Raw genomic sequence first — 68,300 nt, 5'->3', positions numbered from 1 at the left:
GTGAGCTGGTGTTTTCATTTGCAGAACTGACTTCCCCTCTTGACGTCCCTTTAGTTTGCCCCTAGTTATGCTGCTATAGGCCTAGACTGCTGGGGAACCTCTCTGGATGCACTGAGCCCTTCTCTAACTACCTATGTATTTACTATATATACCATTATTGCATTACACTCACTCTGTTTCTTTCTGTGTCCTTTCTCCGAGTGTCCCTGGTCCCAGAGCTGGATGCTTCAGATCTGTGGTTGTTCTCCCACCAACCGGCCTAGTCTCCATCATGTCCACTGTGGGATGCTGCTGCTGACCTTCCTCCAGCCCACTGCTTCCAGCTGCCCATTTCAACAATCTACTCTGCATTGCCCTTACTATACTTGATATTTTCATCTACATACTGTTTGAATTTTACTACCAGCTATATATGTATTATATTTAATGTCAGAGCCGTACACCATAACAGTAAACTATGAATCAATTTCAATGTTTGCTTGTACTTTGTACGTATCATCTATCTTATCATGCATGCATCCAACTATGTGTTATATGTTCCTTGTCCCCCACCCCCTCTTCTCCCATCCCTCCCCCTCTCCACCCCTCTACCCCTCTACCTCTCTACCTCTTCTGTCCCTCTCAACCTGCCGGCCAGCAACAGATGGGTCCCCCCACATAAAGAGTCGGGTTCTGGTCAAGGTTTCTTCCCTGTTAAAAGGAGTTTTTTCTTGCCACTGTCGCCTTTTGGCTTGCTGTGGGGGTCAGGCATATGGGTTCTGTAAAGCATCTTGAGACAATTTGACCTGTAATTGGCACTATATAAATAAAATTTAATTGAACTGAATTGAATTGAATTTTGTGTTACATACTGCCGATTATTCTGGGGAAAAGTTTTTCTTCCCCCTGAAATTTCACCTACTGAAAAGACTGTATTTTTAAAGTAAGTTTGATACTTGGTCTTTCAATAATACATCAAAGCTAATAACAGTAATAAGTACAACTAACTGACATTGTTTTTCAATTGGGGCATGAACCTGTTGCTTCTACACAACATTAACTATATTTTCAAATTTGGATGTTGCTCTGATTTTAACTGCAACATGAATGTTAGATAACACATAAGAAATCGTTTTTGATTTGTCTTTTTAAATGGTTTGATTATTGCCAATTCATTTACAGTTGAGTGGAGTATCGAATAAAAGTTGTAAATATACTTTATTATCAGTAAAATTTAAATTCATGCCAAAATCAATAGGTAAGCTTCATGCAGAGTAGCAAAGAATTCAAGATAGCTAACTTGTGCTACAGCAAGCTAATATAGCATAACATTATTAGCTTAAGTAAATGTGCTTATTATACAGAATGATATATTTTAGAACAACATATAGCTGTTTTTGGACTAACAGTACTGACGTATTCATATGGTCATCACTTCAATGCTGGACAGAGTTATCCACTTTATATTGGTATAATTCCCAGCTGCGGACTTTAAAGCAGGCGTCCCGAAAGCTGGAAAGGAAGTGGTACTCCACTAATTTAGAGGAAGTTTATGTAGCTTGGAAAAAAAGTCTAGTAATTTATAAAAAAGCTCTTCGTAATGCCAGGACAACATATTATTCATCTTTAATAGAGGAAAACAAGAACAACCCCAGGTTTCTCTTCAGCACTGTAGCCAGGCTGACAAAGAGTCAGAGCTCTGTTGAAACTTGTATTCCTTTAGCTTTGAGCAGTAACAACTTCATGAGCTTCTTTACAAATAAAATTATTACGATTAGAGAAAAAATTAATCTGGCCCTTCCTGCAAATGTCACAGATGTATCATCGAGTACAGATACTTTAGAATTGGCTGTAAGACCAGATGGATATTTAGAATTTTTCACCCCCATACATCTCTCTGAACTCATTTCAATAGTTTCTACATCCAAACCATCAACATGTCTTTTAGATCCTATCCCAACTAGACTGTTCAAGGAGGCTTTACCTTTAATTAATTCCTCAATGTTAGATCTGATTAATCTCTCTCTAGTAACAGGTTATGTACCACAGGCTTTTAAGGTTGCTGTAATCAAACCTTTACTTAAAAAGCCCACTCTAGATCCAGATGTTTTAGCCAACTATAGACCAATTTCCAACCTCCCATTTCTCTCTAAAATTCTGGAAAGAACAGTTGCAAATCAATTATATGAACATTTACAAAGGAATAGCCTGTTTGAAGAGTTTCAGTCAGGCTTCAGAGTGCATCATAGCACAGAAACAGCTCTGGTGAAAGTTACTAATGACCTTCTCATAGCGTCAGATAATGGACTGGTCTCTATACTTATTCTGTTGGACCTTAGTGCAGCATTCGATACAATCGACCACAAACTTTTATTACAGCGACTAGAACATTCTATTGGCATTAAAGGGACAGCACTGGACTGGTTTAAATCCTACTTATCAGACAGGTTCCAGTTTGTGCATGTCAACAATGACTCTTCTGAGCATACTAGGGTTAATCATGGAGTTCCTCAGGGTTCTGTCTTAGGACCAATACTGTTCACATTATACATGCTTCCCTTAGGCAACATTATTAGGAAGCACTGTATTAATTTCCATTGTTATGCTGACGACACTCAATTGTATTTATCTATGAAGCCAAATGAAACTAATCAGCTAGCTAGACTGCAAGATTGTCTTAAGGACATAAAGACCTGGATGACCTATAATTTCTTACTACTAAATTCAGACAAGACTGAAGTCATTGTATTTGGCCCCAAACATCTTAGAGAATTGCTTTCAAAGCATATAGTTACTCTGGATGGCATTACATTGGCCTCCAGTACTACTGTGAGGAACCTCGGTGTTATCTTTGACCAGGACATGTCCTTTAACTCGCACATAAAACAAATCTGTAGGACTTCCTTTTTCCACCTGAGAAATATTGTGAAAATCAGGAACATCCTGTCTCAGAGTGATGCAGAAAAACTAGTCCATGCATTTGTTACTTCTAGGCTTGACTACTGTAATTCCTTATTATCAGGTTGTCCCAATAGCTCTCTGAAACATCTACAGCTGATCCAAAACGCTGCAGCCAGAGTACTGACGGGAGTTAGCAAGAGAGATCATATTTCTCCTATATTGGTTTCTCTTCATTGGCACCCTGTTAAATCTAGAATAGAATTCAAAATCCTTCTTCTGACATATAAAGCTCTTAACAACCAATCTCCATCATATCTTAAAGACCTGATAGTACCATATTACCCTAGCAGAACTCTTCGCTCTCAGACTGCAGGCTTACTTGTTGTTCCTAGAATCTCTAAAAGTAGAATGGGAGGCAGAGCCTTCAGTTATCAGGCACCTCTCCTGTGGAACCAGCTCCCAGTTTGGGTTCGGGAGGCGGACACCCTCTCTATTTTTAAGACCAGGCTTAAAACCTTCCTTTTCGACAAAGGTTATAGTTAGGGCTGACTGGGTGACCCTGACGGGGTGAGCTGGTGTTTTCATTTGCACAACTGACTTCCCCTCTTGACGTCCTTTAGTTTGCCCCTAGTTATGCTGCTATAGGCCTAGACTGCTGGGGAACCTCTCTGGATGCACTGAGCCCTTCTCTAACTACCTATGTATTTACTATATATACCATTATTGCATTACATTCACTCTGTTTCTTTCTGTGTCCTTTCTCCGAGTGTCCCTGGTCCCAGAGCTGGATGCTGGATGCTTCAGATGTGTGGCTGTGTTTTATGGTCCTTGTGTCCCACCCCCCCACCTCTCTATCTCTACCCCTCTATCTGTATCCCTCTATCTCTACCTCTACCCCACTATCTCTACCCCTCTATCTGTATCCCTCTATCTCTACCTCTACCCCTCTATCTCTACCTCTCTACCTCTTCTGTCCCTCTCAACCCGCCCGGCCAGCAGGCAGATGGGTCCCCCCACATTAGAGACGGGTTCTGCTCGAGGTTTTTTTCCCTGTTAAAAGGGTGTTTTCCTTGCCACTGTCGCCTTTTGGCTTGCTCTGGGGGTCAGGCATATGGGTTCTGTAAAGCGTCTCGAGACAATTTGACTGTAATTGGCGCTATATAAATAAAATTGAATTGAATTGAATTGAATATGGTTATGGGTTGCTTGTGAATTTCCTCTCAGTGCTCAATACATTTTGTGTTATTTGGAGTACTGCCTCTGAATTGTAGTGGAGCAGAAGAAAGTGGAAATGCTCAAGGAATGCAGAAGTAACTCAAAATTGTACTTAAATGCAGCACCTACACTAGCGTTCAAAAGTTTGAACTTAGAAATGTCCTTATTTTCAAAAGAAAAGCAGTTTTTCAAAGAAAATAACATTAAATGAATGAGGAATACAGTCTAGATATTCCTGTTGTTAATCATTAAAGAGCCGAGTGGTTATTTGTATTTAAATAACGATCAGATCTTTTACATAAGACTGCCAGACATGTTGCCTAGATGCTGCAGGATGACGAAGCAAGTGGTGCTTCTACAGGCAGTGCAGTCCACTAGATGTGAAGGTTACCTAACTAGACTTACACTACTGTTCAGAAGCTTCGGGTCACTTAGAAATGTCCTTATTTTTGAAAGAAAAGCTTTTTTTTCAATGAAGATAACATTAAATGAATCAGAAATGCAGTCTTGACATTGTTAATGTGGTAAATGACTATTCTAGTTGGAAACGGCTGATTTTTAATGGAATATCTCCATAGGGGTACAGAGGAACATTTCTAGCAACCATCACTTCTGTGTTCTAATGCTACATTATGTAAGCTAATTGTGTTGAAAGGTTAATTGATGATTAGAAAACTCTTGTGCAATTATGTTAGCACATGAATAAATGTGTGAGTTTTCATGGAAAAACATGAAATTGTCTGGGTGACCCCAAACTTTTGAACGGTAGTGTAAGTAAATGTACTTAGATACTTTTACCACTAGTTATTTAAAGTGATGTATAATTTATAAACCTTCTCTTTTAAACATCAATATAAATTGATTACTTCATATTGAGTAATAATGCTCAGCTGGGAGCATTTTTTCGCCAAACTAATCTTATAGTCACATTACACATGTTGGAGGACATGTTGCTTTAAGCAATGCATCATCATCAGCACATAAATTGCATACACACATGTATGTATCTATAGACTGTAGATAAAACATTAGGCTACATTTGTTCTCCTTTTAAGTATGCTAAAAAATATTATGCAGTCACAGAAGAAGACACACTGAATTAGCTGTAATGTTCTAGTGTGTTCACATAGTGTCAAAATTAAATCAATTCTTATGTATTTATTTATTAAAGGCAACAATACATTGCACTGTTGGACCAAATTGTAATGCACACCTGCTTGAAAAAATGATAAAAATTTAAATGCACTGACATGGTACCAAAGATCTTAAAATATTAGTAGGAAACCTTCGAAGTGATTCTAAAAGTTTCGTGTCATTTAGGAATGCGACTATCAATGAGCCTATGTTTTGATCCACTAAGTACTAGAATACCCATCACAAACTTTATTCACACTGCTAGTTTTTCCCAGACAACCGTTCTGAACCAAATATATTCAACTTATTGTCCAACAAGAACAAGTTATATAGCACACAACAGTGTAACTGATTTGTTGATCTGAAAGTCATAGGAGGAAGGAAAAGCTTAGGTTTCCCAGTATGTACATCCTCCTGAGACCCAGTCCATTTGTTTATGTCCTCTGTACTGGACATCTGTTTTTGATCTGTATGTTTTGACTCATTTGAGCTGCCCTATTAAATTCTGATGTGCTAAATAGAGGACATCCTGGCCTTTCCAATGATATGTCATATGATTGGGATGGGATGAGGGAAATTTTTTTTTCATGCTGAGACAAAATAGAGACTGCAAAACGCAGGCTTCCTGACTGTTGAGAGTTTAATATATGTTCATGTTCAGGTTAATTTAGTTTCTTAAAGTTTCATTAGAAAATGTACTGACTTTCTTGTTTTCTTGCCAGCCTATTTTGATTTTGAAGTGTCACTGTTTTTGTGTTTTTGTTTTTGTTTTTTTTTTAATGGTAAAATCATTGTATTGTCCACTACAGTGGACATGCTGTAAATTTTTAAATAAAAAATATTTTTATAAAATTCTAAATTGTAAGTTGTTGTAGTAGCTCCGAAAAGGCAGGAAATCACAAAAAAGTTAAATTGAAAGAAACTTTTTTCCTCGGATCTCAGAAGGATAGAGCATTGAAACTGACACCCTGGATGGAATACAACTTTTGGTACAGTTGTCATATATTTGTTTTACTTTGTTTGTTTTTTAGCTATAACACAATAAAACGCAAGCCACGAAAATTATCTATTAGGATGGAAGGTCCATAAAAGTTGTTTTAAAAAAAGTTTTCAATCTTGCCAAAACATTTTCCTTATCATCCATCCATCTATTATCTGTACACCACTTAATCCTCATTAAGGTCACAGTGGGCTGGAGCCTATTCCAGCTGACTTACAGTGAAGGCAGGGGACACCCTGGACAGGTCACCAGTCCATCACAGGGATACACATAGAGACAAACAATCACACTCACATTCACACCTATGGACAATTTAGAATCACCAATTAACCTCAGCATGTTTTTGGACTGTGGGAGGAAGCTGGAGAACCTGGAGAAAACCCACATGCTATCCTAATCCTAACACAGAGAGATTCCAGGCCCAGGGATGCAAACTGGGGATCTTCTAGCTGTGAGGTGACAGTGCTAACAACTGAACCACTATGCAGCCCTAAAAATATTATATACTCACAACATAGTTTAGACCCAAAAGAGAACTGCAAGTATTACATGTATGTGAGACTCTTATCATGGCTTCTGCATAGCAGATGTAGCTGCTTCAGTTGGCCCAACAGTGGGTGGACAAGTCTTAAATCCTATTAGGAACTGGTAAATGTTCCTTAAAATAACAAAGATAGTGTAATCCCACAATCTTGGCCGAGGATCAGGGTTGGTTGCCAAGTGGGGTTTATTTGCAGTGGCAAAGTATCGTCAATAGAGGTTACGGAAATGTGCGATGTGGACACAATTAGTATCATGGTCGAAAGAGTTATCAAAGGATTACTAGTTTATATGTTACTTTCTATTAGTATCTTCACTGTAAAAGTAAATTCCGTTGCCAGAAAAATATGTTAAACATGATTCAAATGTACTGGAATGTTCAAATAGTGAAAAATGGTTAAAAAGAAGGCAAATATCTGTAAAACAACAGTTTTAACTGATTTAAAGAAATTAAACCGTGTAATTTAACAAATCATCATTAGACATTAAGTACACTTTTGGTGTTTGTTTTTTATTTCTTAGAGTCAACATAAATTAATACTTCTCTCTGGGACTTTTCTGGATATTATATGTAATGTAAAGCAAAATCTGTAGAACAAGTAAATTAAGAAAAAAAAATCATCATTTTTTTCTGTGTTGGAACAAAAATACGTAAGACTACCTAAACATTCACATTAATGATTGTTCCCATGCCTCACATTTCATCTGTTTTCTGAGATGACACTAGTAGAGTGATTAACCAGTAGCTCACGCTGCCTCCCATCCTGGACACTGGGAGAAAATGCACTCCAGCAGAAAAGACTCAGCTAGCAGGTGAAGATCATTCTTGGCCTTGGGGGCAGCAGAACAGCCTGAAATAAGGCCACTATGTCTTAGAGATGCAAGCTTGTGGTGCAATAGACACAATGGCAGAAGGAGGCAGAAACATCAACAAAGGCTTTTGCTCAGTCCTGGAAAGATATCCTGGAAAGAGCTGTGAAAGATGGAGGCTTTCAGTGGAAGCTTTGCCATTAGGGCTGCCTATGATGTCCTGATGTCTCCCAAGAATCTCAGCCAATGGTACAGAGAGGACCCCGCATGCTCCCTCTGCCTGACTCCAGCATTATTAAAACACAACTAGGAGTTACAATGATGTGTACTAGTATTGGATGCTAATCTGTTAGTTTACTTTTGGCCAGCAACAGCACTTGTCCAATAACATGAGGGCCAATCCAGACCCACCACATTAAGACCAGACAGTGGACAGCTAGAAAATGGTGTCAGACTCAATTTAGAGGCTCTGCTTTCTTGTGGAAATGATGCCAACCTACCTTGTGTCCTGGGAGGATGCAGTGGAGGAGGCCTGTAAACACAAGAAGCTGAGGTACGCTGAGCTTGCAGTCGATGCACAACATAAACAACAACATGGCTGGAAGGAGATGGTCTGACAATATGAGGTAGGCTATAGAGTGTTTGTAGCTAATATTAAGGCAACTCCATGACATGGGATAATGACGGAAGAGCCCTCCGGAGCTGTTGAAAATGTGTGTCAGTGGCTCTAGATGAAGAACGACTTGGGATCTGGAGACGTTGTGGGTCTGTCGGCGAAAAACTAAGCAAAGAAGACGCCACCACTCACATGTTCACCCCACAGAATCTGGGCAGCATGTCTGAGGAGTGTAACTCAGATCACCTAACAACTAGTCTGGCAATAAAGACCAACTGTAAACCTTGAGCAAACCAATTCTCTTGCAGACTGTAAAGCAATTCTTCTGCAGTGGGTTCTGCACCATGGGTTGTGTCAAGGTAGGTAAGTCTAGTTAGGTAACCTTCACATCTAGCAGACAGCACCGCCTGTAGAAGCACCACTTGCTTAGTCATCCTGTAGCATCTAGGTAACATGTCTGGCAGTCTTCTGTTAAAGATCTGATTTCAACACAAATAACCATTTGGCTCTTTAATGATTAACAACAGGATCAAAAAAATACCAATCATTGCAGGAGTGAAACAGAAAACATGAGGTAAACTGAAAATTAGGAAATACAAAATGACTCACACAGCACTGTTGGCTATAACTTTTATTTGTGATAACACTGAAAAAAATCAAGTAAATCCAGTTTTTCTGTAGTGCTTTGTATGCAACATTCATTGTTATTGTTAGTCATGAGAACTTAGTAAATACAAAATACAACAAAGCCATTTCATAGTTTCACCTTTATGCAAGCGGATTAATCCATGAGCACTGTTAAAATCATATAAACGACCTACGGTAACAGATGAGGAAAAAAAATCAGCAATTCACATTAAAAAAAAAATTAAAAAAGAAAATTTGACATTTTTGCTTTGCCTGTCATTCAGTCCCACCACTTGGAGGGAAATTCTGAAATTCTGAAAGAAGCTCCACTCAATTCTTCCAGTGTCAAGCTTATTGTTATTGGCAACAACTCAGGACAAATATTGCCATTAAAGACGAAAAAGAATTACTGCTCCTGCACAATGCTAGGCAACAAAAAGGTCTTTGATTTAAAAACAACTAATCCATATTATCCACCAACCTCTCCAATTAAGCATTATTTGACCTGATATTTGACATAGATAAGTGCATGCTTCATCCTTGTAGGCAGTATGCATCAAAGGAATTAGCAAAGAGATGATGCCTGAATTTACCTTAAAATGTGAGAACATGCTCCATTTGTGCAAAACAGCTTTTGGACAACATGCACTGCATACTAAACCAAAATGTGTCTTTACTTAGAATTCAACACAGAACTTACAGCTAAAAATCTGAGGGGACACGGTAAATGGTTAATGTTGATTAGCAAAGGACATGATCTGTATCTGGACTGTACCTGAACAGTAAATGCATTAAGTGGGCAGACCGGATCTCACACCATGCGCCTCACATTCATTGCAGATTTCTAGTCAGTACACTATGCCAGTCGCCTTGAATTGTTACACCCAGACAAACAGTATCACACTTGAAAGGATTTTCAAAATGTGCAGCGATTTAAACGGAAAAAGGATTTTAAAAAGATGAGTTCTTACATCATGGAACATTTGAAAGTTGCGAGCTAGACTTAAAAATTACACACCTGAAAACCTGTCGTACCCATGACAAAAAACAATGCAGCTACAGATTTTAATGTGTTGTTTACAGCACCATTACTTTAAATTTTTTTTGTCAAATTTAAAACAAACTCACTATAAATGATGTTGCAACATCAAAAAATAAAAGTAGTAAAGTCCACATACATCATTAGGCTAATTTTGGACCACAATTTGAATATATGATATTGTATTTCAAGATGCATAATGTCAATCTTAATGGCCACAGCTAAATTAATTGAGAGATGCTTAGGGGTGGGCAATCTGATGATCTTATATCATGGATGATTTTAATTAGGCAATGTTCAGTTTTTCAGAGGAATCGTACAAATCACGACATTAATGGTGCTACATTTAAGTATTTTATTTTTAAAGTCTGTCACTGCTAACCAGCTAGCCTCAGCCTGTCCCACCTCGTGTTTCCCAACTTCATGTTGGCCAGGTCACTGTAGTGGTGGTGCTTGAAATCATTCAGGTGCCTCTCCAATAAGTTTGTTATTCTGCAGATGGGCTGCTCCTGCACCATCTTGGACTGACAGTAGTCATTGTACTCCTGCAAACTGGAGGGCCACTCCAACCAGAATCAGCAGCAGGTGGAGAACTGGTTCATATGCCACTACGCCAAGCTCACCGAGGCTGCAGAGCAGAACAAGGACGCCACAAAATTTACCCATGATCAAACAGCTGACAACGGTCACCAGTTGCAAAACAAAGGAGGTAGAGTCTGTCTGCAGGACAAGACTCAGTGGAGAGGCAGCTGAACATGACAGTGATCTAGCAACCTGCAGGTCGGGGAACACAAGGCAGCAAGGAATGGGCAGGGTGGTTAGCAGAGACTTAACTTTCTAAATAAAATACTTACACATGGCATCCTTGATGACATGACCTCTACAACTCTTGTGAAAACCAGCTCATATGCCAAATTAAGATCATTTGCAAAGCTGATGATGTTATCGCATAAGTTCTACAAAATCAGCTGGGAGAATTGTGATTCAGATTATGAATTGAGATTCTACCTGAAAACATCATTACATGATCTTCTGGCCCAACTGCCCAACCTGGAGAGGTCACAACTTGCACAAATCTATATAGATTAACCAAATTACCGAAACATTGGAAGAATCTCTGAAATCTGTTCACAAGAGAAATAAAAAAACATGCTACATAACCAACAGGATGAATAACAGTCAAACTTGGTGTGCTGCATTTAAGACAACAGTGAATGGGATCACATCACAGTGCAAATAATTCTTAGCGGTTGTTTTAAACTCCATTTAGAGCCATATAGTAGTGTTTTATCACACACAACTTCAATCAGACACGGGTTCAATCATGGCAAAAAAATGCACTTTCTAATAGACAACACATCAGTCACCATTTGGTTGATGTCAGTGCAACCCAGCTGATGAGAAATCAAAACAAATCCTAAGAATTGCTTGCATATTTTACTTGACCCAGTAAAACATATTTGAAACCATCCCTAAATAGACGTACATGATGGTTTAATGCCATCAGAGCACTGCAGTAGTGTTTCGGACTTTAAGAACTGACAGCAGTTCAAAAGTAATACTGAACAGGTTAGAGGCTGAACACAGTGTCTGCAGATTCTCCAAAGATGTCACTGGATAATAATGTGAGGTAGAGGATCACACAAGCAGACGGACCAACAGAGTTGCCAGACGAGGGGCACGGGGTTGGTGGTGGTTGTATTTGTGAGAGAGAGAAAACACACGACCACTTTCACACTTCACCAAAATTGGTGTGGCCTGTCTCCTTGGCGTGTTCACGAGCTTCCTTTTGTCCCACCAGGCCTGTCTGGCACACCATGCAGCGCAATGCAAAGCGGTTAACGTCTGTGAACTGCCGCTTGCGGCGAGCCTCGTCTGCCAGCTCGAGGGCCTGGGCCAGGATTACGTCGTCTGTGGTAGAGAAGATAGTCTGGGGCGGGGCATCAGAGCCGGGGATCTCTCTCTGCAGCGGGTCATAGTGGATGCCATCATAGATCAGCAGCACACGTTTGTGGTAGCCGGCATCCTCCCCAAATCTATCTACTCTGACTGTCTGAGTGTCCACCACACAGATCTCGCATTGGTAAAACTTGGACAGGATGGACACCTCAATGGCTCCCCCCCAGGTATCATCGCGCCTTATCCAGGAGCAGTAGTCCTCATTGGTTTTTCCCAGCACTGCTTCAGAGTAAGCTGCTGGGTCACTCGACACTATCTGGGCAATAAGGCCTCGCATTTCAGGGGCACAAGCAGGGTCATACACACCACCTTCCACCACATAATAAACACTAGTGAAGAGGCAGGAGTTGTCAGCTGGGACCACTCGACGTGCCAGCACAGGTGAGGCTTCCAGGCGTGGTGCTTTAGTCACAATGGGATGATCCTGAGACTTTGGCTTGTTTTTTTCCTCTTCCACAATGAGGGTGTCTCCTGTAATGGATGAGACACCAATGACACAACACTGTTCATCCTGGTCAGACTTGGGTTTGACAAGGGAAGAGGAAAAACATCACCTTGTTTATAAGCTATCTACTTGTTGGGTGATTGTTTTTTTTTTTTAAACACGTATTTGAAATATCAATCTAAATGCAAATGCAGGTAAAGAGTAAGTTCATCCGATTATAACAAAAGCAGGTTTTCCAAGGTTTTGATATTTCCATTATTCCGATGCATACCCCAATGCAATGAAAGTGAGGTAAATTCAATTTGGGTCTCAACAGTACTGAAGGACAAAAAAATCCACAGTAACTTTTTTTCATTGAATAATCAAGAAATCACTTTTCACAGTGTAATTCATGATATTTACCCCAAACTTAGTCATTATAGTCATATTACATCCAGTGGTGGAAGAAGCATTCAAATCCTTTACTTGAATAAAATAGTAACTTTATTTTACAGTTCAATAATTGTAATAGTTTATACACCATAAGAAGTAGAAGCATGTTGTCAGCCCAATCTGGAGATGTATGGTTTTGACTGGGGCTGCACAGTGGCGTAGTGGTTAGCACTTTCACCTTGCAGCTAGAAGATCTCTGGTTCGCGTCCCGGCTTTCCCGGGATCTTTCTGCATGGAGTTTGCATGTTCTCCCTGTGCATGCGTGGGTTTTCTCCGGGTACTCCGGCTTCCTCCCACAGTCCAAAAATATGCTGAGGTTAATTGATTACTCTAAATTGCCCGTAGGTGTGGATGTGTGAGTGCTTGTTTGTCTCTGTATGTGGCCCTGCGACAGACTGGCGACCTGTCTAGGGTGTCCCCTGCCTTCGCTCGAGTTAGCTGGGATAGGCTCCAGCACCCCCCACGACCCTAGTGAGGATTAAGCGGTGTATAGATAATGGATGGATGGATGGTTTTGACTGGATGGAAAATGTATGAATAATTGTAACCTAAAAAATTAACCAATAAGGAATCATGCCAGATAAATGTAGTGGAGTAATGGTATATAGTTGCGTAAAATGAAAATATTCAAGGAAAGTACAAGTACTTTTAATTTGTACTTAAGTACAATACATGAGTAAAAGTAATTTGATATTTTATTCCACCACTGGTTACATCCTAAGGAAACATTGGGGCATGTTATTAAAATAGCTATCTAAATAATACATGGAGTGAATCTGGACCAAGTCATCTGCACATGGTGGATGTCTGACATCATACCTGATTTGATGGGGTAGTCCTTGAGGTGGGCGTCTCCATTTCGAAGATCAAGGCTCGAGGGTGGATAACCAACCATAATTTTCTGCACGTCACAGGGGATACCAGTCAGCTCCTCTACCTTACTCTTCAGCTCCTGCACACAGGACTGATGGGTCAAGCCCTGCATAATGTGGCTCCCATTTTTGGTCTTACAGCGAAGCCGCAACATCCTGCCTGCAAAAAAACATAGAAGGTCAAATTTGTAATACTGCAAGCATTTGGTAAGAACTTGACTCATCCATAAGGTCAGTTGTTGACAAGAAACTGTATTAGGTAGCTATGAAGAAGCCCTCTCTAATTATATATGACTTCAAAACCTTCACTGTAATATATCCAATCTCATTCATATGTAGTTGTATTCTTGTATCTAATGCTATAATACGGTCCCCATTAAGTGGTTTGAAATACAGTGAAAAATGTGGTAGCTTGTGCACACTATTTTGATGTTGTTTGATGACTCAAGACATTCTTTAAATTTTGAAAATATAATCCTAAAAAACAAAAACTGTGCTGTAGTATGAAAGTAGATAGGGATGGCATGAAAGGCTTGTTGACCAATTGTTGACTCAACAGATGGATTTTTGTCCAGCTGCTAGTTCAGATGTTTCACTTCTGAAAGTCTGAGCTTTCCAAACGTAACTATTTATAATAATGGTTACATAGTGTCAGACAACTCACTATTTTAAATACAATAGTTAAAAGCATACAGTGCATTAGTACTGTTTAGGATTACTGCTGATTTGCAACTATTAACCTTCATTAAAACATGGCCTATAATTGACAAAAGCTTTAAACAAACATTTTCTTTTCTGTAGATGCAGGCTTGCTGACATCTATATCTAATGGATCATTAAAATATCAAAAAATGCAGCAAGGTGTATTAAACAACAAGCTAAATTTCCAAAAGCTCTCAATTTTCTTTAGCTTGGACTAAAATTATATCTTAATTCATCAATCCAAATTTGTAAATGTAAAAAATGTCAATACGTATGAGGCTAGAGGAGGTGAGGTCAAACATATTTGCAATGAACAGAAAAAACTACTTGCAACTGTTTTGATAAAGAATTGTTTCAGCTGCCAAATATTGTCTAACAGACAAATGTGATCTGTGAATCTTGTCCACCTGAGACTAAACTGTGATAGTTTTTTCCGCTGTTGTGTCTGTACTATAAGTGATTGACAGATGAATCAATAATGGCAATCCATATTTACTGGCAGTCTTTGGGTCCGGTAGCCCATTAGCCCAGGTCTGTATCTCTCATGATAACTGGAAAACAGATTGGCCGTTTGAAAACACCATTGTGGCAAAGAACATGACTGCAGAACAACGTAAGTGTCGTTAACAACCTGGTGGGTTTTCAAACCACCACCGGATGATTTACTTATTAAAACTCCAAAGATGACCCAAAAACTACAGCTATCTGAAACACACATAAGCTCATCTCCAAATGATTTAACGACCTTTGAACATTTTGGCATCGGTTTATCCTTACAGCAATCTGCACGCTGCTCAATCAAAGCAAAAACTGGTGGAGGACTTGTCTTGCTGTAGTAGTTATTTACGTTAGCCGCTGCTTCACCATGTACACTGGCTATGAACAGCTAATGGTATTTGTTAGCCACTGCTACACATGAAGCAACGAGATGTCGAGTACCCTACACTGTGCTGGTACATATATCATAATACCGGTATCTAAACAGGCCTGGCGTTACAATTGAACTGCTGATGAACAGCAGTAGAGTACAAACTCCTGACAGCGACATTGCTTTGTTTTGGTTTCTTTGTTCTGCTAGTTGACGTTGACGACTTAACTCGGCACTAACACAGACAGCCGGCTAAACAAGCAGCTCCCTGTTAAGTGACAAAATTCAGCAGTGTACAGAGCAAGCTGTCATTATAACTCCAAAAATATTCAGTGTGTTAGACATAGTTTTCCTGGAAATGTGTGAAACAAACACAGTCGCCCGGTGTCAGACAAATTTACGTTGACGGGAGCAGCTAACCATATCGTGTATCATCCGCTAACGTTAGCATGCTAACCTGCACATTAACTTGGCGCTCATCGTACAGTTTTGTTTCAGGGTCTTCGCATCAGTTTAACCTTTAATAAGATCCGTTACTTGTCTACTGGCAAAACTACACACGACCAGGGACATACAGTGACACGACAGCAAGCTTGACGATTTTGTTTTCTTACCTGCCGTTGACTGCAGCCTTGCCTGCCTCAAACAAAACACCCAGTGAGAGACACTGATATAGAGTACGTCACCGTACGTCCGTATTGCGTCATTACGCTCTCTGCTAAGAAACCCGCGCTTTTACCGTCGATTCTGTAATAGATGGAACTTAGTGTTTGAGATATTGATATTTGCAGTGTGTGCATTGTACACAACATACACTACCAGTCAAAAGTTTGGGCACACCTTCTCATTTAAAGTTTTGTCTTTATTTTCACGGCTACTAACATTGTGGATTCTCACTGAGGACATCAAAACTATGAATGAACACATATGGAATTATGTAGTTAACAAAAAAGTGTGAAATAAGTGAAAACATGTTTTACATTTTAGATACTTCAAAATAGCTCCCCTTTACTTTGATCGCTGCTTTGCACACTCGGCATTCTTTCAATGAGCTTCATGAGGTAGTCACCTGAAATGGTTTTCCAGTAGTCTAGTCTTGAAGGAATTCCCAGAGATGCTGAGCACTTGTTGGCTGTTTTGCATTCACTCTTGGGTTTAGGTCAGGTAATTGTGGAGGCCAGGTCATTTCACGCAGCACTCCATCACTCTCTTTCTTGGTCAAATAACCCTAACCCTAACACAACGCAACTGATGGTCCCAACCCCATTAAGAAGGCAAGAAATTCCACAAATTAACCTTGACGAGGCACACCTGTTAAGTGAAAACCATTTCAGGTGACTACCTCATGAAGCTCATTGAGAGAAACAATTTTTGAGGACAAATTTAGTCATGTTAGCTCATCTGTCTTTCTGTTACTGCAAACAAAATACGATTACTTTACACTGTTTAGTCACCAGGGCTCAGAATATGTCTATTTCCTCTACATGACTTAATTTTGTGTTAAGATGTTCTCTCTGTCTGTCCCCATAGCTATGAACCATAAATCTTGCAATTTAATTACACTCAGTTCCGGTATGATACAATTTTGCATAAATAAAAAAAAATACAAAATGAAGATCACAAATAACTTGTAAAAGTGTTGGACTAATCCTTGTGGAAGATGAGACAAGCAGCAATATCGTATGTGTGTTTCTTACATTGTCAGAAAGTGTCAACAAAAAAAACAAACAAACAAACAAAAAAGCTCACGTCCCTTCAAAACTCATGTTTATTGTCTGCTTAAAAGGCACAGTAGGCTGCTTTGAGCAGGCCAATAACTTATCAACAGTCAAACATTACAGAGTCATAGACTTAAACTTGGACCACTCTATTATTAGATGAAATACAAAGATTCTGCTTGTTGGAAGAAAAAATATATTAAAACACATTCATTGCCAGTATGATCAAATGAACAAAAATGTCAAAAAAATAGCTAACATGTCAAACATATAGTTTTGTTGCACAATATCTCTTCCCAGAATACATAGGCAAGAGGAACAGTAGATGAACATTTGGGGTTTAGTGTTCATTGTGACAGTTAACACTAGAGTAACACATTAGGATTTCAAATTTCTCTACCTGCTGCTGGTGTATAGTATGTCCAGCAATGTGATGTATTTTCTAACTACACAGAAACACAGAATGCTTCCAAAGCAGATGGAGAAATTTCAGTAAATTTCCTATAGAACCTGACTAACATACTCTCAAATTAAGACAAAACAGATGATGGGTGAGGAATACATTTGACAAGAATCACATCTACAGATCGTTTGTATATATGGTATAATATATGCTTGGATTTGTATTATAAAAATATTTTTACAGCATCTACTTTATAGCATGTTCCATTTGCAATTGTGGAAGTTGATTTTCATCATAATGCATAACTTCAGTAAGGCATTGCAGTATTTACACAGAGAAGTAGTTGCCAGTTCTGTAATACAATATCTTCTGTTGGCTGACTGATTTTGTTTGGCGCACATGCAGAAGTATTTATGATACTAATGATAAGGCTTCCAGTTCAAAGCCTCAGCATGCAGAGAAGAGACAGAGCTTGAGATAAATAGGAACGTGTTATCTCGGGCATAAGTGACCCCACTTGAAAAGAAACTGTCCTTTGATTGAACAAAACGTGTACTTCTAACTTTTGTTTCATGGTTGAACCCAGAAGTTCCCCACACTATGCCATGAGGATCTCATCTTCACTCAGAAGCGGACACAGCCACTAGTTTCGTCTGGGCTGTCAAAGTCGATTCCTTCACACAGGGACTCCTTCAAGAAAAAAGAAAATGTCACTGACATTCACAACTCAATTCCCGGCAGCACCAAATCCTGTTTGAGGAAACTAATAGCTTCCCTGACAGCACAGGACTCTCAGGTTTAAACTAAAAAAAATTAGGCCATTATCTGAAGTGAAGGTAAAACACCCACATTAGCATGTTTTCAGTAAGTGATTAAGTATAAATCACATTCTGATCTTCTATATGATTGGCTCCAAATTATAATCTTGTACACTGGCCTAACCAGCTTAGATCTACACAACATAGTATTCATACAACATATGGTTAATGTATGTAGACTAAATAGCACATTTTTGTAATTATTTCAACTTTAGTTTAAAATATCTGTAAATGTCTGCAGTACTATCATCAAAGAGTTTTATTGAAATAATTTTCATTATCGAGGCCATTTAATTAAGTCCTAAACATTCAATAAATGATAGTGCTCCTGATAAGGTGGCTGAGATAAAACAAAGTTGATAAGAAGTTTCACTGTGCAAAGGTAATTAACGGTTAGAGAAACTGAAAGACTGAAAACCATAAAAAAAAAACAAAAAAACGCACCACTGTGACAGCATATATTGACATGAGTTACAGTGACATGAGTTGAAATGTGGGAAAGAAAATGAAAGATTTGCTACATGTACTAAGTCTCCCAAATACTCACAGACAACCGCTTCCTATCCGAGTCTGTAGGACAAGTTTGGAGAAAGTGGAGAAAGAGAAAGATAGATAGAAATGTGGAGTAGGACTGAGGCACTGTACAGACAATGCAAGGCCAACAAATACACAACACTTACAAATATGAATATGCATTTTAAAATGTCCACATTTTCTCTCTCTGAAGTGGTTAATATGTCTTTTACCACCTTAACAACGGGAATTGCTGTATTATGTTACACTGAGACAAAGTTTCACCTGGTGTTTTCTGGTTTATTATATGTGTACATGATCATTTGTAATAAAGTACTGTACATATATATCTCTGATGTTTGTGTGTCTTTTGTGTCCAATTAACTCCAAAAGGAGCTTCTCTCAGCAAAGAGTAGGCATGCTGTTCTGCATATTCAAGCTGGACACAGCCCGGTAGTGATGCAGAGGTCATGCAAGACAACGTATAGAGAAAGAAACAACATTCAAGTCTCAAAATATGCCCTGAAAGAGAGAGATAGATGGAAGGGTGGATTTCATGTAAGTCAGTTGCAACACAGAGATTAAATCATCGAGAGGATCCTGAAATGAGGCAAAGGAATGCCAAACACAGGGTTACAGCTACGGTGGGAGGTGACTGATTACAGCTGACGGTGACAGATTTAGAGGGAAAGCCTGTGAGTCTATCACTAACTTGGCTTTGCCGTCCCTCTGGCATCAGAGCCGATGGGGTGGGGGCAAGCGGTAGCCAGGGCTGGTTGCCTGCACTGTAGAGCCTGGGCCGCTTGACCTGGTCGTGACTGGACAAGGGGGTGTAACTATTCCGGCGATGTATGATAGCAGAGTCCTTCGGGATTTTACCCTGGTAGAAGATGAAATACCGCAGGTGTTAAGGAAAAAGGTCTGGGAACACTCAACATCAGGGGACACCTGATGAGAGACAGCCAAGTAAAGCAGCTGTCCTCTCCACATTGATCCACAGCAGCAAGTAAGAAAACTGAAGCTTTTTTAGCAAGGAAAAAAAAGCTGTTTCCATTTGTATTATTCTACTACACAACACAAAACATTAACCAACAGTGACAGTACAGCCCTGATGACATAGGACAGACAGACACCTGCTTCCATCAAGACAGTAAACCGTGTTTAAAAAAAGGCAGATTTCAAAATGGGACTTACAGCTCAAATACACAGTATACATAATCTGAATATCAGGATAGAACCAGAGTAATGGTAATGATTGGTTCAGCCAAGCAAGGTAGCATGCTCAGCCATAGCTTCAATCAAGGTGAAATATAACAAAAATAATGTCTCACTTTACAGTCAGAGCCTCACAGCTCAAGCCAGGCTAATTAATTAAGGTTAAACATACAAAGGGGAGTAACAGAAAGGAGTTAAGGAAGCAAAGCCTCACAGATAGGGGATAAAGTGTGATTGCACTGCAATTCTACTGAACCAAGACACAACAAACAACAGTCTGTTTGACTTTGACTTTGACCTTCACTGACTAATTTAGTGAAAGTAAATAACAAAGACATATTCTGCACATATGATCACAATAAAAAGTTCTAATTCAACAATGCTGAATGCACATTTATGCAGAAATGTGATATATTCAGCTCTGTTTGGTGCAACTTACAAGAGGCCGGTCTCGATGTGTGTTTACTGCCTCCACATTAAGATAAAACATCTCCACTTTACAACCTAGGAGATAAAAGATGAAGTAACTTTAACTTCTGTTCTTCTGTTGTGTGGTAACAGTCTTATGTTTAGGTAAAGACCTACCATACGCAACAGGGGTGAGCTTGAGCACTGTGTGGAGCGGACATTTCATGTATGGAAGATCATCTGTGGATTGAAGAAGAGAGTGTATATATATATTACTGTCTTCCTGAGTGAACTGCTGCATGTATCTGTGTGTATTTGTGTTTGTCTGACCTGCACCCTTGTCCAAGAAGTAAGCAAGGAGACAGCGCATCACAGCCTGGTGGCAGACAACCAGCACGTTGCCCTGTCTCTCTAACTCCATGATGACTGGCTCCAAACGCTGGACAAGATCTTGGTAGGACTAATGAGCGAGAAGAGACCATTTCAGCCTCACATGTCAATAATAATAGCGTTAGCAGCTAAAAGGAGCGGCAACAACAATGCTGTTAGAGAAAGAAAGCTGATGATCTGATGGAACGACACCAACCATACAGGCCCAACTTAGCAACCATCTAGACAAATTTAGTTAATTAAAATACAGGTAATTATGTGGAGTAGTTCAGATCACCTCTCCTCCTGGGTAGCGATAGTGGTACTTGTCCTGGTCCCTCAAAGCAAACTCCTCTGGGAATGTCTCCTGGATCATCTCATAGGTCATCTCCTCACACACACCCTGGGAAAGGAAGACAAAATATTTGTTCTCATGTCATACAACAAATAAAAAGGTCAATGGAAGCTCTTTCATGGCATACAATCAAGGTGAAGAGAAACATTTCAAGTTGAGTGCCTAAGAAAACATGAATACAGAAATCAACTAAATGAAGACTGTATAAAGAAACCAAGGATTTAAAAAAAAAAACTGCTTCATACAATTGAAGTTATGATATAAAACTTGTGCTTAGTTAAAATGCAGACTGACTACACAGCTGATGATGCACTGTGACTACTGAATAAGTGCAGTTTAATTATAGCATATGCCTAGCTATGTCAAGAGTGCCAGAAGAATGACCAGGATCTTTTCAAAGAGGTTTTCATCAGGCTTTTGTTTTTCCTTAGGACAATTCTTTGTGCTTGAAAAGGATCAAAAGAGCTGGTATGTTCTGTTGTTTTGTAATTCCTACTTCTGCACTGACACATTTTCTACTGATTGTCTGAGAAGAGCACGGAACATTATAGCTCCTGTCTAAACCAGAGCTCCATGAAACTGTCATGATTGTTTATAACGGTGCAGTCGTAGAGGTCAGATGACAGGGTACTGACAGCATCGATCTCGTTGAGGATCTTCCACTGCTCATAAGGCACACCAAGCTCCTCTGCTGTCTGGATGGTCCTCCTCAGCTGGCTCGTCCACACCTTCAAATCCGACAGCTTGTGCTCATCAACGAATTCACGCAGAGTATGGGCGAACTGGGATGTGAGAGACAGACAGAAGTTTCAATCTGTTCAGTATTAATGATATTTCTGCTTCATTAGATTTCTGTTCAGTGGATAGAGGCAGGGAAGCGAGAGGATTAAAGGAAAGAAAGGTCATGACTCAAGTGTTGAAATTATTCCTCCTCTTTGATTCCCGTTCAGACGTCCCTGGCTTTGCAGTTAATAAAATCAGGATTATAATACAGAACTTTGATAATCATACCTGTCTCCCTCGAGGAGAGAGTTCAGAGTCTCCTCCAATGCGCCCTTCAACATTGTGGTTGCTCTCTCCATGCCGACACAGGTAGATGGAGTGAGAGTGCACATGGATGTTCATGAGGTAGTAGACAATCTTGCTCTGGATGTAGTCCTGCACCCGGTTCACCAGGAAACGCCGACCCACGTTTATAACCTTGATAAATGAGAGGTCCCTGCAGGTGCCAGTGAATCATGTTGGTGAATTCAATTCCTTACTGTCACCATCTAGTGTTTATTTTCTGAATTGCAAATCTAATCCCCTAAAATTCCAATATACTGGTAATCATGTGCTTAAAAGAAAAAAAGCTTTAGAAGAGTGATATAGTAGTATTTTTTATTGTTGATTTGGATAAATCAAAGAAATAAAAGGGTATCTGAGTAAAGAAAAGCACTGAGATTTGAAAAATTCTTACTTGTCATAGTCATCAGGATCTAATGGTTGATAAGTGACCTTGTAGCACTCAATTCGTTTCAGGAAGTCATCCATTACTCTCTCTCTGTGTCTCTCTGGGTAGTCTGGACTGGACACTTTCACTTCCTGTTCCAGGTATGTAACACATTCAGACAATGTGAGCAGGCAGAACAGACAGTGTGAATATTAATAGATCATGGGTTTGACCCAGATGAAAGGTTGCAGTCAAAGCTTAAAGCCAGGAAGGTGACCTGAGATCATACCAGAATATTAGCAGCAATGACTTCTGGGTCGTCGCACACCGACTCCACAAAGAACACCTGTTGGAAGAGGGGCAACTCAGAGGATCAGCTTATACTAAACCTTCCTGAAACTGACAATTAAATCTATGTTACACAAGTTTCCTAGTCAGACATTAAAGGAAAGGGTGGGAATTTTGGGAAATCTTTTTTTTTTGCTTTCTTGAGACAGTTAGATGAGCTGGAATATTATGTGCTGAACTACTACAAATGGCACATGATTACGATGTTATGTATGAATCAGTGAGCTTTAGAGGTGCTGCTAGGCATATTCCATTACCCTCAGACAGAGACAGTTTCTACCTGGTTCCAGTCTTAAGTGCTGACCTGGACTAAGAAAAGCTGTAACGCCAGAATGTGCTGAGAATCTCTCCAGTCTCTACCCTAAACTCATTCTCTCTCGCACTAGCATCCTCTTCTGGCCTATTCTATTCTATTCTATACTATCAAGACACACACAATTATGGTGCTCAGTACCGTTTGTTCATTTATTATTGAATCTCTTTTTCTTTTGTGTTGGTTTGGTTTTCTTTTCTTTTTTTCAAATTTTTATTTATTTTTTTTTTTCTATTGATGGACAGTTAGTAGTTGGGCATAACACACCACCTTACAATCTTTAATTGCAATAGCAACGCCTGTTATTTTCTATCCCTGTTCATCCTGTTCGTCCTGTTCGTCCTGTCCAGTCTTTGTTTCCCCCACACATCACTGAGGTGTAGCACTGCCCTCCCTGGCTCATAATAGGGAATTCTAATAAAGAAGGTCTGCTTAGCTTTCAGGGAGGGCTGGTGATGGTCACACACATGCACTAAATATTAAAATATTTTGTTGCAAGACTAAAATATGCATCAATCTCATATAATGTTGACTCCCCTTTTGTGGAGTTAAACAATGAGAACAAATGCAGACAAAAAAAAAAAAAAAAAAAAAGCTGTAACTTTATATGTAACAGACAGACATTAGAGTGATATTGATCTTGAAAACTAACACAGCAGAAAGCCAATAAGTGTATTTCTCAAAATATTAAACTATTCTTTTATAGCTAGCCTAGTTATGCTGCCCATCACTGTATGATCTCTTGTATGATCTTGCTGTCATTTAACAGACATATAGGGTGCATTTTTTAGCTGAAGGTTTTGAATATTTCTTCTTTATTCCTACACATTTACTTTCACGCTGTGGTGTTTTTTTGGTGTACTACTGAAAACATTAACCAGACAGTGAAATGAACACAACAGCATGACACAGGAAGCAGGAATGTATATTAAATAGTATGTACATGTACAGTATGTACAATATGTCCAAATGTGCACTTGCTCACAGCACAACTAGGGGTCGAAACCGGTTTCCTTTCCTCCTTCTAGACTAAGTCTATTATTGTGTGTTTAAAGTGAGATTTTGCAACCCTTAAATAATTAAGAAAAACAACCTTCCTCTGACAGCGAAAGTTTGATTTAAAGTTTGATTTAAAGTGGCTACAGTTGATGCTGTTTAGCAAATGTTGCACAGGCTGTGTTCCAAATCACATACTGTTTTCTTTCATTGTGTACTGCAGCTGGATAGTTCAGTGACTAGCACCACTGACTTTGGCAAGGGAGATTGGTGCTTCAAATCCCAGCCAGAGTGCAGTTGTCCAGTGAGACAAGGTTCTTAGTGCTGCCCTGCCTACCTACCTTGTGTTGTATGTATGTATCTCAGATGTACGTCACATTGGATAAAAGCATTGGCTGAATGTAAATTGCGATGCATGTAGTATGTGTACAACTGGGATATACGACTTCTTCAAAATATTAAGCTTTGGCCACCTTCCTCATTTATCCGTTGCCATCTGTTGTGCAAAATTAGCTGTTATCTACCTGTGTGCTCTTGGCGAATCAAACTTCTTCATCCTTAATGAGACACAGTGACATATGTGATGCACCTTCTGCTGTGCCAAGGATTGCGAGACAGGATGAACAAAAAAAGTAGACAATTTTACAATTACATGCATCACATGCAATTTTACCTTGAAAGCATTCTCCTTCACAAAAGCTTGAATGAGGTCTCGTCGTTCTCTTGTTGTGTTTGTTGCATCGAAAACCTGATAAAAGAGGAAAAATAAAGAAAATATTTCTCTGTGGTAAATGTTTGTGGGACAGTTCAGGATTATGACTGTGCGAATGTTTGATGCGTCTCTGATCTGGATATCCTTAAAAAAGGGAGTGGAAACGAGCCAACATCAACACACAGGCCAACAGAGAAACAGCGGCACATAAAGGCAAAGAGACGACTCACTGCAATCTGACCTCCCTCCTCCGTCAGGTACGCCTTCACATCCTGCAGAGCTACCAGAGCACACTGCCTGCAGGAGAAACAGCAAATCTCATTCACCGAAAGCCACACTCACTGGAATTTACATCCCAGTGTCAAATGTTAGGTTTTTTATTTGCTCTCCAAGTTTACCAGTGATCTAAAATAGATTTGTATCTCTGTGTAAGGGGTTTACATGGCATTTGGGTTAAAAGATCAGTTTTCTCATCTTATGCTCATGGTATTTGTTATGCCAAGAGAGTGGAGTAGCCACTTCTAAGATTTCTGAAGCCAGCTCAATAGATTAGAGGTATATAGGATTTCAACTGAGCTGCTAAAAATGCATTTAAACCCCCTGCAGCAATTTGGTTACAGGTTTGACAATCCAAAGATCTTAATGTGCAGTTTTGCTTGGGACTAATCTTCTGGAGCTGCAGCCAAGTCATATTTTTTATTGGTTGATTAAATCTACCAGGAGGGAAGATGGCTAAGATTTGCAGAGCAGACATGCTATTCTCATGTCCATCAGATCCATCCATCCATCCATCCATCCATCCATCCATCCATCCATCCATCCATCCATCCATCCATCCATCAATCCTCATTAGGGTCGCGGGGGGCTGGAGTCTGGGGACACCCTAGACAGGTCCTCAGTCTATCACAGGGCTACATATACAGACAAACAATCACACTCACATTCACACCTATGGACAATTTAGAGTTACCAATTAACCTGAGCATGTTTTTGGATTGTGGGAGGAAGTCAGAGTACCCAGTGAGAACCCACGCATGCACAGTGAGAACATGCAAACTCCGTGCAGAAAGATCCTGGGAAGGCTGGGACACCCCTTCCTGGCCTAGCTGCAAGGCGAAGGTGCTAACCACTAAACCACTGCGCAGACTATTCTCATGTGGGTAGGTTAAATGTAAAGCTACAGTAACTTAGAGTAGAGTCAGACTGGAGACTGGAGGTGCCAAAAGGTGGATTTCATTACTTTGGACAGAGCAATGCTAACTGCTTCCTCTTGTCTGTTGTCTTCACGCTCATCTAAGCTAAGCAGTTGCTGATAGTAGACCTATGTAATACTAGACATCAGGGCAGTGTCAATCTTCACATCTAAATTCCCAAAATGTTGAACTATTTCTTGATCTCAGTGAAACAGTTTAGATTTGATAAAATAATGGGCTCTTTTGTGCAGTAACCCCACAAATCTGATCTCCAAATCTCATCTAACACCAAAGTAATGTTTTACCAAAATGTCAACCTATTCTTCTAAGCCTTACCAGTTGAAACTTTCCTCTAAAAAAAAAAAAAAAAAAAAAAACTCAGCAAATTCTCAGAATTATTTACAGCTACTGTTTGACCCAGGATGGGTACCCATGCAACACCCTTGAGAGCTTCTGTCAGCTTCAGAGTGACAGCGGCAGCTTGTTTAATATCTAGGTCACAATCCAGCACTGTGATGCTGTCAGGAGCCTGTCACATTTTTATGATAGCCTTGAACGGCAAACCCCATTTCAGTTACTACCAGAAAATACCACGAGAGAGAGAGAGGCCTTTTTATTCTTTGTTAATCTTCTTTGAGACCTTGGCACTGATTCAGAGTGGATAACCACAAGAATTTGGTGGACAGACTTTATTATGCATGTTGTGTGTGCGTGTGCGTGTGTGTGTGTGTTTTAGGTTGTGTGAACACTGGGGTGACCCTGGCTAGATATTGACTGCTGGCCATAAAACAGCTTAGTCACTGATGCAGCAGTGGAAGCTGCAGAATACCAAATGAATGGAAGAAATGTGATATTCCAACAGTGGAGATATTATAGCTACTCATACTATTAGATAATATGTGAATATTCCTTGTAAGGACTGACTTACTTCCTTATTTTCATGGCTTCTTCATTGTCGTGACGGAAGAAATCATAGGACTTATAAGCTCTGACAGCCTCTCTGCGGTACACGCCCAAGTTAAACACTGCAAAATGAACAAATGACATTAACCTTTGTCCTGCTCATGCTACTGGTTTTTATATCTGAAGGCATTTGAGCTCTTGTATGTAATTACAACAATAACAGTTCAACTGAATTCAATAGGTTAGCTATTCTGGGATACTCTGATGTACAGTGCCAACATTTAAATTTTCTTGTAGTTGGAGGTTGTCAGTCTTTGGTTTTCAATTTTTCCCCTCATAAGTGTTTTTGCTACTCTTTTTTTGCTCTGTATGCAATACTGATTGCATGTGTCTCTGTCTTGTAAAGGGGCAATTCTTGTGTTGCTTTTTAAGAGATTAAGCCTTTTTCCCAAGAGCCTCAGGATTGAGGGTTTTTATGAATAAAATAAAATTACTTGACAGCAATACAAAGAAGGATTGAAAGCAAATGAAAGTTTAATGAATGCATAGTATTCACCTTTCAATAACAACTTCCAAATCCAACAATCCTAGCTTGATGAACATCATCAATCTGATTAAAATATCATGTTTAACCGCACTAAGAATTACTGGCAAGATCCAATTTGATCTGTATCAGGTTGACCTAAATCAAGATCAAAATCTAAATTTAAAATACTATACTACACTGTACTATATATAGCAACGATGTACTGTACTGTATAGGAACTGTACATGAAACAGTTAAATATAGCACACACATAGCAAAGAACATTCATATGTTGATGGCTAGATGTTCATATCGTTTGAAATTTAAAATGGGGCAGTGAAGTAACCCACAAAAATAGTTCAAATTTACAGCTGGGATGAGTTGAAATGTAATGTCATAGAAATGCTATGTGTCGTGTACTACCTTTGGTCGGGACACCGATCCAGTTGAGGTAACGTGTGAGTTTCTTTGACATGTAGGTCTTTCCTCTTGCAGGCAGGCCGATCATTACAATCACTGTTGGAGAATTTGTCATATAAGAAGCCCACGCTGCACAGGAGACAGATACACACTAATTAAAGTCCCAAGTCATATGCACCTTAATCAGCTGCCTTTCAAAAGATAACAAACAGCAGGCAGAGAAAGAAGGTCAAATAGATATGAATTTACTAGACTTCATCACAACTGATGAATATCCTCTTTAAATACTGCAACAAAAGTGCATTTTGTTGCTATTATAATAACTAGGCCATGTGTGCACTGGACAAAAATAATGTGTCTCTTTGGACACAAATATCATCTGTGGACTGGGTTCAAAGAAGTTATCAGAAGAAATTAAAAGAGGAAACATCCTGGGAGAAGAAAGCAATCTTCTAAAGAACTGTGCCCAGAAGGTGTCACACAGAGTATTTTTATATCACTGGTCATAATTTACGTTCTTTTTCTTTTTTTGCCAACAGGGAGAGATTCCAGTCTCTTGAAAAGTGTCTTCTGTAGGTTGGAGCCTAAATGAAGAGGCTTCCCTGTGACAGAGATGATTTAGAAGCTCTTTGTATGCTGAATTCAGTCGAATAATACAAGGTGTTATGTTACAGGTGCACCTGGACACTCAGAGCTTGTGCAAATCTAATTGTGGAGAAACCTCAAGTTTACTTACAGCATTTCTTCTCATGCATTCTCAGGTCTGTTTTCTTGGCCTCTGTTGAGTTTGCAGGGCCATTGTCTCTCTGAGTGCCTGACATGTTGAAGTTCTGCTGGAGCTCAGTTCAAAATCTCTCACAGGATCATCATCAAGCTGGTCTGAAACACAGAAATCAAGTAGTTTGTGATCTGCATGCCTGAGACAGGAGAGAATTCTGCACACAGAGATGGAGCTTTTCTATAGATGGATGTGGGCTTCATGTATCCCTGGCAACATAGGCTGCAAACTGGGGATGTAAGGATGAGGAGAAAAGGCACTGCCACATCATCTGTTCGAAAAAAAAAGGAAAAGGGGTTGGCTACAAGCACTGTATTTACAAAACCGCCCATGAGCGAGATAAGCAGTGATGTCCTTTAATCTCAGAGGGTTGACCGAGTTCACTCCGGAATGATTTATAGCATAATCCGCATCACATAGTACCCACACTGACCACCTTTTATATTCAGCGTTGCATTTTTGTTACCTGATCGGAAGGCGAATATAATGAGTCGTGTTTGTCTGCGACACCTCTCTCTGCGGATGCACCGGGGGATCTCCGGATCTGCCGGACCGGGAGTCTGCGTCCGTCGCTGCGGCGTGAGGAGCCAGTCTGCTCGGCCTGTCCTTGGTGCTGATGTGCCTGATCGGCCGGCTGGTGTCTTTTCCAAGCTGGAGGCGTGCCTGTACGTCAGATTTCTTTTTTTTCCTCCTACCGTAACGTTGATAATAGATCTACAGCAGGACACTCCACTGCACAGCGCCGTGTTACTAATTCATAAGCGGAGAGCTGTAAAGGCTCTGCAGACGATCAGCTGCTGCACAACCGTTTAAAGATTCATGCCAAGATACGCAGATGAAAAAACTTTTTATTCACCTCCATCTGTACAACCAGCTTATTTGCATAGTTATGTATTTCAAGAATGTTCCTCAATACAAAAAGGCAGACAGTGGTCAGAGTCATGACTTACAGGTACCAGAACAAGTAAGCGTTAAAACAGAACCCCAAATAAATAAAGCACAATCACAATGTTCCTCCTTAAATAGTAAAAAAGACAATGAGTTGAGTCCTGAAAAAATTTATTTAATACATCTGGCCACCACTTTGATTTACTGGCTTTACACTTCTTGATTTTATACTATACTGATGAGAAACTAAGACTGAGCTAACTATGTACATCATCTCCATATAACATTTACACTTGGTGTCCACACATCTGTACAAGACATAATTGTAAATCTGGATGCCACAGAAGCCTGGAATTATGTCAGATCTTATCTTGCTGCTATATTTAACCACTTACAGAGGAACATTCAAGGGTCAGAGAGGTGAGGCACTGGGTTAGTGGCATGGCTGATGGAAAGTGTGCGATGCCAGGTCAGCTGAGCAGCCAGTAATGCTGTGTGAGTGATTGTCGGAGCATCTCAGGACTGTGAACGACTGCTGAAACTCAGAAGCTTCGGTTCGAAGGCATTATACTGTCAGTAGGTTTGCGCACTTTTTATAGAAGAGAGGCTGTCTGCAGCAGACAGAGTTCCTGGTCTCCAGTGTCCCGACTGTTAGTAGTTTGATGTTTTCACATTTAAGGCTTGATTTTCCACAGCTGGAAATTAAGCAGAAGACAGAAAACTTTCGTAATACATGTTCGTAGACATCTCACAGAACAAAATAACAGCTATGAGAAACAGTCCAACATTTGTGGAAACAGCGTATTTACAAGTAAACCTTTTGCACCTTCCAATGTTCAAAAGCACACATGCATACAGGTCTAAAGACAACAGATTAACAGAATACACTGCCTGTCCAAAAAAAAAAGTCACCACCTGGATATAGCTAAGCAAATAGGTAAGAGCCTTCCATTGGATAATTACTGCAGTGATCAATATGCTTCAGATACAACAACTTATTTAACCCTAGCTGATGCAGTGAGGAGCTTCTAATTTCTTAAACCTCCATGTTGGAAGACATATACTGTGGTCATAGAAAGGAGGTTAATCTCTCTCAGAAGGGTCAAATTATTGGCCTGCTTCAAGCAAAGAAAAAGAAAACAACTAAAGAGATTGCTAAAACTACTAAAATTGGACTAAGAACTGTCCAACGCATTATTAAAACCTGGAAGGACAGTGGTGAACCATCATCTTCGAGGAAGAAATGTGGTCGGTCATGTAGTCTGATGAGTCCAGATTTACCCTGTTCCAAAGCGATGGGGGCATCAGGGTAAGAAGAGAGGTTGGTGGCATCACTCATCATGCCTATGATGATCTGGGGTTGGTCAGGTTCAGCAACGTTATGTTTCCAAAGAATGAAGTCAGTGACTGCCTGAATATACTGAATGACCAGGTCTTTCCATCAATGGAGTTCTTCTTCCCTGATGGTATGGGCATGTTCCAAGATGATGATGCCAGGATTCATGGGGCTCACATTGTGAATGAGTGGATCAGGGAGCATGAGACATCATTTTCACATGATGATTGGCTTCCATAGAGTGCAGACCTCAGCTCCATTGAGAATCTTTGGGAAGTGCTGGAGAAGACTTTGCCCGACTTTCCCATCATCAGTACAAGATCTTGGTAGAAAATGAATGCAACTCTGGACAGAAATAAATGCTGTGACTTTGCAGAAGCTTATCAAAACAATGCCACAGTGAATGTGTACTGTTTTCAAAGTTAAAGGTGGTCAAATGAAATATTAGTGTGCAACTTTTTTTTTCTGGACAGGCAGTGTATTTCTCTTTTGTTTATTCAATACATAAACAGAAATATGAACACTTCAAGTGATGGTTCATTATGAAGCTTTCAAGGTGCTCCAATGGATATTTTTGAACTTCATAGGTTCCATCTAAGACCTTTCACAGTGATTACATAGTTAAACAACCTCAGTTATTTGACATGATTGTAATCATTTTGCATTGTGTTTAGATTTGTTTCTGTGTAAAAACAGCACAATAGAACTAACAGAAAAGCCATATTTCCATTTCTTCTTCCATGGTTGTCCTGCTCTAGTTTAACTGCATCAACTCCTTATCTCGAGGTGCCCACTTCTACTACTTGGCCAGCTGCATTCATTAACCTTAAATTCATGGATTTACCTGCAAAGCCAAAATCATGGCACCACAGTGGGCACGTTTTGGTTGTTAGCCAAACAAAAAAGGAGAGTCCAGCAAAAAGGTGGCCTTAAAGTTGCTAATACGATTAATCTAAAACAAAAACGTAACAGATAAAGATTTTAAAAAAAAAATCATGAACCAAAATTATTTGTATGACAACTAGTCAACTAAAATGTCATAACCTTTACAGACATACTGCAGCTATATATATCTATTGCACAGACATGAGTGTGGTATAAATCTTTTAATCTAACTCTGCTAGAAAGTGGAAAATGGTATTTATCCTGATGTTGAACTATTTCTCTAAGTATTTAGTGCCTTTTTGAGGGATTGTCATTGTGCAGTATTTAGCAACTGTTTAAAAACATTTTGACTTCATTTTCTCCACTCGTAAATCACATGTTGAATTTTTTTTTTTTAAGTTTCAATATGCATGTTTCCAGCTTGTCTGCCAGATGGCCTCAACTACAGCAAAAAGTCAACGCTGTAGGCTACTAACAAGCCCAACAACTAGAGGGTAATGTGCTGCTATAATTCACATTTAAGTGCCTCTCAAGCGATATATTTGAGTTGCTTAATTCACAATACAGATAGATTCTTTATCCCTTAGATGTATAAGTGGGTCAAAAATGACCCGGTAAGGTCGCTTTCTTGCAATATCTTTGTAATGAAAAGTTGTTATCATTTCATATTCCAGCTATTTAGCAAGAAACATGTTTTCGATATTATTCCATTTAAATTTTTAAGTTCCCTGTTATAATTTTATAGAAATTGTAGTTTTTGTATTACTACCCCAAGCTCTTTATCACTGGTAATATCATACAAGAAGTGATGCAGTATACAAACTTGGAAAAGGAGGAGCACTAACAGTTAGAGGAAAAGAGTGGAAAAATGTCAACAGAATGGATGCTGGCATTCTTCTATTGCTGTTCTGTGTAATATTCTTCTTTTTCAATTATCAACATGTTCAAAATATTTTATGAAGTGAAAAATAAACATATTTCAAACATGAAATCATTTTTGTGTGGACACAAACATAACACAAACAATAATACAAATTATTATTTTTAATCAAAATGACAACAATGGCATAAAAACACATTGCTTATTATATGTGCCATTTTTGACTCGTTTATGGAAAAGTGTAGGGTCCAATTACTTCTGCGTCTAAGGGATAAAAAGGACCCAAGGTCGATCAGTTGAGGCCAATATGAGTTTTTGCCCCTGGTAAAGCACCAAAAATCACTGGATCATGATGTTCCCATGATGCAGCTTGATACTTTGTTTTGTTAAACCCACCGAGAGAAAAATATTGTCTCCCATCTGGGTCGTTTCCATCTATTGTGTTCTGTCTGTCTGCACCATCTTCACAGAAATAAAATCTCACTATTTTTCATTATTTATTATGACTCTACTCACTCTGATGTTGAAGCCCAGCAGGTCGCTGACCACAGCAGACACAGCAGACAGGATGACAACTCTGGTGATGTTATAGATCAGAGGGTTCACTGTCAGACCAAGCAGTCTGAATGGTATATCCAGCTCCTGAAAGAGGTAAGAGCCAATTCAGTGCAATTCGTGGAAGCATCAACATATCTTGAGAAATTGCAAAAAACAGAATTTATTGTGAATAAAAAGATAAGTGACAAAAGAAGTTCCACTGGTGCTTCATGAGAAATCCAAGAATGACATATTATAATACAGTCAAACTTATCTGCACAAAATTATTAAGGGAGGTCTTGAGATCAGAAACGATGCATACTAGGTGACTGAACTGATTAATATTAGATAGTGCCAGCAGAGAGAGGACAGGAAATTAAAGAACAAAGGTCCCAGAGTCACACTCAAATGGAGGACTTTGTGCTTGCTGTTGGAACTTCAAAGCCAATGTGAGCACTGTTCCTGCATAACTTTAATGAGCTATTCTCTACATGGTAAGGATAAGGGTGTGTGTCAATGCAGCATCTGTCTCTGGCAGGATGCTTCTTCAAAAAAGTGCCGGTGTGAATGACATGGGTTTTGTTTCTATGACAACAATATCTCAACAATATATCGCCACTCTAACCGCTGCTGTTTGATCGACTAACTTGGCCCCCAGCTGCGATTTCTGTCTGACATATCATACAGCTGGAGGCAGACAGACACAACCAGAACAAGCTTCTCCAACATTTTCTTCATTACCATGGCAACAAGTCCTGCCCATATGATTGGTCATCTGAAAAGGAGTTACAGTGACGACACCATAGCCTTTCTAAAAAACTTAGAGCAATGCTTTTGCTCTGGACAGCTGCATTTAATTCAACCTTTATTCAAACTCAGAGTACTCAGAGAAAATGAAATGTCGGCACATATTTAGGAAACTTGGACGATAAAAATATTAAAAGGCTAAGTTAGTAAAATAATAAAATACCATCATAAAAATAAAACTTAAATTAGAGCATTAAAGTTTTAAAAAATAATGAATTAACTCAAACAAAAACAGTTGGCAGTAAACTACAGTAAAATTAAACACACTGAATTGTCCTGAGGATAAAAATGAGTCAGGCTTTAGATTTTGTTCTCTTCTCACTGGGAACAATTAAACACTATGTGGTCACTCTTTCTAAGTCATCATTCACTTTTGGGCCTTGTTTTAGGGAGCTTAATGTCATTTAATAAAGTTTTTATTTTTTTTAAATTAAATTAAAAACATTCAAGATGAGGTCTTATATCTTTGACTGAACTAAAATACTTAAAATATAGTGAATGTATTTGATTTTACACTTGGAAACATTACATTTTCAAATTCAGGTGGAAATCCATGATGTAAAACATATATGTCAAAATTCATGCTTACCTTCATCAGTTTTGTAGCTAGTTTCAAAACGTTGTTCACAATACTGAGTTCCTCTTTCTTATTAGGCTTTTTCTCCATTTTGAGATACAAATTGATCTGCAACCAAGAACAGTTTTAAACACTGTTAACTGTACAGTGAAGGCCTACTGGCAGCAGCGGATCCACAGTGGGGCAAAGGGGGGAGGCAGCAGAGTGAAGCAGTTCAGCCATCCGAGTATCGTAATGGGAGGTCAGTTTCCTTAGGTGAAGTTTAAACAGCAGCTTAAATCAAAAGTAACATTTGTAATGAATGTAGTGTTTGCTAAAGGTGATGATTAATCAGAGCATCCATTCATCGAAAGAGTGAATTGTTTGCTTGTCGCTTTTTTGATTCTAGCAAACTCAAGAACTTGATACAAACTCTTAAAAACTATCATGTTTGAATCCATAATGTTTAACAGATCGCCGTTTCGGGACCGTAAAGTTACATCGATTATTTTTATTTTATTAGCTTAGCGGTATTAGAAAGTCCAATTACTATCACACAGGGCAGATCTCACTATCACGCCACACATGCTAAATTTTCCTCTTTGTGAATTTTGAAAATTAAACACAACAACCATTGCGTTAGGCTCTCTTTAAAAAAAGAATGGTCATATCATTTGTGTACAGTAAAATACTTTTACTGTACTCAATGTTTTATTTAACCTAATCAAGTATTATCTGCTGTTTAATATTTTGTTTTACTTTTGCTTTATAAGAGTTGTAGTTTTGTTTAGTTTGAACACTGGTGTTGTTTATGCTTTGTGCATTTCCTGCATTTAAAACACTTGGGTAGTGTGTTGAAACATTGCATTATTCAACAATAAATAGATGTAAAGCATTTTTGTGGATTTTTGTTGAATCCGTTTACATATATACTACCATTCAAAAGTTTGGGGTCACTCAGGCAATTTAATGTTTTCCATGAAAATGAATGCTTTTATTCTTGTGCTAACATAATTGCACAAGCGTTTTCTAATCATCAGTTAACCTTTCAACACCAATGGCTAACACAATGTAGCATTAGAACACAGGAGTGATGGTTGCTGGAAATGTTCCTCTGTACCTCTATGGAGATATTCCATTAAAAATCAGCCGTTTGCAGCTACAATAGTCATTTAACACATTAACAATGTCTAAACTGGATTTTTGATTCATTTAATGTTATCTTCATTGAAAAAAAATGCTTTTCTTTCAAAAATGACATTTCTAAGTGACCTCAAACTTTTGAACAGTAGTGTATGGGGCTTACCACATACCGTCCTCTCATGCCACCCTGCCAAGACCTCTTGCCACCCCTTTGCCTCCCCATGTAAAGTTTTCTAGATCCGCCACTGCCCACTGGTACATTTAAACCTGCCTTAAATGATATTAACAATGAGTCAGCTGAAGGTGATGCTCACAGGGCTGAACCCACTGAGAAATAACTTGCATCCCTGTGTGTTTTGCAGTCAGGGGGCCTTACCTGCTCAGTGAGCAGCACTGAGGAGTTGCTGTATTTGCAGTTGGTCTCTGAGCCCAGCGTTGCCAGCCGTAACAAAAAGAGCATGAGGGAGGAGCACCACACCATGAGCTCCCAGTTTGTCATAGACTCTAGGAATGTCTCGTGGCTGTGCAGGAGCTGAGTTAGAGCCGAAGCAACAGTGTCTATATTAGCAGTTTCCAGCGCTTTGTTGTTGCAGAAATAAGATTTTCTTAGCATCCAACAGATCATATAAAATACTGTCTGTCTGAGCTTTATAGCTCATCTTCCGTCAGGTAATATGATTATATGCTTGTATGCTTTGTAGCTGTCTGCTTGTTTTTTTTTTCCTTGCCATACTTGCACTATTTGCAAAACATTATCAAATCAATGATCTCTAAACAAAGCAGATCTGCTGCTGCACATATGACTGACCTGGGCACAAATGCTGAATGAAATGGAAAGTGCTAAAAGGAAGATAGTAGAGACGATGACGTCAACGGAGCGCTGCGGCCCTCGTCTCTGCAATGAAACAAGCGGGTCAAGACACACCACTACAAACAAAGGCAAGTCCATGAGAACCCTCTAGTGGTGAGGCAATGTACAGTAAGAATATAAAATAATAATAATAGTAATAATAAGGGAATGTTAAAGCAGGAAAATACAGACCCTGAGAAAAGAGCGCAGTGAAAGCCACATCTTTATGTTCTGCACTTTTTTCAGCCTGAAATGAGGGATCTCAGATTTCTTGGCCTTGCGAGCTGAAGTGAGGTGGCTGAAGTACTTGGCAAATAAGAGTCTCTGTTGTGGAAAGACGGATACACACCGTAAGTAACGACAAGTACTTTAGCTGAACTGAAGGTGACGGACAGGTGAGTAATGCTTAGTATGCACACATCATAACTGCTCACTGCTAGTAGGCAGCACAACAACCAGCCATGGGTGAATGGAAGAATGAGTGCCAGTGAATTGCAGATTATTGGGATTAATGTATTTGAAGCCTACAATAATAATTATGAATAAACAATCATTAGTGAAAGCTGTTCAGATACACAGCTGTATAATGAGAGGAGAATTCTTATACCTCTGTTGTATGCATCCTACATATATATTCCTATTGTTCCTAATGCAGCTAATGATTATTTTAAAAGGAAATTAATGTACCAATTATTGTTTTTTCTGTAAAATTATTTGTTTTGTCTGACCAATTGTTCAAAACAAGGTATTAAGTTTACAATAAATGTAAAACAGAAAAAAACAGCACAACCTCCCATTACTTGCCATCTTGCCTGCAAGCAGCTTAAGATCAATTGTCTAATTGATTAAGTGAGTTATCACTTCAACTTAACACTCACCTGTTTGTAGGTTCTCTCGGCCACACACATCATGAAGAAGAACAGTCCTGTGAGGAAGACCCTTTGCACCGTTGTGATGAGGAAGAAGGCGTATGTCCGGGCATCACATGGCCCCACCGCCATCTCTGCCAGTTCTGCAAGCGACAGAGAGCTGAGGCTTGACATGTCCAGATGCTGAGCCAAGCGGAAGGCAAAGGGAAGCAGCGCCAGGGTGGCAGTCATGAGCCCACCGAGCACAAGGTAGCCCATACCCTGCTCCACTAACTTTACCTGGGACAAACAAAAACACCAGAAAGAGAGGCATCAAGAGAGTCGTCTATTGTACTGCCACATATTTATATTGATGAAAACTACAGATTTTCACATCTTTGCATTAAATTAGACAGACTGGGCACCCAGGCAGCTCAATTGGTTGAGTGGGCGACCCATTAACAGGGGCTATAGTCCCCGACGCAGTGGCCTGGGTTCAATTCCAGTTCACGGCCCTTTGCTGCGGATCTTCTCCCTACTATCCTGCCTGCCTCTGCCATTGTCAACAGACTAAGAATAACGCATTTTGGCATCATAATCATGCAAATTTTGACTTGTAATGTTCGTCTGTCACTTTATTTCTTCCAACAGCTGTAAAACGTTCTACAGCAGCGGTCTCCAACCTTTTTTGCACCACAGACCGGATTCAAGCAAGCACATAACAAACAAGAAAGGCCCTAAGACAGTGCAGTACTCCGCCAAGGCTGCTCAGTCATCGTATCATTTCCGATGGATGAAATCTTTAATAAAAAATGACCTTGCGTTGACACAGGTGTGTGTTATTCATGTGTACATTATGTACGGATACGGAATCACGTGACCTAAATATGTAGGGGGCAGCAGGAATTGATGGGTCTCGGAAACACCCCCAAAATTTAATCAATTATTCCTTGTATCATTTCTGACGGATAAGTCCCTATAAATCCACAATGGTTGATTTGTAGTAGGATCAGTCATGTGATCGTCAGCAGGCAGTGCTGCTATCTCGCAATGATACAGAAATCTTTAACAAATCCATGGATCCAGACTATAAACTGCATCACTGCCAAAATCTAATCACTTGGTCCTTGTGTCATTTCTGACATTCCCTTGAAATTTCATACAAATCTGTTATTCCATTATTCAATAATGTTGCTAACAGCAGACAGACAGACGGACAAATGTCGATCATCACGTAACTCCACCGCGTTCCATGGCAGAGTAATAATGATCTTTTTTTTTTTTTTTTTAAAGAGTCCTTAACAAATAAAATTACTTGTTATTGCTAAATATTTACTTTTTCTTCTGTGTCAGCATCAAGTCTCTCCATCATTCAAAAGAAGCTCTCCTGAGACATTTGATTTTTATTAATTTTGGCAGATTGACGGCTTCAGTAAACATCAAGTGCAGGAAGCAAGCACAGACGGAAGGAATGGGATGATGATCTAGTCATTATTCAAAATAAAACACCCTGCAGACTCCGCCAGAAATAAAATCTAGAATAAACTGTTTTTATTCTCTCTGTGTGGCCTGGTACCGGTCTGCAGCTTGGTGGTTGGGAACCGCTGTTCTACAGCACTGCACTGTTACAGTTGCAACTGTGTGTAGACCCTTCCCTTTTCAAATGTGTACCATGCTAGACGAGCTGTTTAGGATTCATGATTTGTTTTTATCCAGTTTATTGACACCAATATAAAGAAGCAAATGTGTACCCGTGTGAGGATGATGCCACTGATCTCTAACACTGACATGTCAGCTTTCTTACAGTCGCCCTGCTCCCATATTATGGCACTGACACGGTCCTTGGATGGGTGACATGCTTGTAGCCAAGACAGCTGGTTCTAAAATGAGAAACAGCAGATAAACATCCTGTTTACAATGCGTGCAAATTTGATGGGTAATTATGCAATGTGCTCTTATGGAGAGGGGATGGAAATGTCACAGCGTACATGAAGTACTACATGGGTTTTCTGACTTCCAGAGACTGCTGATAATTTTATAGTTTAAGTACAGTAGCATTCAACATGAATGAGATGCACCAACATGCACTGCCATTCAAACGTTTGGGGTCACTTAGAAATGTTCTTATTTTTGAAAGAAAATCAGTTTTTTTTCAATGAAGACAACATTAAATGAAGCAGAAATACAGTTTAAACATTGTTAATGTGGTAAATGACTATTTTATCTGGAAACGACTGATTTTTAATGGAATATCTCCATAGGGGTACAGAGGAACATTCCCAGCAACCATCACTCCTGTGTTCTAATGCTACATTGTGTTAGCTAATGGAGTTGAAAGGTTAATTGATGATTAGAAAACCCATGTGCAATTATGTTAGCACATGAATAAAAGTGTGAGTTTTCATGGAAAACATTAAATTGCCTGGGTGACCCCAAACTTTTGAACAGTAGTGTATAAACTAGGAACTACAAAACTAGTTGAACATTTTTTGTGCGTCTTACTCCGGTGATTCCTTGTTGTAGGCTTTCATCATCACTGCTCAGAGTGGTGTTTTGATGGAGGCCCATGCCAGCGTACCTCCCGTTCCCCTCACTGTCACTGCTCCCAGTGGAGCCGGAATCAGAACCCTGGAGAAGCTCCTCCCACATCGTATCATCGGTGTCAGAGGCAGGACGAGAGCCAACATTTGGCCGGAGTCGCTCCAGCTCACGTGGCTTCACCTTGATGGAAGCTCCACTCCCTTCCTGCCCTCAAAACAAACAGACATAGTCTTCTGTATAAAATGCTAAACTAACAATTTCTCTCTACATAGGAAACACATAATTTATGAGTTATTCCAGAATTGGAGGACATTTGAGCTTTAAAATTTTTGAAAAATAAACCTTCTCTTCTACAATTTCCTGCTACATATTCATCAATAATAAGTAATAAACTAGCAAAGGCTTGATTAGCTCAGCTTACACATCAATGGTACTATTTTTATTCCATGTTTTATGTGCTGTTTGCTAACTCTACTCTAATCACAGTAACAGGGTTGCTAATCCATGCTAATGTTAGCTTTTTCTCAGGAGTAGAAGCTAGATATTTAGCTAGCTGTTACTGCTGACCAAGAGGACAAACTTACTGATGGAAAAAGTAAAGAAAAAAGTAGAAAGAATTTGTCTTATCCTGATAATATGCATAACAGGGTTGTATGAGATAGAGTGAGACATTCAATCAAGGCTGAGAATGTTATCAAAATATGAAAAATAGAAGAGAGGACATAGCGTTGCTCTACCCATTCTTTCGGAAAACTGTTTATTTCAGTGTATTGTGTGATTTACTGTTTCCTTCTTCTACCAGGGTTGTTGTGGGACATATGTTCCACGCATAATTCTTATTATTTAAAACATTATGCATATTCAAACATTTTTTTCCCACAATTACAAGAGACATCAATGAAAAAAAAATACCAAAAAAAGAAGATTTCAATTTTATTTTCACAGTTGTATTTGAGATTCAATTGGTCGTCAAGGGGCTGAGACAAGAGAAAAATGTCATTTTAGGGACACTTATTTGATATTGTAAAAATATTTTCAACCATTATTTTCTCCTACTTTGTTTTAGATTTGGTCTCAGGACAAGTAAATTTACATAACAACTGCACGCTTTAGTATTTTGTACATTGATTATTTGAAATTTGATGGTGGGATGCAAAATGTCCTCCAATTCTGGAATGACCCTTAAACAAATCACCTTTTTTATGAAAGAAAAACACTTATGTATAAAATGTGTCTGTCTGTACCTAAACTTTCATCTTTACAACATCTTTCATTGGATGCTTGTTGGACATTAAAAATCTGTCTTGCACCTGTAATAATGAGGTTTACCTGAGGTCTCAGTGTAGGTTTGGGGCTATTCTTTAGATGTCTCTTCCTAAGAGAAGACACCGGTGGTGCGGCTGTTGGCAAAACTGTATCTGAGTGTCTCTCGTGATGGGGTGGTGGTCGAATTACTTCCACTGGTTGAATCCCTTCCTCTTCTTCACTGGAGAGCTCATCAGATGCCCCAAATCCTGATTTTCTTTTGATCTGTGAGAGAATCTAAAGAAACATGCACATCTTAAAAGTCTGTTCCTGAAACATAAATAATAACGACAAAATTGGATTATTCTAGCTTAACTCTCCAAGCCCTAAAAAAATACTAAATTCAGCCATAAAATGTAAAAAAACCCATGTAATTTTCACCTTTCCAACAGTAATTAAAATAATCATGAGTGACACAACATTCCAACAGAAAATGGAACCAAATCTAAGTTTAAAATGGTCAAATTAAAAAAAAACAAACCAAAAAAACACCTTAATCTACACATGTAATTTAGAAATGAACCTACAATTAATTGTTTGCACCAGATTATGTAAAAACAAAACAAAGAATATGTAGTCATGCGTGACTCAGCTGCAACCTCCTGTCATGACAAAATTTCTGGGATTTTTTTTAGGTCAACTGGGCTAAAGTGCAGAGCGTGTTTAGTGAATCATGTTTGTAGAGTCACTAAGTTTTCCAGTATTGTTTATGTTTAAATGAAAAAATGTGATTTATGATTTACTGTATTATAACTGTTATACTACACAAAAGACATTTGGGATTTGTCTGTACTTCTGGCTATGGATGTGTCATCTTAATAGAGGTGCAGGACTTCACATTGCAGTAAAAAATGAACCCATTGTGTATAAAAGTGTGACTGGTGCAAAAATCCAGCTAGAGACTGCTTTAGGTTGAGAGGGTTAATAAAAAAGCTTCCTTCACAAATTGCATTTTAATTTTAGCTACTGAAGGTTGATGTATTTTTCAAATTATTAATTATTTTTAATAACGTTGTTTGCAAACCTTTTTCCAAAAGGTGAATGAAAATGTAAATATTTTTCAATAATACAAACTAATTAATTGCTAATTTATACAAATGCATGAGGACAGAAGAGCTAAACTTAGTTACGCCTGCAAGCATTAGCGATACACAAAATAAGGGCCACATTTAAAATTGTGTAGAAAAGTAACAAAGTAAAAAAGGCCATCTGGAAGTCTAACTCCAATGCAACATAGCTGGCCTAAATACTACATTAACAAAAGCTCCAATGTTTACTATGTTGGTGTCAATTATATGGCAGCAATAGACAAATTCAGGTAAAAAATAAAGCCACTACAACAGACAGAACACAAAAACACTTGTGGAGGAAATAAAGATCAGTTTGGCAGCTACACACCTACACAAGTCAGTTTATAGATTTTTTTTGTATTTTGAAAATTGCTTGTAGAGCTGAGAATAAGATTTTGAGTCCTCCATCCACCACACCTCACTGACACACATTTGTTGACTGCAAGGACTGACAACGGAGATGAGTGACAGTACCCTCCTCTCCTCATTTCTGTATAATCGCTGGCTTTCTTCGAACTGCCAGGGCCCCTGCAGCTCCGTGTCCCCACTGTCATTCTTTTCTTCTGATTTTTTCAACCCTCTGCCCTTCCTTGGCCTAAAGGAGACAAGATGAAAATAAGAGCCAAAGGAAAAGGATTGTAGATTCAGCAGACATTGTCTCAAAACAGTATGTATGTGTGTATGTGTGTGTGTGTGTGTGTGTGTGTGTGTGTGTGTGTGTGTGTGTGTGTATATATATATATCACACACACACGCACACGTATATATTATAGTATACATTGTGTAAAATAGGCTGATGGCCTAGGTTAATTGTTTACAATGAAACTCAACAGGTGCTCTGTAGATTTACACACAACTGCTTAAAATAAACAATTAATAGATATAAATTATATATATTTATAGCTATCATTTATACCTGGCTGTCTGGACTGATGACTCCCTCACTTTCAAGCTAAATGTGGAGAATATTGTGAAGAAGCTGAGGCTAAAACTGGGTTTTTATTTTTGAAACAAGTTGTATTTTTCTTTTAATGCAAAAAAGCGTCTTGTCACTGTGACTTTTTTGTCTGCGTTGGATTATGGCGATCTTTTGTACATTACTGCTTCTGCTCAATGTCTTCTGATGGTTGACACTGTTTACCATGCTTCTCAGGTTTATTACGAATTGTAAAGTGTCGACACACCACTGCGAGTTACACTCTCAGGTGGGATGGCCTGCTTCAACCACCCAAAGGATCCATCATTGGTATACTTTCATATATAAGGCAATACTTGGACTACTACCACCTACATTTGCTCCTTTACTGCACAGAAAAGTTCCTATTTTCACTCTCTCCATTCACAAGATCATTTGTTGCTTTCTGTTCCACATGTTCATACGGAATTGGGAAAAAAAGGTTGTTGTGTACTCTGCACCTTTTGCATGGAAGATTTTGCTTTTAAATCCAAACTGAGTTCTTGAGACTGCCTCCACAACATGCAGTTGTTTATCATAACTTGCTTGTAAATGTAATCCTTCTATTAGTTTTTTGCTCATGTTTTCATTGTGTTTTAACTGTGTAATTTTGCAGCTGTGTTTTGCATTTGCTGCAGCCTATCTTGGCCAGGACTCCCTTGGAAAAAGAGGTTGTTAATCTCAATGGGATTTCTTCTGGTTAAAAAAAGGCTAATAATAACAAAAACAAATACACAAAAATGTGTGTCTCTCATTGTCCTCAAAATGAAAACAAGCTTATATTTAATGTATGCAGGAACAAGGGGGCTTTTAATGGATCAGGACATCAGGACCTATTTTTATTAACAGTAGTCAGAACCATATCATCCATACTGTATAGGATGTGTGATGAATTTGCAGTATTACAGTTAACACACGTGTTACACAAGCAGCTAAATCCTGTCAGTTAAGCCATTTACACTTTGAGGCTGATTTCAGTTTTCCTGGTGATTTAAGGTTCAGTTGGCACAGACTGTGTTCGGGAAAGAAAAGCGTAAATGTTATTTGACATCTGTTTACCACGTTAATTGTTTCCAGTCACTTGTGACTGGAAACAAACTCATAAAAAAACTAATTTGCAAAGCATTTTGTGTTTTTATGACCAGTGGCAATCAGGTATTATCATGCCATAAGCTGCATTTTGAACATTTTTTATATGGTGATTCTGATACAGACTTCTTATTTCAAGCATGAATGTAGTTAATATAAATGTTGCATATACACAACCGTTCAAAAGTTTGGGGTCACTTAGAAATGTCCTTATTTTTCAAAGAAATGCATTTTTTTTTTAATGAAGGTAACATTAAATGAATCAGAAATACAGTCTAGACATTGCTAATGTGGTAAATTACTATTCTAGCTGGAAACAGCTGATTTTTAATGGAATATCTCCATAGGGGTACAGAGGAACATTTCCAGCAACCATCACTCCTGTGTTCTAATGCTACATTGTGTTAGCTAATGGTGCTGAAAGGTTAATTGATGATTAGAAAGCCCTTTTATGTTAGCACATGAGCAAAAGTGTGAGTTTTCATGGAAAACATTAAATTGTCTGGGTGACCCTAAACTTTTGAACAGCAGTGCATATACATCTACTTTGGAAATCACTGGATTAAAATGAGTGACAGCCTCTGAGAGTCTGAACTGAAGGGCACAGGTACGAGTCCATGAGAAGCCTTCGGGTCTATCTACATCCTTTAGGTGGCAGTTTATGCATGAGCCAAGAGGTGAGAGTGTGTTAGTATAAGCAAATAAGCATGGAGTGCCTAACAATGAGAAAAGCACCTCCTTCTGCGTGCTGGGCTGGCGGTACTGCTGGCAGCTGGACTGCCTGAGGGCCACCGGCTGGACTCGGTTGACACAATCTGGCAGTGCACGGTGCCCAGCAGCAGCATCAGACACATGGGTCCAAACACCTCGCTGGCACTCGCCCCAGGGACCTCCAAGTACAGCACCACCGCTGCCACTAAGGGGAGCAAGACATTTGGCAACAGCAAACAAAACGGTCTCTTAGGAGAGACATTATAACAGAATTCATGCTTACTAATGAGGTCTCTTCTGTGCTGCTCAGGTGTGACAGTTAACAAGTTTATTGTTGCACATAAATGAATATAAGCTGTAATAAAGCTATAGGAATGGATTTAAGTCTAATTTCAAGAAGTCATTGGAGCTTTAATGGTTTCTTCAGTAAAAGAAGAAAAAAGTGCTGAAATATTTTGTAACAATCAATAATGTCAAGACAACACAGCATATGAGTCAGGATAAAATGTGAAACATGTTACTTGAACTGTGGTTCGTGGTGTTTAATTGGTTACAGTAATATATTTAAATTTAAGTCGGTCTCGTGAAAGTGAAACCTTCAGCTGCAGCATGAACGGAACCAGGATTAGAAATGGTGAGCTAACCTTGCATGAAGTAGAGCATGAGGATACATGAGGAGATGGACTTGGAGGTCACCTGGATCCACCACTGGAAGAAGAACGGAAACAGCAGCACTCGGACCAGACCCTTTCGAGTCAGAGCTGTCCATGGACTCTCTGGTTTGGCTTTGCTAAATGTTGATCCTGATGGGACAAAAGACATTCAGCTACAAAAAAAATCATCATTAATACATCCCTGAAGACTGACTCCATGGCACACTAGTCATTCACTGTAAATGGTGGAACAAGATAAAAAATAAATGGGATTTAACAGAGGTAAACACAACACGACATAACATACAAACTGCGAGACAAATAGAGACTTGCAGCAATATTTATGTAGCCACTCTTTGGTATATTTGTTTAATGCAAGATTTAACATGCACTTATTTGGCTGTTTTTGTACTGGAACATAATAAATGCTGTAAATGTGCCTCTAAAACTGAAACACATGGATAACTAATCACAGTAATTCATTCTCACCTCTTACTAAGTCAACATCGATAAGGTCTGGCTTGATGTGACCTGTCTTCTTTGGTTTGCTGTCCAAACCCTAGATGAATGGCAAGGGATACATCAGTTTAGCGCTAATTTGTGAGATAAATACACAAACATTTATTTCTGAAGGGTCTTACATTTAGATCCGCCTTCTCCAGAGATTTCTCCCAGACTTGTTGATCGTAGGCCCCGATCTGTAACAAAAACAAAATTGTGCTAAAACTTTACATTCAAACAAAACATTACAGTGGCTATAGACAATATGGACAACATGTATGTATTGATGTGTTCAAATGTGATTTGTAACATTCACTATAAGAATTACCAACCATCCATTCATTATTTACACACTGCTTAAACCTCTGTAGGGTCACGGAGGGGCTGGAGTCTATCCCAGCTGAATCAGGGTGAAGGCAGGTTCACCCTGGACAGGTCACCAGTGTATCACAGGGCTACATAAAGAGACAGACAACCAAGCACACTCCCATTCACACCTACGGACAATTTAGAATCACCAATTAACCTCTGCATGTTCATGGACTGTGGGAGGAAGCCAGAGAACCTGGTGGGAACCCACGCATGCACAGGAGAAACATGCAAACTCCACGCAAAAAGATCCCAGGACCTTGTAGGTGTGAGGCGACAGTACTAACCTATGGAGGACTAAAAGTGCCAAAATTAAATAAATAAATACATCATTAAATAATTAATTAAATATGTCATTAATTAATTAAAATTGGAATTAAATATTTCATTAATTAATTAAAATTGGAATTAAATATTTCATTAATTAATTAAAATTGGAATGAAATACTTAAATGTGTTATTAAATAAATATATCATTAAATAATTAAATATGTCATTAATTAATTAAAATTGGCATTAAATATGTCATTAATTAATTAAAATTGGCATTAAATATGTCATTAATTAATTAAAATTGGAATTAAATACATAAATGTGTTATTAAATATGTCATTAATTTATTAAAATAACAATTATTTTAAGTAAAAAACATATTTCATTATTTCACTATTTAATTAATTATTTCATGGTCCTTGCGTTGCAGTGGATCATGAATTTATTTTATCTGTCAACCTCGCCCGTCAAAGTCGGTGGGCGGATCCTAACACCTGATTGGTTACCCTGCACATCAAGTCAAGGCAAATCGATTCCAGATAATGGATTGACGCAGAGCTTGTGAACACATTCCGATACACTGGGTGGCGCTATTCACCTCTACGTTGGTTTGGATACTCAATAAAACAAAACTTTATTAGCAACCGCTAAAGACTCGGTCCTCTTTCCCAAATGTTGATACATGCGGTGCAAGACAAATTTTCCTTTAGCATTTCCTTTAGCATCTACTCGGCGCGCCACGGCTCGTCTCGGTTTAGTTGTTTTTCCATTACATTGAGTACCACCTCATCGTGGGTTGAGTCGTCATAGCACGGTGGCCCGAAAGTCCCTTACCGTCATTTTTGTGCGACACAAACGCAATGCAACAATGTACATGGAGGCGATAGTACACCTGCTGCTCGGTCTGTGGCTTTCTGTCAGATTCAGAGTAATAGAAGAGTCGGAGAAAGCTGAGAGCGACGAGTCGAAACACTGAGGAGACACACAGGAGAGTTTGGGAGGCGATAAAGCAGTATCAAGCCGAAGACAAGAGGATATGAACGAGACGACATATGAGGGTAAGCTAATGCTAGTTCGCTAGCTATCGTGTATCAGTCCTGTGAACGACCCTGTAATGGCTGCAGTTTGTCGCTATTAGGTATTAAAATATGTATGCTGTGTATGTGTTTCAGATGCTCTCTGATGAGACTTCATGGGATTTACCTGAAGCAGCAGCACATGAGCCTGCAGTGGCACAAGGTGTAGAGAAGGAGGACAGAGATGTACAGGATGCACTGATGCACTACGTGTCATGCAAAAGTTAAAAGTTGTTCTTCTTGTTATACTTCTGTTTTTCTGTCCCCGGACCGCTATTGTTTTCTTTAATGCAATTCTGACAATAAACTTTTGTAGATGTGTCTATGCTATTGTTTGTTTGTGAAGGTTAGCAAGATTAAATAAAAAATTAAACGCCAAAACATTAAAACAGCTGTTTTAAGAAAATTCCAGTTTGATAAATCAGTATTGCTTTGGTGTAATTCAGTCACCAGAATTATGAACCATAAAGGAGTTTGTGTTAAAACATGTTAAATCCCATTAAACACAAATACATTATTGGGGAATATAGAATTGTTTGGTTCAGACTGTTGACTCTTTTCCTACCAGTGTCTTAACAGACAAAATGAAAAGTTATGATGCAATCACATAAGTCACAAAATAGTTTATTAGTCAGCAGCAAAATCAAAACTATTTACAATGTGCAAAGTACAAACTGTGGTGGGCCTCTCCTACAGTGGAGGGCTAAAAGCAAAACTATATACAACTACAGGTGCTGGTCATATAATTAGAATATCATGAAAAAAGTTGTTCATTATTTCAGTAATTCCATTCAAAAAGTGAAACTTGTATATTATACTCATTCATTACACAGAGACTGATATATTTCAAATGTTTATTTCTCTTAACTTTGATGATTATACCTGAATACTAACAAAAATCTCAAATTTGGTATCTCTGAAAATTAGAATATTGTAGAAAGGTTCAATATTGAAGACACCTCTAATCAGCTAATTAACTCAAAACACCTGCAAAGGCCTTTAAATGGTCTCTCAGCCTAGTTCTGTAGGCTACACAATCATGGGGAAGACTACTGACCTGACAGTTGTCCAAAAGACAAGCTTTTTCGTGATATTCTAATTATATGACCAGCACTTGTAAATCTCAAGTCTATGGGAGGTGGACTCGCTCACACTCGCCGGCTGCCCACTGCCTACCCAGCTACCCCAGCTGCCCCAGCACACCCAGGAATGACTGGTTGAAGGCAGTATTCTGGGCCAGCTTCATTCTCTCTTGCCTCGCTGAGGAGCAACCAGATGTTCTCATCATGCTGGGCATGACTCCACTCCTCCTCAGCCTGCATCTCCACAAGTACGCTAGGAAGGTCCAATTTTCTGTGGCCCCCTTTCCTCTTGCCTAGACCAAAGACAGAAAAGTGATCAGAGTCAGCTTTAATGGCCAAGTAAGTACACAATATACACAGAATTTGGTTTCGGCTGTTGGTGTCATCCTAGGAATATGGAAGAGAATAATAAAAAATAAACAATAGAAAGAGGAACAGGGAGGAAAAAGAAATAGTAGTAAAATAGAACACAATATAAACAGAAATGTACAGCTAGACTGGAATGTATGAACACATTAGCAAAATGGTAATTGCTATAAACACAGTAGTGGCGATTTTTGTGTACAGGGCACTGTAGTCCAAATGTCCAGGGTGAGTGGGGTCTCTGATGATGTTTTCTGCAGTCCGTACTATGGGCTGTAGTCTGTTTCTGTCCTGCTGTGTGGTTGATCCAGAGGTGCACAGGACAGATCGGATGACTGCAGTGTAGAACTGGATCAACAGCTCCTGTGGCAGGCCATGTCTCCTCAGCTGTCGTAGGAAATACATCCTCTGCTGAGCCTTTTTCAGGAGGTCCTGAGAGATTGTAGTCCCCAGGAGCTGGAAGGACTCCACAGCTATGATGTGATGTGTTTAGCCACCCGTCCATCCATTTTCAATCATGATCATGTCTTTGATACTTTAATAAACTTCTGGCACTCTTCGCTTTAACCAAAGCACAAGCAGTAACTCCTCCACCACAAACAAAAACGACGTGGTGTGAACTTCATTTCATCCTGTGCACATTTTGGAGTTGCTAAGAAGAGCTGTGTTTTCTCATTTTTATGTATATTTTCATTCAGTTTCACAGCTACCTAGTGACTATAAGAAGAATGGTTGCAATACTACACCGCACCAGAACGTAAATTAATTAGAGTGACTTACTTGTTAAATCAATAGAAAATAAATGCAGCTGCATGTGTTCTGTTTATGTGTCACTGTAGCTACATGTAGCTTTCATCAGGCGTTCCTGAGCTGGCTGCTGCACAGTTTGCATTTACACCTGCCTCAATTCTTGGTCATTGGTCTCGTTGTTCTGATCATGCTTGCAGGCATTTACACCTGTAGTAATAATAATACGAAAATCAACCATGCTCTCTGTTTACCGTGTCTTACCGGTGATAAGACGTTGCTGTGACGTGCTGGTGTCGGTGTCCGAGCTGGTGCTGGAGAGGAGACAGGGCAGCCGGGGGCTCCGCGACGGAGGTGGAGTAGGCTTCGCATGTGGAAAGGGATTCTTGAACAGAAATAAACACTCACTCTAAGTACAAGAAAAACACGGCATGCTGACTGAAGTATTAGCTTCTGAGAGCTAAACGTTAGAAACAGCAGCACGAAATACAAGCAGAGCACGGAGTTAGCGCCGATGGCTAACTAGCTAGCGCCGATGGCTAACTAGCTATCTTATTGTCTGCTACAGGAGACAACGACGTTACTTTCTAAAAATACTTGTTTGCTTAAAAGAAGGTTGCCACCAATGGAATAAATGATGTATAAGTTTCTTGAAGTCACAAAACACTCACCGTCCTCGAACGTCTCCAACAATGCAGCGGCTGAGTCTCCCTCCTGTTGCTCGCCGGTGCGGTGCCAGTAAATAGCTTCCATTAAACCTCTTCCAACACCTCCTGGTTGACCCACGCCGGCCGTTGTGGTCCTGGGTGGACCGATAGTCATTTTTGAGCTTTTTCAGCTTCTCCCTACACTGCTTCTGTCCTCTTTATATACAGTCTACTGTATATGTGAGCGGCCATCCGCTCAGAGACCTCCTGATAAACTTTCTCCGTCCAGCTCTCTCTGTATTCTTTGGTCCACCACCAAAGACAAAGTCTCGACCTCTTCATTCACCCACGGTACAGGTCTGGCTGTCACATTAAAATTATGAAGAACAGAGAGTTTCGTGAAGAGCAATGCACACCGTCGCTGTTTACAGTCATTTTTTAATGCAGGATTTTGTTTTCGTGCTGAAGTTGCTCTGTGTCGTCACTCCCTGTCCAATCAGTGGCCTGCACTATGTAAACGCCACATTATCGGCTCATCTCAGCTCGCTGGGAACCTCAGCCGAGAAGGTGCTGAAAATTAGTCCGTATGGAAACGCTCGCAAACAAAGATGAGACGAGCCGTACCGTGCCGAGTAGATGCTTGTGGAATCGCGGCTAAACAAAGACGAGCGGAGCCGTGCCGCGCCGAGTAGGTCCTAAAGGAAAAGCGCTCGACACTCCGAGCATCGCTGCAATTTGACAGGCTGGTAATCCACAAAGAACGTGATGTTCCAGAACTTCCCTCGGTATGCCAAACGCCCTGGTCCCTGTGTGTGCTCCTGTTGCACCCTGGTACCAGAAAACCGGCGGAGTACTTCCTCTAAATTTGCAGTCACTCTACGGTCAACATCTTGGTCGGAAAGTGCGGAAATAACTTCAACAACGTCAATAAATTCCTCTGCTTTACACGCTACATGCTCGCGGTAAGCAGGTCCTGCTTCCACATACTCTGCAAGGTCTAAAATATCTCTCACCAACTCTCTAGAAAGTTCACAGCGACTCTCCCTCTACACAGCCTCCATGTTTAGAAAGACTTCTACTTCCGGTTTCAAGGCAGACAAAAGCAGTGGATTAGACTAGATTCACGTTAGTCCCGCCCACGGACTTTGACGGGCGAGGTTGACAGATAAAATTAATTCATGATCCACTGCAACACAAGGACCATGAAATAATTAATTAAATCGTGAAATAATGAAATATGTTTTTTACTTAAAATAATTGTTATTTTAATAAATTAATGACATATTTAATTCCAATTTTAATTAATTAATGAAATATTTAATTCCAATTTTAATTAATTAATGACATATTTAATTAATTATTTAATGATGTATTTATTTATTTAATTTTGGCACTTTTAGTCCTCCATACTAACCACTGCATCAACTGAGAATTTACCCAGTTAAATGTAGAAAAAAAATCTTAAGTAATATTAGCATGTTTGGGCTCATGCTTGAGTAAATTACTTGAATCAAAAACAGCCTTAAAACAGACTTTTTAAAAAATCTCTTTCTCTGTGGACTGAGGGTACAGAGAAGACAGAGAAGCAAAGGTGATGTCTTCACAAACACTGAGGTTCATCAATGCTAAACTGGGTAATTAGATACATTTATAAATGGACGTGAAGCAACGAAATTTTCATCTGGCATTCACATACTGTAACTTGGGAGTCTCATCTGTACCACAATCAGACATTTCAAAAATAAATCCACATCAACTATTGGAAGTAAAATTTGGGACTTTGTAGCAAAACATTCAGCAGCAGAAAAGACCTTCTTTTGAGCTCCACTGCTTTTCAGACATGCCAACTAGGGCTGCCACAAACGACGCGTCGACGAATTGCCTGAGCACGATACGTCATCAAAAGCGGAAGTGAGCGCGCAATGCAACAGAAATCACCGTCCGAGTGGAGCGCGGAACACGCATGGACATCCGCGATGTATCGTGCATATATATTATATGCATATATTATATACGCACAATACAGCGTGGACATCCGCGCAGTATCGTGCATATACTATATGTGCACGATTAGTCGACGCGTCGTTTGTGGCAGCCCTAATGCCAACACATGTCACATCAATTCTTATTGTCACACTATGCAAATCAGATTAACTGTGCCTGAACTCATACAATGAACTGGAAAATTACTGCAAAGCCACTGTAATTTGCGGCAGGATTAGAAAATATTTCACAAATGTTTCGACGGATGGTAGTCTGTTAACGAGGTGTTTTCCAACTTTAATTTGTCCAAACAAACTTAAATAGTACCACAAAAACCTAAAATAATTATAATAATAATATCTATATTTGGCTGCACAGTGGCTTGGTGGTTAGCACAGTCGCCTTGCAGCTAGAAGATCCCTGGATCGCATCTCTGACTTCCTGGGATCTTTCTGCATGGCGTTTGCATGTTTTCCTTGTGCAAGTGTGGGTTTTCTCCGGGTATTCCGGCTTCCTCCCACAGTCCAAAAACATGCAGAGACTAATTGGTAACTCTAAATAGTCCACAGGTGTTTATATGAGTGTGATTGTTTGTACATGTAGTCCTGTGATGGACTGGTGACCTGTCCAGGGTGTCCCCTGCCTTCACCTTAAGTCAGCTGGGATAGACTCCAGCCCACTGACAGCTCTAATGAGGATGAAGCAGTGTATAGATGATGGATGGATATATATATCAGTATCTTAACATGTTTATATTATATCTGATGGCTTTCAAAGTCAAGCAATCATGAGTTATGGTTTCTATTTTGTAATATGTGTATTCAAGGATAACGGATGAAAATTAGTCTAACTCTGCTCTGACTTTTCCACGAGCAGAAAACTGTCAAATAAAATAAAGCAATACATATGAACTGGTGTGTGCTGAATTTTATGATATAAAAAATGCATTTAAAATAAGAGCACTAATTATTCATGTCATTTTCTCATAAAGTCACTCAGTTTTAACCTCAAATACCTTAACAAATACATCTTACACATAAATCCCGCAAAAGTTCACAAATATACATTCATATTTTCTGTGCCAGCATTACAAACACACATGATTACTAAGCACATATATCAAAATTGTCTGGTTTTATTCCTACCTTTTCTTGATACCAGGCTATTCTGGCCATTATCGTTAGATACTGGAACCAGTGGACTCGGGTCAGGTCATTTCACAGGTCAGAGAGGAGGACTGGGCACAAATCCAGATTTGTTCACTAAAAAAAAGAGGGATCACACACATTGAGACTGTTTTTAAAAGGCAGAACTAAGAGGAATGATCAACAAAGGAAACATAATCTAAAGTTAGCTGTAAATGCTCTGTAGATTAGTTATGAAGCAAGCACCTGTTAACATTAAACAAAGTCCACTAGCTAAACCTTAACTAACGCTAGCTGCTCGTTGAAAGACAGTCAAAGTAACGTACCTGGTTTAAACAGCACGGCGGGTTTGGCACAGACTGGAAGAAACATTTAGTGACCATCACAAACTGTTCGTTAAACACTTGGTCATGAATTTCAGGGCGTCGCAGCGTCTCGTTGCCTAGTGGAGCTAACTGCTAGCTACGCATGCTGCTTGCTTTGCCTCTTTTGCTGCGTTTGGACGCAAATAAAAACCTGTAAATGTTACATTTTAACTAAATGTCTCCTCCTGAACCTATGACTTTTTACAGATACGTTTATCTGAGCCTTTCTGTACGTTTTAGCTCATTCTTCCGCTTTCCTTTTCCGGGGTTTGTTATGTTTGGGTATTGCAGAGAATGTAACCTGAGTACTGCCTCTCAGGCGAAACTTGTCGTCTTTCAGGCTGCGATCAAAACTCTTTCACCCAGGTGTTATTTTCAGACAGCGAACCACCAGCATCCTCTGAAATGTTTAATGAACAATTTATGATATACATGTTAATATACACATTTAACTGATGAAACTTGCGCACGGGCAGAATAAAGCTCTGTCTGACAAGCGATACTGAGGATAAAAAAATACCCTGTAGTTAGTGACCACATTTCAGCCAATCAGAGAGCAGAGATTGAGCAAGCACATCAGACATGATAATAATGGCTAGGGATTTATTTTAAGTATTGATTAGCGACTTCTTTGTCTATTTATCATTTCACAAATGCAAAGGAGTAGCCAGGATTTCAGAAAGACTGAGGTCAGTCTGTGAAATCTTCTTTTTCCACATATTATAAATTTAATTTATAAAATATATATCCAGGTATTATTCGTGCTTTTCAAAGTCTTTCTCACAATGCCAGCAATATAATTCTAATATAGTTTTGATATTCATTTCTGATTAAATGTCAATCCGATTTAAGGATTTTGACTTGGCTCAAACAATAAGTGAGCCTAAAACATTTTCCTGATCATAACTCCGAAATTTATGTCAGATTGTATAATATAAACTCATATCTTGGACATTAAAATGTCTAAATTCCTAGAAACAATGCTAGGGACTTTGTTGTCATAAATGCCATCTCCGACCCTGTTCATATTGCTTTTGTATGAGCAACAATCCCAAAACTCACTGATAATGAGTTTAAAGCAGCAAATTCTCTTACTTTATAAGCTGGGACAATAGGATGTTGTGAGAATACATTATCTCAAAAAAAAATTACTTAAAAAAGATATAAATTGATTCTTGTTTTTTTATGATTGACAAGCACAAACCACATTGTAATTACATACAGCAATATATTTGCAAATGTAATTTTCATGAAAATATACAGTATATTTAAAAAAGAGAAATCCCCATAACACCACTGCAAAGCTGTACTCTCTACTGCTTCTCTCTATTCCATTTCTTAGCTAAATAACAGTGATCTATGCACAAATGCTTAAAATGATAAGGTCTGAGAGAAAAACTCTGCTGTCTTGCAGGCAAGTCAGTAAGCTGTCAAGATAGAGACAGTCATTTGTCATTTGACTCTTGAGTGTCCACTGATGGCTGGTCTTGCTCGACTGCACACACGATCTTCGCCTTGACCTTCTTGTTGGAGGAAATGATAAAGTAGGGGCTGAGAGAGGCGTAGCAGGATGAAAAGAACACCCTCATATCTGCCACCACTGGTGACACTTTTGCCACTGTCAGCATGTAGATCCAGATCATGTTATCAATCCCAAAGAAGACCACATAGAGAACCACCAGGGTCACCACTGTTTTGGCAGCCCTGGTCTCAGCCCCACCCTGAGAGCGACGGATCCCCCTCACCTGGTGACTGTGGCGGTGAAGGAGCAGCAGGATGTAACCGCTGGAGCCCACCATCAAGGCAACAAATGCAAAATCCCTCCCAGAGACAGCCACTCCATTAATCACATAGGACAGGCTGTCTCTGAAGTCCACATGACAGAAGCCCAGGTTGAGGGTAAAGGCAGGGATAGTGCCATTACGTGGAGCCATGGAGAAGAAAGGGGCTGCGATGCATACGGCCATGTTGAGGAGCCACAGCCCTGCAAAGGTGGGCAGGACAAGGGAGGGAAGTGCAGGCTTCAGCCTCGACAAATGGGGCCCAGCAGGGGCGATGGTCACTGCCTGAAACACACTGAGCATGCAGGTGATGCAGACCGACAAAGCCCGGCCGATGCGATAGGCATAGATCACCACCTTACAGCCGGGATCATTCAGCAGGTCCTTCAGTCCAAATACCGTCATGGTCTGGGGGACGCAGCGGGTCAGCAGCAGCATCAGGTTGGCAAAAGCCAGGTGGCACAAGATCATGTCCACAGGGAGGAGCTTGGGTTCAGTGTAAATGATGTGGGCATATGCCAACAGGACCACAGTGTTCCCCAAGATACCCATACCTGTTTGCAAGAGGAAGGAGACTCCTTTGATGGTCACACACAGATCCATATCACCAAGGCCTGCAGCGGTCAGGATTTGTAAAGCAGACAGAGAAATTCATCCATTATGAATACACTGCAAATAACACTGATGTCCAGTTATATAAAATCACATCATCTTAGATGTTGAGACCTGTGAAAATGATGCTCACCTGAATTTGTGGATGAAAACGTGCTGTGAAGTAACGGTTGTAATTACAATATATAGTCCTCGATGCCCCACAAGACTATTGGCCACAATTACACTGTTCAGCCCACATTACCGCAAATTAATGCGACAAACTAAATGTGACTCAGATAGTCTCAGAGGAAGAGCACTGCAAGAGAAACAATAATCAAAAAAATAGTTTCCAATGTGAATGTTGAAAATAAATTTTTGTTTGTTGTGACATTCCTCCTGGTCGTTATGACAACGGATAGATCCTTGATTAACATGCTTCCAGTGCAGACAATGAGGGATAAAAGGATTCAAGGATTTAAAGGCTTTATTGTCACATGCAGCAGTAAACAAGTTATTAGTGCAATGAAATTCTTATAGTTTGCTGTGTCACTGCTTAGTGTGAACCTATTTACAGCGTACAGTTATCCAAATGCACTCATCACTCACATATAGTCAAACATACTGAGGCAGACAAATACTGAATATATAAGAAACCACAAGAGACCACTCCCTCATTTCCAATTAAATTTCTTTGCAAAAATGTATTCCAACATTTTTTAAAGGTACTGAGGCTTCCACAGACTGAGCCAAAATGAATTGTTCCTTTTCAGTGTATTTCCAAACAGTGTTTCTTTCCCTGCTTACTGCATCAAAGGAACAGTAAAACATAGAAAGAATTTCATGCCAAAATTGATTCACCATTGAAAAGTCACAATTTAATTTGTGTAATTCACTTGGTTGAACCATTGTAATACCTTCAGATAAATGTTAGTTTTGTCCCCCACCATTTACATTGGTAGCATGCTAGGAAAAGATCTTGGTCAGCATAAACAGGAGAAATGATTGCAACTGGCAAATCTGCTTAAAAGCACATATGGAGATGTGTTTTGTTTTAAGACAGACTTTCCTGTCATCCTAATGCTTTCTCTCAAGGACGAAAACAAGGGAGAAACATATTTGTCGCAGTGAGTCCCAGCTCAAGGGATTAGTTCAAGTATTGGAGAATTAATTATTGCAAGAAGTTTTTGAAAAAGAGCTGCTTTATGTGACATAAATAATGTGAGTTTTTATGACTATGCTTAATTTGAATGGTATTTTTTTGCACTTAAACTCCACATGCCACCTCCCAATTTCTATTGACAGAATAACCACAGTCTTTTGAAATATTATAATGCAATTTCCCTGTGGACTCAAAAAATAGAGTTAAATAACCCCCGAGGAGTGTGTTGTTGATGCAAAAGAAGCCTGATGATGCCTTGAATGAGCCATCAAGAGGCCTTTACATGCACAGCTGGTGCTTCAGTGTGTGCTCCTTTCCTTCCTCGTGTCCTGGGAGCATGTAAAAAGACGCAGAGGAGCAAGACAATTAGCCATATAACAATGCATGCCTGTACTAATTGGGGGCGTAGGGACAACCAGCCATTATTCATTTACGTTGAAACTTTCAGCACTGACATGTGCTACAAGAGAAGTTTTGAATACGTGCCCAGGTTTTCTAACGCTGTAAATGGCAAATGTTAAAAAAAAAAAAAAAAAAAAAAAATCCCTCTAACCTGTTGGTCAGTTCTATATCACTCACATCTGAAATTCAGATTATGAAACTGTTGTTTGAGAGGCTTATTTTCTCCTGGGAGGAAGCCTTGGAATAAATCATAAGATGTGTTATTTCCCTCAGTGTTTCTAACATGTTTACATGTTCAGAGAGCTAATTAAAATGGCAAGTTCAAGCATGTCCTTCTCAGGGGATTGCAACATGTACAAGTTTAGAAATCATGGATTTTTCCCCCTCCTGACATGATAGTGGATTTCTTTTGTTTATGGCTGATGTAAGTTGTTTTTCCACAATACACTAATTCAATTTTAATTTTACATAACCTACATGCATATATTGTACAGGCCATGGAAAAACTATAGACAATATCTGATAAATATTATGTATAAAGTAATATAATGAAATAGTGTGCATAATAAGATTTTGAACACTATACTGTTTGAGATACTTGTCAAATGAAAGCAACCCTTGTCAATGCACCATTTGCTTAGTGACCGGCTTCTTTTACAGAATTGCGTCCTCAAAATCATGTCCCTCTCTCATGTGTTTAAGTTTGTTTCTTCCAACAACTCTAATCAGTTGAGAAAAATTTCACTTTTTAACCTTTTGCTCCTTTAAGTATGCTTGTGAGGGCAACAGCTTTGGAGGGCGAGGAGGGTATATTCATTGCACTTCACACTGCGCTAGTTAATCTGTCCCACAGCAAAAAATGTAGTTTAAGAGGCTTTTGGCTGAGCACACTCTTACTCTGATATTGATGGCCTTATTTGCATGCAGAGAGAGGTGCACAAGTGACCTCCCAAGACTTTAGATTTAATTTGTCTTTAAAAATAAAACATGTTCACCTTAAACTCTGAGACAACTTAGTTTGCATCATCATTCAAACTTACAAGCATGATAACAGATTCATGCTAGTGCACAGTAAGCTTTAAAACAATTATTTATTTCTTTGTCTTTCACATTAAGACTACAGACAGTGTTTTTCTGTTTATTTCTTTAACTAAAATGTTATTGATATGGGCAGCACAAGGGAAATAGCAATCAAATCAATCTGACTGTCTGTCCAAGGAGCTCAGTTTTGATGAGGCAAACAAGAATAAACACCAGAAAAATTTCAGGAAGAGCTGCATAATATGCAAATAAAATGCATATTTACAATATGGATGAATACTAAGGGTCGGGGAAGACAATCACACAGGTAGGCATCAGACCACAACAGAATTCACAAAAGTAAACTAAAATGAACAGATACCTTCATATAATATATGTGTTACTTCATCTTAATGTGTTTTATGTACACTACCAGTTTGGACACACCTTCTCATTCAATGGTTTTTATTTAATTATTTTCTACATTGTAGATTCATACTGCAGACATTAAAACTATAAAAGAATACATATGGAATTATGTTGTAAAAAATTGTTAATCTTCAGTATTAATCTACAGTGTAGAAAACAATACAAATAAATAAAAAGCATTGAATGAGAAGGTGTGTCCAAACTTTTGACTGGTTGTGTACCTTCATATTTATGTGTGTTCTCAAACACACGCAAGACAAAAAGTAGTTAAATTCCTTTCAAAAAAAGGTTTTCTAGCATGTAAATGTACTGGATAAGTGGTACTTCAACAAGACCAGTAGCTGAGTTCTGCTTTCATGGTGTTCTGAATATAAACTACATGAGGAAATGTGACTAGTTTCATTAACAGTCATATTGTACCATAAGAGTACTCTCTTAATTTCAGTGGAGGACATGTCTCATTACATTCTAAGATTAAATTAGCTTAATATTCATTATAAATTCCCTGCTGTGGGACATGTTGCAGTTAAATCATACTGCCTACCCATACTCATTTGTCCTTACAACATCCTCACAATTTAGGTTTAATTCCATTTTTAGAACGTTTATTGCTTTGGATGAATAACACAATCATAAATTGGATGCTAAGTCACGTTCTCCAAATGAAAAATGCAGGTGATCTATCATACAGGCTGAGAGGAACGTCCTCTGGGTTTTTGCTTCATGTTTCTCCACTGGAGGACACTGTAGTGTTGCTGTCTGACTAAACAGCACAAGGAAGGTCTCTTTAACAGGTAGTGGCTTTTAAAGTTGATTGCAGAAATGAGAAATACAAAAGTAATGTGAAGGGTTTTATAAGGAAATCTATATATAGGATAAGTAAAAAAGTATTTATTAGTCTCTACTTAGCGAAACTGTGATACTGAGAAATGGTTTTAATTGTTTTTTCTGGGCAGTAAACATAAGGCTTAACATCATTTTTCTGTTCACTGGTTAGCTCTTTGTACCCAGTAAATGAATACAAACACAGCTTTCTCGGTGTTATCCTGTCTGAAACCCAGTAAAGGGACAGAAGCAGTCATCTGAATTGATCTGAAGTAATTGGGGCTGAAGGGAGAGAAGTCAATGGACCGTGCAAAACAGATCCAACAGTCATTACCTGTTTGTAAGTATAAGAACACAAACAAGCAGACTGCTTCTGGAGAGAGAGATCAGAGTGTGTCAGGCACACGTTCCCCTTCACATCTCTTTAGCTTTGACTCTTCTCAGGTAGGATTTATCTGATAATATTTTAAATGCTAGGTAGCATTTGAACATACAGGAGTACAAATAATAGCTTGATAATGTGATTTTATTGATTTATTTCCTTTCATCTCTGCAGGAATGCCATCAGAGGAGTTTGTTCGTGGGATGCTCTATCTGTCCCTCACAGTTATGGGTGTTCCAGGAAACACTGCTGTAATTGTGGCTTTCCTGCTCTTGCTTCACCAGGAGAGCCGCCTCCTTGCAGCCGATGCCATCGTCCTGCACCTTGCCTGTGCCAACCTGCTGGTGGTGGGCATACGATGCCTTCTGGAGACCCTGGCCTCCCTCCATGTGGCCAACATCTTTGGAGATGTGAGCTGTAAAGCTGTGATCTTCATCTACAGAACATCCCGTGCCCTCTCCATCTGGCTCACCTTTCTCCTGAGTGCCTACCAGTGTCTGAGCATTGCACCTCCCGGGTCACGCTGGACATCTATCCACACCTTGGTGGCCCAATATTTGGTCTTTGTGTTCCTCTTTCTCTGGGTTCTCAACACCTCCATGACCACAGCAGCCATACTCTTCTCCTTTGGTAGCAAGAATGACTCCAGCTTGACTAACAACGGCATTAATGTACAATTCTGCTACGTAAACTTTCCTTCAAAGCAATCCAAAGAGGCCAATGGGGCAGCTCAGATGGGCAGAGATGTGGTGCCCATGGCCCTCATGACACTAGCCAGTCTGATAATCCTAATCTTCCTTTACAAGCACAGCCGACAGGTGAAGGGACTCCGCAGCAGCAGAAGCGGTGGTGGTGGAAGCAGTGGGGCTGAGCAACGAGCTGCCAAAGTCGTGGTGGTGCTTGTGACCTTGTATGTGGTTCTGTATGGGGTAGATAATGGACTTTGGGTATACACCCTCACTGTGAGGAAAACCATGAGTTCCTCCCTGATCTCTGACCTCCGTATATTCTTCTCCTCATTGTATGCAGCGCTAAGCCCTCTGGTTATTATTGTGTCTAACAGGAAGGTGAATAGCAGGCTCAGATGTGTAGCACATGAAAAGCCTGTAATGGAGAAAGCCACAAGTCCTTCTTCTGTGTAAGGCCTGCTGGGATTGTTCACAGGGCTGGAGGGGAAGCTGTGACTCAATTGTCTGAAGTCTGGGTCATGCTTGGGTCATTCTGCCTTTGCAACATACTGGGTAAATTATCTTTTGTGACAGGCTTGGCACAGGCTCTTCTTACCTCTGTTGTGCCTTTGTTGTTGTGAATTTATAATAAGGCGTTCTTTTCTTAAATGTACTGGACTATGTTTTTTTTGAAAGTTTTCAGATGTTTCAATGAATGAGTTATTGGACTTATTGTGTCACTGTCTATAATTAAGGATGAAACCTGTCATAACAATCCTGTTACTCAGTGCAAGTCTGTACGAATCTCTGCTGATCTGGCACTATGTAGTTTTGTTAGTCTATTTGTTATTTTCCCTCCATCTTAACTGGGTGGATTATATGTGAGCTCAGTGTAGCTGTCAAGCGACTTCCAGCTGCCCATTTAGCTATAATTATGGCTTTGAATAGAATCTGGGAAATGTCCCATGCTAATGAGGCAGGCTAATTGTCCCACAGAGGACTGGTTAAAAAACCTGATGGGAAAACTATATTCTTTAGAGAAAAAAAAAGATGATGAAGATGTTCATTATTCAATAGAGAATTACTTAATACGATGTTGGCGATGTATGTTTGAGTCCTGGAGGTACTGTTGAGAGGTGAGGAGACTTTAGGGACACAAAAATACATCTTGGCACAAGCTCTGAAGGGTTCGCTGTGGATGTGGCAATGTGGGAATTTAGGAGTCATTATGTAATTGCTATGTCTTGGAGAAGCAAGGGCAGAGAGACAGGGCGAAGACATAACAACCTCCATGAGTGACAGTTCAAAAGACATAAAATGGGGCTGGTAGCACTCCTGCAATAACTCTAAAGTGCAATCAGTGCAACGTTATTCAACTGCTGCCGCAATGCAGGTAAGGAGGAAGAGAAGTCCTCTTTTGGTGCTTGTGCCGAACTGTTGCATTCACCTCTAGGTTGACATCAAAGGACATTAAAGGCAGCATTGTTTGTCACACAGCAACGTTCACCTTTATTGTAAAAAATTTCAACCATTAAAATTGTTCTTAATGTGATTATACTTTTTGCAGCTCTCTCTAGATGACAAATTCCATGTGTCTTACTCTCCAAACCACTGAAATCTGATTGGCACTTAATACAGACTCCGGTGGAATGAAGGATAGAATACATGGATGGTTTCATAAGAGCAGCGAGTGTGCTGACACCTCTGCTGAGGAGTCACTGGGAACGCTGACACCGATGATTCCCTTCAGCATTTTCAATGATGTCATTCTCTCTTGATCTGTCAGGAAAACAAGTGGCAGATTAGTTAAAAGGAACAAAGACACGAAAGACAGGTTTCATTGGAGTGTATGCTGTAGTTTTTCTCGATGTGTGAGTGTGTGTGAGAGAGTGTAGGAAGGGTGTGCCAGGCAGGCCTCTCCCTGCACAAGACAGGACCTGTTTTCACTGTTTTCCATCCTTCTGGAGTCTTTTGAAATTGATGAATGCAGGGTGCTGTTTAACATGTAGAGACCAAACCCACACAAATGCAACCCTCTATTATCTATCTAACACCCATCATCTCATAGATTTCCCTCCAAGACGTAATTCTGCAGAAAACAGAATTTGTAATTGCAATCAAACATGCATTTTTGTCATTTGTTCAATCTCTAACTTACCTGCTTAACAATGCAAGAGTCCTGAAATCCCCAAGCAGCCTGAAAAAGTACGACAACAAAGCACCAGACATTTAACACAGAAATAAACTTATGAATGCTCACTCTTCTGCTTCTTTTCCTGTTTTTACACAATACATACATATACATACATATACAGCACAAACCTGTACAAGAGTCAAGCACAAAAAAGCTGTCAAGTTGTCCAGTGTGGCTGGTTAAACAAAATCGATGCGCTACACTAAATCCTGGAAGTCCATCCACTTCTGCAGTGGCTGTCGTCAGTCTGTTTACCTGCTCCAGGTACAAGCATTTTTGTCCCCGTGTCCACCAATGGCAGAGTCGCAGCGGAGTTAAACCTCCCCCTTTTCTGTCTTGAAGCTAGTCCACACCCTAATATAGCCCTTTTTTACTCAGGAACAGATTGTTAAACCAAAACCATCTCCTCCCCCACAGAAAGCTTTACGAATGACGAATATCAGAATTTGAATCACAAGCAAACGCAATGCACAACTTTCAGGAATCTAACACACAGAACTAGAAGAATGACTGAACAACAACCTCTAAATATCAGTAATTTGATAGTGATTAATTAAATCATTTTGAAAGCACAATAAACTCATTTCCTCCTAAATGAAACTAAACCAAACAGAAAATACAGTTATTAATTTCATAAAAATCTTCTCTTTGATGTTTTTTTTCCCAGTTAAGAAGAGTTCAGGCTGAATATCACAACTGGAAACTTTGGGACTTATTACTGTTGTGAAAATGTATCAGTAATAAACACATCCTGAGGTACTTTCAAAACCCAAATTTTATGGAAATGACGGATGTAATAAGCCCTTTTTAAGTTTACTGATACCGTCGTTGCCTTTCCTTCAAAGGGATGTTTCTTTAGGCGTGTTGTTTAGAGGATTTATTCCCGGTTTGAGTGAAGCTACTGATGGAGAATGCCAAAGAAAAACTGTACTTTTGTGTAAATCAACTCATTTAATGTTTTTTTCAAATACCACGCTGATTGTAGTGAAGAAACTCTATCTTAGAAGTGGCTTTAATTTAGTGCACCGCCCATTTGGTGTTCTTATTTGGATTATATGAAAATAACAAGCTCTAAGCTTTACCTCAGAATACCTGCCAGCAGGTGACCTGAATGTTACACAATTTTTATTTTATTTTTTACACTCTAAAGTTACAGAGTTGGATGTGTGTGACCCATTTCCTTGCATCCACCCAGTTTAACTGATTCCCTCAGACAGAGAACACACACATTCGTGTTTCGACTTGCCTGGAATGCAGCACTGCACCTCAGCAAGGCAGTCTGTATTCAAGATGGTGAGAAGAAAATTTACACAGCTGCGGCAAAAGTTAGGCCTGTTCTGTCTCGACGAACACAGCGATACTTGTTGACTTATCCTAATTAACACCCGTGTTGTAGAACAAGCTGAGATGGAGGTTTATTACGCATGTAAAACTGCAGATCGTGGGGTTTAATAGTTGACATTGTAGCTCTGACAGCCATTTTAAATACACAGAAGAGCAGCAACATATTAAAGGAACGGCTTGAAATTTGGGAAATAATTCTTATTTGTTTTCTTGTTGAGGGTGAGATAAGAATATATCTCTGTCATGTTTGAGCATAGTAACTACATAGCTACAGCAAGCAGTTGGTTATTAGCATTATACAAAGACAGAGAGAAACAGTAAGCCTGGCTTTGCCAATAATAACCAAAAATCCCTACTAACACCTCTAAAGCTCACTAATTAAAATGCTATAGTTTGTTTGTTTGAGTTGTACAAAAAACAAAGTGTAAAATCACTTTATGCTTTTACAGGTCAGTTTTCAAGCTGTTTCCCTGTTTTCAGGCTGCAATAAGCTCAGTAAACCAAGCTTCATATTTGCTGTGCAGACATGAGAAACAGTGTCTGTAGCACAACTTTCTTCTTTTTACACAACCAAGCCTCTTTGAATAGACTCAGAATATACAAAATATTTCATTCACATGCATGAAAGAATTGAATTTTGTTTGACTGTCCAAATTAGCATGAGTCAGTGAAATGACCAGCATTACCATGACACATCTGTAGGATCCATGTGCCTGTATAGCAGATCATATCTGTTTCCAATGCACCACTGAGGACACAAACCACACTGAGGGTTGGGTGGGGGTTGAGAGTGGCTCAGAGGCCCGGGGGCAGCAGCCTGCTGCAACTCCACCACTCTCAGGTAAGATATGCACTGCTATGCTGAGACTTGAAAGACATTCAAGATGCACTGCTCCTTATCCAGCAGCGTATCATATTGCAAGGAGAAGAAGTAGAAGAGAATAAGGAGCGAAACAAAACAATTTTAACTGCTGAGTTGTAGAAAAAAAACTAGACAAACATTCATGGAAATGCTGTCATGTGAAGTACTGAGAAATACCTGAATATTAATAATGTTTCACTGAAAAGATAGGGTTAGCCTGCAACTTGAATTGGCTGAAGTGAAAGCTGAAACCTGCCCTGACATGAACTGACGTATTGGTCTGTGCTGCGGCAATATTCTCTCAATATATGGCTCATAATTTATTACTCAAGGGTGAATTAGTTTTTGTTTTATCTTCATACAGGTATTCACACCGAGATCAAGATATCTTTTTAAAGTGAAACGGAGAAATAAATGTATATCAGGCAGGAACGGGCTTCATTGACATGTCAGTTTGCAGAGATTTATCCTTTGATGAGCCAATCCAGTGTCCCTGAGGGACGCTGATTCATGCTGAATGCTGTGTGAAAGCATAAACCCCGCACCCAGATTTTAATCTCTTTAAATGATTGCAGTTAAAAGGCAGATAACGCAGTGGGGGCTCAAACTGGTGGTTTGAATTTTGAATTAAACTCCAGGAATAACCATGGAGCTGCTCTGTACACTATTTCTATATTCGAATAAAATGCCTGCATACTGAATCACATGCAAAAAGTAACTCTGACTTCACTAGAAAGAAAAAAATACATGACATGTAGGTTCTTATGCAACACTCTGACAATCTGACACCAATGGCTCTACTTGTAGCAGCTACTCATCCCCAAAAGAGCTCAGACAAAGGATTTTAAATTATGCATAAGAATTCTCTAATATTGATTTTGAATCACATATACAGTACTGTGCACTTTGGGAATTAGATGTTTGGAATCTTTGGCAAGTTCCCCAAGATGCTCAACCAAGTTAGAGAACTGGATTTTTTTTTTTTTGCTGTTTCATGTGTTTTATATAAAATTGGTTATTAAATGTAGATTTGAATACAACAGACACGTCTGGATGGACATTATTTTAACATGAAAAAGTGCACATGTACCCTTAATCATTTAGGAGCCATAGCATGCACCAACCAAGTCCAGAGAAGTGCCAATCTGTTAAAAGAGAAATATAAAAAAAGTCACTGAGGACCAGAGCAAAAGAAAATAGACACATCGAGTAAAGAAAGTGTAGAAAGTTCAGAAAGAAAATAATGCAGGGCAGGTTTCTGAGAGAAAACAAGTGTAGCTGCTGACAGGAAAATCCTTAAAGCTGTGAAGAAGAACCACAAAACAATGGTCAGTGACATTACTGGCAGTCTGGAGACAGCAGGTGTGAAAGTAGCACAGCCCACAGTTTGTAGAAGGCAGCAGAATAACAGATGCTACACAGCAAAAATCAATCCTTCTTATCAGCAGCAAGAATCGAAAGGATTGGAATTTGCCAAAAAAATGCAAAGACAAGCAAGAAAAGTCCTGGAGCTAGGTTTAATAAAAAGGTGAGACCAAACTTAACCTATTGCCAAAGTGACAGAAAGCCCAACGTATTGAGTAAGACAGGAACCGCCCACGATCCAAACCATTCACCTCATCAGTAAAACATGAAGGAGGTAATGTCATGGCTCGCCATGTATGGCTGCTGCTGAAACTGACTCACTTGTCTTTAGTGAGATTGTAACGGATAATTGCAGCAGTGTACAGGCATGTTCTGTCTGACTATCACAAGTTGTTCCTCCAGCCTCAATGGTTGAACCTTCACTCTGCAACAATGACCCCAAACACACTCGCAAAGCTCTTGAAGATGACAAAGACTAGAGAATCTTAGACCAGCTAAACCAGTCAAGACATTTGAACCCTATTGAACATTTTACCAACTTAAAAGGATAAAAGCATCAACCCAAGGCAGCTGTGTTGAAGGCTCAGAAAAGCATTTCCAAAGAACATACTAAATATTTAGCTGTCAGGGGGTCATACACTTGAAATTGCCATTGTATCAAACACCTAAGCAGCAAAATATTAGATTTTATCACTTTTACTGTCTTTGAAATTCATCTGCTAGCTTACTTTGGCACATCTGAAGAAGTGGGGCTCAACATTAACCAAGCTCTTTTTTTTAAAATAAAATGACAAAATGAATGTGCCTGTCTGGTAAATAGCATAAAATATTGCTAACCATCACTCTTTTGTTATCATTTTAGTGTTTTAATCTCAGATGCAAATGTCCACAGCAACAATAACATCAAATCATCAAATTGCATACCACTTTTTAACCTCTTTACTTTTAGAGAGAGTATTTTCAATTTTAAAGGAATCCCTCAGAGTTGAAGAAACACATGCGCACACACACTGGCGAGAAACCTTACTCCTGCTTGTACTGCGACTACAAGCTGGCCGATTCCTCTAATCTCAAAACGTACATCAAGACTAAGCATAGAAAAGAGATGCCA

General features: G+C 39.3%; 5 protein-coding genes and 1 long non-coding RNA gene across 10 annotated transcripts; 2 read left to right on the top strand and 4 right to left on the bottom strand.

The window, feature by feature from the left end:
• Positions 1-8,808: 8,808 nt before the first annotated feature.
• On the bottom strand, positions 8,809-15,821 carry yod1 (YOD1 deubiquitinase). Its single transcript, XM_023264951.3, has 3 exons — positions 15,754-15,821; positions 13,517-13,729; positions 8,809-12,291 (listed from the first exon to the last, which is right to left on the bottom strand). The coding sequence occupies exons 2-3, from the start codon at positions 13,722-13,724 to the stop codon at positions 11,594-11,596; spliced, it is 906 nt and encodes a 301-aa protein (XP_023120719.1). The 5' UTR covers positions 13,725-13,729; positions 15,754-15,821; the 3' UTR covers positions 8,809-11,593.
• A 1,063-nt stretch (positions 15,822-16,884) lies between these two features.
• Positions 16,885-29,220, bottom strand: pfkfb2b (6-phosphofructo-2-kinase/fructose-2,6-biphosphatase 2b). Of its 5 annotated transcripts, XM_023264935.3 has the most exons (17): positions 29,026-29,219; positions 28,518-28,660; positions 27,785-27,910; positions 26,861-26,957; positions 24,970-25,036; positions 24,701-24,775; positions 22,660-22,716; positions 22,398-22,522; positions 21,950-22,157; positions 21,574-21,720; positions 20,882-20,986; positions 20,545-20,674; positions 20,392-20,454; positions 20,246-20,310; positions 19,304-19,471; positions 18,626-18,648; positions 16,885-17,950 (listed from the first exon to the last, which is right to left on the bottom strand). In XM_023264935.3, exons 2-17 carry the CDS (start codon positions 28,600-28,602, stop codon positions 17,881-17,883), a joined length of 1,611 nt encoding a protein of 536 aa, XP_023120703.1. In that variant the 5' UTR covers positions 28,603-28,660; positions 29,026-29,219; the 3' UTR covers positions 16,885-17,880. The 5 variants fall into 5 exon arrangements, 4 of the variants coding, with proteins under 4 accessions (XP_023120703.1, XP_035801689.1, XP_023120705.1 ...); XR_004846921.2 differs by having other exon boundaries at positions 18,626-19,471; XM_035945796.2 differs by lacking the exon at positions 19,304-19,471 and having other exon boundaries at positions 29,026-29,220.
• Positions 29,221-29,389: 169 nt separating this feature from the next.
• Positions 29,390-54,451, bottom strand: phtf1 (putative homeodomain transcription factor 1). Its single transcript, XM_023264933.3, has 17 exons — positions 54,126-54,451; positions 53,800-53,916; positions 46,255-46,311; positions 46,103-46,172; positions 45,605-45,763; positions 44,985-45,165; positions 42,680-42,800; positions 41,160-41,372; positions 39,792-40,034; positions 39,041-39,169; positions 37,320-37,589; positions 36,634-36,765; positions 36,400-36,486; positions 35,968-36,123; positions 34,482-34,577; positions 33,065-33,190; positions 29,390-30,142 (listed from the first exon to the last, which is right to left on the bottom strand). Exons 2-17 carry the CDS (start codon positions 53,827-53,829, stop codon positions 30,122-30,124), a joined length of 2,091 nt encoding a protein of 696 aa, XP_023120701.2. The 5' UTR covers positions 53,830-53,916; positions 54,126-54,451; the 3' UTR covers positions 29,390-30,121.
• Positions 46,767-48,157, top strand: LOC129348945 (uncharacterized). The gene is made up of 2 exons (XR_008601718.1): positions 46,767-47,814; positions 47,929-48,157. It is a non-coding gene; the product is annotated as an uncharacterized LOC129348945 (long non-coding RNA).
• Positions 54,452-55,037: 586 nt separating the features above from the next.
• On the bottom strand, positions 55,038-56,556 carry LOC111565017 (olfactory receptor class A-like protein 1). Its single transcript, XM_023264949.3, has one exon. It carries the CDS (start codon positions 56,546-56,548, stop codon positions 55,610-55,612), a length of 939 nt encoding a protein of 312 aa, XP_023120717.1. The 5' UTR covers positions 56,549-56,556; the 3' UTR covers positions 55,038-55,609.
• A 4,086-nt stretch (positions 56,557-60,642) lies between these two features.
• LOC111565014 (olfactory receptor class A-like protein 1) lies at positions 60,643-62,152 on the top strand. The gene is made up of 2 exons (XM_035945799.2): positions 60,643-60,818; positions 60,931-62,152. Exon 2 carries the CDS (start codon positions 60,933-60,935, stop codon positions 61,896-61,898), a length of 966 nt encoding a protein of 321 aa, XP_035801692.2. The 5' UTR covers positions 60,643-60,818; positions 60,931-60,932; the 3' UTR covers positions 61,899-62,152.
• The last annotated feature ends 6,148 nt before the right edge of the window (positions 62,153-68,300 follow it).

Source organism: Amphiprion ocellaris, chromosome 5 (genome assembly GCF_022539595.1).
Source record: "Amphiprion ocellaris isolate individual 3 ecotype Okinawa chromosome 5, ASM2253959v1, whole genome shotgun sequence".
Classification (NCBI taxonomy): domain Eukaryota; kingdom Metazoa; phylum Chordata; class Actinopteri; family Pomacentridae; genus Amphiprion; species Amphiprion ocellaris.
Note: the sequence above shows the minus strand (reverse complement) of the source record. Positions and strands in the feature narration are given on the sequence as shown.

Excerpts from the sequence above, each read along its gene's own strand:
- yod1 (XM_023264951.3), bottom strand. The coding sequence starts at position 13,724 with ATGTTGCGGCTTCGCTGTAAGACCAAAAATGGGAGCCACATTATGCAG. Across the intron at positions 12,292-13,516 it reads GGACTACCCCATCAAATCAG|GAGACACCCTCATTGTGGAA; the intron begins GTATGATGTCAG and ends CATCCATTACAG.
- pfkfb2b (XM_023264934.3), bottom strand. The coding sequence starts at position 28,602 with ATGTCAGGCACTCAGAGAGACAATGGCCCTGCAAACTCAACAGAGGCC. Across the intron at positions 27,911-28,517 it reads AATGCATGAGAAGAAATGCT|CGTGGGCTTCTTATATGACA; the intron begins GTAAGTAAACTT and ends TCTCCTGTGCAG. Across the intron at positions 20,311-20,391 it reads GCTCACCCCTGTTGCGTATG|GTTGTAAAGTGGAGATGTTT; the intron begins GTAGGTCTTTAC and ends TTTATCTCCTAG.
- phtf1 (XM_023264933.3), bottom strand. The coding sequence starts at position 53,829 with ATGGCCAGAATAGCCTGGTATCAAGAAAAG. Across the intron at positions 41,373-42,679 it reads ACAGAAATGAGGAGAGGAGG|ATTCTCTCACAGATCAAAAG; the intron begins GTACTGTCACTC and ends ATGTTTCTTTAG. Across the intron at positions 30,143-33,064 it reads TGCTGGGCTTCAACATCAGA|CTGTGGAAAATCAAGCCTTA; the intron begins GTGAGTAGAGTC and ends CTTAATTTCCAG.
- LOC111565017 (XM_023264949.3), bottom strand. The coding sequence starts at position 56,548 with ATGGATCTGTGTGTGACCATCAAAGGAGTCTCCTTCCTCTTGCAAACA.
- LOC111565014 (XM_035945799.2), top strand. The coding sequence starts at position 60,933 with ATGCCATCAGAGGAGTTTGTTCGTGGGATGCTCTATCTGTCCCTCACA.